Source organism: Sparus aurata, chromosome 11 (genome assembly GCF_900880675.1).
Source record: "Sparus aurata chromosome 11, fSpaAur1.1, whole genome shotgun sequence".
Classification (NCBI taxonomy): Eukaryota; Metazoa; Chordata; class Actinopteri; order Spariformes; family Sparidae; genus Sparus; species Sparus aurata.
The window spans coordinates 9357352-9421968 of NC_044197.1; the positions used below are offsets into that span (position 1 = coordinate 9357352).

The 64617-nt window shown below is 42.8% G+C and overlaps 4 protein-coding genes across 4 annotated transcripts; all 4 read left to right on the plus strand.

The window, feature by feature from the left end:
• The first annotated feature begins 22574 nt into the window (after positions 1 to 22574).
• On the plus strand, positions 22575 to 24722 carry jun (Jun proto-oncogene, AP-1 transcription factor subunit). The gene is made up of 2 exons (XM_030434410.1): positions 22575 to 22820; positions 23041 to 24722. Exons 1-2 carry the CDS (start codon positions 22590 to 22592, stop codon positions 23965 to 23967), a joined length of 1158 nt encoding a protein of 385 aa, XP_030290270.1. The 5' UTR covers positions 22575 to 22589; the 3' UTR covers positions 23968 to 24722.
• A 3536-nt stretch (positions 24723 to 28258) lies between these two features.
• caiap (CARD- and ANK-containing Inflammasome Adaptor Protein) lies at positions 28259 to 31926 on the plus strand. The gene is made up of 5 exons (XM_030433603.1): positions 28259 to 28738; positions 28784 to 29438; positions 30168 to 30351; positions 30868 to 31090; positions 31177 to 31926. Exons 1-5 carry the CDS (start codon positions 28259 to 28261, stop codon positions 31924 to 31926), a joined length of 2292 nt encoding a protein of 763 aa, XP_030289463.1.
• A 5923-nt stretch (positions 31927 to 37849) lies between these two features.
• Positions 37850 to 40571, plus strand: LOC115590830 (uncharacterized). The gene is made up of 5 exons (XM_030432278.1): positions 37850 to 38002; positions 38302 to 38342; positions 38435 to 38509; positions 38596 to 38785; positions 39703 to 40571. Exons 1-5 carry the CDS (start codon positions 37936 to 37938, stop codon positions 40215 to 40217), a joined length of 888 nt encoding a protein of 295 aa, XP_030288138.1. The 5' UTR covers positions 37850 to 37935; the 3' UTR covers positions 40218 to 40571.
• Positions 40572 to 41884: 1313 nt separating this feature from the next.
• Positions 41885 to 45007, plus strand: faslg (Fas ligand (TNF superfamily, member 6)). The gene is made up of 4 exons (XM_030432280.1): positions 41885 to 42652; positions 43645 to 43687; positions 43783 to 43848; positions 43935 to 45007. Exons 1-4 carry the CDS (start codon positions 42365 to 42367, stop codon positions 44348 to 44350), a joined length of 813 nt encoding a protein of 270 aa, XP_030288140.1. The 5' UTR covers positions 41885 to 42364; the 3' UTR covers positions 44351 to 45007.
• Positions 45008 to 64617: the final 19610 nt, after the last annotated feature.

The following is a 64617-nucleotide window of genomic DNA, read 5'->3' on the forward strand; positions in this document are numbered from 1 at the left end:
TTCCAGGTGGGGTGTTTGTTCAGAAGGTCTAGTTCAAGACAAAAATCTGGTCGTTGTCCCTTCTCGACCTGTACATACACACGCACACACACACACACACACACACACACACACACACACACACACACACACACACACACACACAGGGGTAGACTAAAGGCCTGTGGCCAGTAATATCAGAGACAGTTGGTGTTTTTTCAGCACTTAGCGGCGCAGTATTCCCTTACCACAACAACATCCAATCACCTGCCAGCTCCTGACCTCTGACCTCTTGTGCAGAGACAGGGATAGAGTGCATACCAGTGTGGGGTAGGGTGGTCCAAAAGCCATGAAGTTGAAAGGCTTTGGTTTGCCTCCAGGCAGGGTGGACCTCAACAAAGCCTGCAACCTCGCTGCAAACACAGATGATTAGAGAGAGCATGAGGGAGAGAGAGAGACAGAGAGAGAGAGAGAGAGAGAGGCTGTTAGCTGTTCATCGATACACTACATTAGGCGGGTACATGGATGACTATCTTTTCATTACATATGTGGACAGCTGAACCTCCCTGAGGGACTTCCCCTCCCTTCACTCCTCCATCTCTGCATCTCACCCAGCTCCTCATCGTCCCATCTCACCCCTCCTCCTCCTCCCTGATCTGAAACACACCCCACGTCTTCTGCCCATCTACCGTCTTTCTCTCTCTTCTCTTGTTTTTCTGTCTCTCCTCTCACTTTCAACCAGACTTACTCCATCACCTCACGCCAGGCTTTGGGTAAATCATATGTGTTAGTAATTCTCAGTAGGCGCGGGCTTTACCAAACCAGGATTAAGCTTTTAAATCACGCAAAAAAAAAGACTTACTCGACCTCCCTGGTGAGTGTGACAGTTGCTCTTTCAAAATTTGTCCATCTTCCTCTTATCTATCCATCAACCTCTCCTTCTCCTCCTCCTCTGAGCATTTCTTCTCTCCTCTCCCTCTAACCTCTAGATTGTGTCCTTCTCTCGCTCTCTCCACTCCATCCATTTAAAACAATAAACTATGGAAGACGGCCAATTTATGCGATGGAACTCGTACTGTAAGCAATTACCATGAAATCAGCCTATTTATTTCATTACTCACATACCCAAGGGCACACACACACACACACACACTTTCCCAACACAAACTCAGGCCTCAGGTTTTTACACGAGTAGTAAAGAAGCGTTTCAGCTGGTAAATTCATTAGGCACCAATCACAACTTGATAATAGTGATAGAATAGTGTTGATGGGAAAACGTACTGTGCATTTGTGCGTCTGATGGGAATCAAGCTCAGAGAGCGGAGGGAAAACTATGATTGAATTCTCCGCCATACTCATGACTCAGTACTTTATGGGGAGCATTGCTCCTTCTCAGAACCACTAAGTGGAATGAATAAGTGTGTGTATCCCTGTGTGTGTGTGTACATGTGAGTGTGCGCATCTTCTTAATGCAAGCGCGCAGATTCACAGTCCTTTTTACTAGCACTTTATCAACCATAAACACACATTGGGGCACATTTCTTCCAATGGCATTCAGGCTAAACTCTCCGCTATTTCCTGTCATATGCAGGCAGATGTACAGATGTTGCCAGCACCCTCGTAAATGTGTTGAGCAGGAAAGTCACTACTTTTTATTTCCAGTCACTCAGCAGAAACAGGCTCAAGCAGAACTATGCTATAACTTTTGGACAAACGAGCCAACACAGACTGCTGGAGGGGAAAACATTATCAATATCCGTGTCTTATGAGTTGTTTTTATTGTTGGGCCAGACTAAAGAACATATGACATTACCAAGTTTTAGCCTAACCCCTTGTTTTAGAGTGAACACCCTGCCCTTCAAAATAGAGTTGTAAGTGTTAGTGATTGAACTTATATCAATTATGTTATGATCAGACGTTTCCAAAAACTGTGTCTTGTGTAACTGCGGCAACCCTGGTATTATTATAGTGCCATTAGCCATTATCTGATGGAGATAGAAAAGCATGGGCGCCCCCGATTCATTCACAACTTCACACTATCAACCAAGTCGTCAGATAAAAAAAGAACACTGCCTTGCTTACCACCGCTAACTTTAGCGGGGTTCAGGCTAACGTTAGCAACCAGATCTCTTACCCTGCCAGTCTGCACTAGTGATAGAGGAGCGGAATCAAGTGCAGCAACTTCACTACAGTAAAATTTTGGGCATCATGTGCAACATTGAAATATGTCAAAATGCTGGGATGTTGTGCACAAATCAGCAATAATAATATAATTTCAGCAAGCTAGCTAGTTCGCTACCGAGACATTAGCAAACTGGTCACGATTGTTTCATGCTTGTTTTAGAAGAAGAGGACAATAATGCATCAAAAAGAGTTCTCATAACCTTCTGAAAAATCTCTGTTTGAAGGGCTAATGTGGCTAATGCTAAGTGGTACAAGGGGTGTACTGGGATTTGGTCTACACGTGGCGCCACATGAAACTTAATGGAAAGTATGAAAATGAGTTTCAAGCAAAAAATATGACACGTATTCATTCTTCATACACCAGCCATGTGTTTGATTAAGTAGCAAAAGGATGAGAGAACAGGATGAGGGAGTCAGTGAAAGGCCTGTTTACAAGATACAAAGATGTGTATATCTTTACTGTATATACATGTGTATAGGGGAGTAGAGGGAGTGTATTGGAAGGCTGTACTGTCACCCCAGAGCAACAGCTGTCTGGCTCCATGTCATCCAGCCTGGCGTGTCAGAGGACTAACAGTGGCTAACTGGATATAAGTGATGGATTAAGCACCCAGACATCACACAGAGCAGCCTGTCCAATGCGACATGAGATGGATGTCATCACCTGGATAAGTGATGTGGTGGGGGGGATCACAGGGAGTGAAAGACGTGAGATACAGTACTGGGGCTGATGTCCAAGCCAAGAGCAGGAGGAGGAGGAGGAGGAGGAGGAGGAGGAGGAGGAGGTCAGTGTCGGGTGAGATTGTCCTTGGCCAGAAAGCCTGTGGAAGTAATAAGCTCTGATCTACACTTCTCCATAAATCAGGCCGATATATAACAGAACAGGTAGAACATGTCGTACAAGACAACAGTGACCGAGATGGGAAAATAGAAAGAGAGCAGAGGAGAGGAGGAAAGGGAGGGAAGCCCTGCTAATTGGCAGCAGGGTGCCATGTCGTCAAGCTGAGGGTCACACCTCAGTGCCAGAGTGTGGGCCCGCGGTCAAGTTCTGCAACCTGAGGTTCAGCTTGTCACTCACTGGAGTATCAGCTGTCTGTCTGTACATCTGTCTGTCTGTCAGTCTGCCCTTCCTTCAGGTTTGTCTCCACTGGCCTGTCCCCTAATGACCTTATTGGCCTCTGTGTGTTCCAGGGAATCACCAAGAGTCAATGATTCGTCGTTCAGGAACCATGACTGTCTGTATAAAAATGATGTGCCAATCAATCAAGTCGACTTTAATACAATTTAGCGGATAAGTAATAAACTCAAACCTTGCTTGTGGCAATAAAAAGTCGGGGGGGTCACCAAAGTAATTCCCAGGGGGACTGTAAATGTATTTACAATATTTCATGGTGATCCATCCAATGGTTGGATCAGTCTGGAACCAAAATGATGGACAAACAGTCAATATTTTTGTGTTCGTCAATTAAACTTAAAGGGAGACCTTCTCAGTCAAAACTTGGACCACATAGTACGTAATTGTTACATGCAAGAAAATGTATTTCTTTACAGAAGGGTGGAAATGCCAACTCAGGCGTGGGAGACAAGATGATTCACAACCCAGTCGGCAGAAATGAACGTAAGCAAAGAGCGTTTCTGCAAAACCACAGATAAAGTTTCCTGTATGTTGGAGCTTTACATTTGTTAAGGCTGAATTTTCTATTTCTCTCTTTTCACAGTGCCCTGCTAACGGTCTGGTTAGGTTAACTACTTGGCTAGGGTTAGGGGAAAAAAAATCACAGTTTGGCTTAAAATCCCTGTTTTGGTCTAACTTCACATGAAAAAATATGTGGTTTTGACACCACGAAAAAAAAATATCCTGGCTGGAATTACCCCCAAGTGTCCTTTAAAATATCCAGTCTGTGAGCTGCAATCGGCACCTGTAATAACACCACCGCTGTCCGATCCACCTCCTGTTGTGAAAGGTGGCTAATAAACATATAATGTGAACATGATACGCAGCGTTTTTACACAAATGTCAACCCTGGATGTATCTGTGGTTTGCAGAAATGTTAACTGATAATGTTATATCCTTGCGGCTGGGCTGAATTTTCCCTGTATATACGCAAAAAACAGACTCATAAGACTTGATGACACATAAGTAAGTAGGCTGGCATGACGGTTGTGTAGCCAGTTCTGTGAAATGTTTTGTTATGGACGTAGCAACTACTTTTTATGAATGCAATCTGTATGTTACAGAGCATGTATAAATAGAGCTGTAACACATTCATCAACCACAGTAAGCAGATTTGCTTTTGTGCTGACTTCCTGTGGCACAAATCTGCCCCAAAGTTCGAATTTGAGTTTCTCACACAAGCGAATGGACGTCCGGTTGACTCATGTATGTGCACAGAGCAGTGGAGTAAACAAATCTTTTAACAATGCAAAATACACAGTTTACAAATCTGGTTATAAGAATATGATGTGCTGATGTATCTGATGGATGTTGATGTACATAAAGTGCAAAGACACACATGCAAATATTGTATAAATGTTTGTTTAAAGTTGTGTGAGCGTGCATGGGCAATAATCTGCATGTTTGCGTGCTGGTATGTACTCTTGTCTCTGCGCCTGCTCCGTCAAACTGCCAAGCCATAACAAGCCAGGTGAGCTGCAGAAATGAATTATTTATGGCCTTGTTATTGGCATCTCACTGCTCGAGTTGTTGCTCAATATTAATAGCCGACGCTTCCCTTTCGTGGCTGCGTGTGAGAGAGCAGCGGGGACAGAAATTATGACATCTCAGCCGAATGTAAAATACGAATCCCTCCCAGGATCGTCTCTGTGGAAGACAACAGAGAGGTCAGGGATCACAAACAGAAAAGTGCAGCGGGGTGAGCAGCGCCTCTCTGAACTGAGAGTGATTTCTGGAGTGAGCGTAAAAAAGCAGCTCTGAAGACTTCCTTTTGTTTTGGAGTCTGGCTGCACGCGAGTGGCAGAGCGCTCTCTTTGTTGCTAAGTCAACACTGTCAGCGGAGACGATGTTGGACTCAAACCAGTACAGAAACTATGAAGTGCGTGCATACCTGAGTCTATTTTCATGTGCGTCAGTGTACCCTGTGCTCGTCTAACAGACGGAGGAGAACAGGAACGGCTGTCAGTCTCAGCAACAAACATGTGAATGTGTAGGTGGCACTGGACCAGCATGTATCTCTTCTCAACCTCGGACTTTTTTTCCTGCCTGTTTCTGAGCGGTATGGCAGCTGAGGAGAGGAGACGCCTCTGTAAATGTTTACTGTATGAGAAGAAGATGTGATTGGAGAGGGATAAACACACGACATCTGGATCCAAACCCAACATCTGCTGCCTTGAGGGAGGTGGATGGAGCGAGCGAGCGTGGCCACGCACGGGAGAACCACTGAGGGGGAAGGACGAGAGGAGAGAGGGAAAACAAAGTGTGAAGAGGGGATAAGGAAAGTGGGAAACGGAGAGCTGGAGCTTGCGAAAAAACCGGCTGATGCTAATCTCTCCACGGTGAGATAAAATTCACTCTACTGAAATGGCTGCGGGAGTGTTTCTCTTTCTTCATCTCTGTCCTCCTCTCTTTTCCAGGGAGTCCAGCACCCACGACAAGGGTGGGCCACGTAGAGGAGGGGAAAACAAAGCCAACGAGGAGCAGATGTTCCCTAAAAAAAACACACACGCACAAGCACACACATATGCAGGGTAGTTGCTGTCCTCGAATTTAAATCACGACCACACCTCAAACTGATGTGAAAAAAAAAGAAGAAAAAAAGACACACACACACACAAACACAGAAAAGCATCCTCCCTGTAAGGAAACTTTGCAGAACTATTCTTACGGTAGCTTTTTTTTTTTTTTAATGCTTTTTGTGGCCTTCCTGAAATCCCAGGACAAGTTAGCATGTGTCTTTCTGATCCAGAATCATCAGAGGAAACAGCTGCATGGACCTGTGTGGCTCGCAAAGGGGCGGAGTTGGCCGATAACCTCTGACTTCTCAGACAGGAAGCTTGGAGAGAACCTCAGGAAGTGGCTCTCAGGACCGACGCACAAAACAGAGCTTGCATGTGCAGCGGCGGAGGAAAATAAACACAGCTTTCAGGTGCACAAGCACAATGACTCGAGTGTGTGCGCATGCATCAGCGCCTTTCCCTTATTTCTTACAACACTCTGCACGTGGAAAAAAAGAATGTGTGTCCAGCAAGTTCGTGCGTCGGGGATATGACAAAACACCGGGGTAATAACACGGTGTGATTTTAATATGTGCTAATGTAACACCTGAGCAGCTTTTGCAACACCTTGACAAACAAAGTCATGAATCAGTCAGTCAGCAGCCCATCAAACTATTTGCTCAGTATGTTCCCAAACTCTTGAGCGGTTCTCTATTAAAAAAAAAAAAACACCTTGGGCTAGAGGAGGAGAAACTGGCACCGTGCCTCCTTTTTCAGTGCCTCTGCACAGAAAGGAAGCAGCCTGTGTAGTTTCATTGTAAGTCCTTCCTGCTGCTCTCGAAAGGCTAAACCCATGCTCCACTGAGGCCTGTCCTTGTGTCAGGGGTTTGTTTACATCAATCACCAGCTGAATATACCCAACATGGCCGAAAACATGGGAGCATGTTGGCACCCAGAGCTGCAGACGGCTGTGAAATGCCACTCTGACGGTCTATTGCCCGAACAGGTTGTCCCCTTCGGGCGGCAGTGCATTCCTCGCGCGTCTAATGTTCTTAATTTGCAACATCTAAATGTCACTGTCAACATGTAATCTATAAACTTCACCCTGAGATGGTTGTAAATTCTGCTCTGGGTAGCAGAGTGCAAACTGCGAAATGAGGCATCGAAAGAAGCAGCGGGCCTGTGAGGCGGCGGTACGTGACACGGAGCTCTTTCGATCTCGTATGGCTGAAAGAGAGAGGACGGTGCTGTCTCTGGGGCTACGGCGGTTTCACTTCTCTGCTGTGCAAAAACCACACATACGAATACGTCCCCTCATGAAACCACGTCAACACACAAATGCACACACACAGGCGGCTGAGGGCGGGCGCGCGTCAAAGGCAAACAATGGAATCCTACTCCCCTTGAAAACGTCACGCGCCCACTGCTAACCGGCACGGCACCCAGACAGATGAAGACAGCGGGGCGTTTGTGATGAGCTGAATGAAAGTGTGTGAGTGTCTGAGAGCTCCTACACCGACTGACAGTGACGTCCGTCCATTCTCTCCGTCTGTCTCTCCATTTCTCCGTCCCACACTGGAGAGCAGAAGAGGTACAATGGGTAGGATGTGAGCAGACGCAGGGCTGAAAACGAAGACAAAAGCAAAAAATAAAAAGATAAAGACGAGCAATGAGCAAAAAAGGAGTCATTCAGCTCCAAAATAATCACTCCCAGACCCCAGAGGAATCAGACACAGCTGTGTTATCGTAGGTGTCGCTGGCTGGCCCGTCAAAGACTCGCACACTCTGACACACATACATGCACAATGGGTAATTAGTGCCAGTTAGCCCACTCATTTGTTGCCATTACGCCAAAACGACTTCCCCTGCTGCCCGTTTGAATGCACATCACTCTGGAAACGTCATTTCGATCCGTGGGCCTGACAGACGAGACACAATTAAGTAATTAAAGTAAATGTATCAATCAGGTGCATTTCACTTACCCTCACTGGCTGTAATTTGTTCACAAATAAGAGCTGAGAAGTCCTGACAAAACTAAACGCAGCGTTTATTTCATGCGCCTGCAGCTTCAGGGGCTCAGAGACAACCTTAGTACTCAGTTTCTTTCGTTATAGTGCAATTTAACCTTTATTTAAAGAGTTCAATTGACACCGGATTGAATAGTCAGGTAAGTAAACCCACTAGCATTTACCTGCTACAATATACTGGCCTCATACAAACATGAACAGCATATTATATAATATCACAACATGTCGGCAACTATGTAAGTTAAATAAAGCCTCACAAGCATAATAATCTTTTAAAGGAGACATTATGCAAATGTTCAGCTTCATTATTTTTTTTTTGGTCAACACTGGAATACGTTAACAAGCTTTAATGCTTAAAAAAAGTTTTCTCATACCGTCAAGTGACCCCCCTCTGTCTGAAACGCTCCGTTTTAGCTCTTGTGTGACATACTGTGATGTCACAAAGTCACGGAAATAAAGGCGGGACTATTGACAAGGTGTTTCAGGAGCGGTGTTTTCTCTTGGAGAGAGGTGCATTCGTTGGTGCAGACTTGGGTTGGTTAAGTATGAGGATGAAGCCAACCGCAGCAGGTTAGCATACAAGCTGGAAACAGGGGGAAACAGTTTGCCTAGCTCTGTGCAGAAGTGATATCCATCTTTTCATTCTGATTCTTACAACACCCCCAAAGCGTACTGTTGCTTGTGATGAGATAAGATAACCGGCTCCTGTCTGTAGCTTCATAATTACTGTACAGATATGAACATTTATTAATCTTCACATCTGCGGCAATTCTCAGCAAAAATGCTAATTAAGGGTATTTCCCAAAATGTCAAACTATTGATTTAATGGTCTACAGTGGCAAATGTTTCCTCAGACCATCAGGACCATAAATGTGAAAAGTTTATTGCAGACCGAACAGATTAAAATGACAGATTAAAGCTGAAGTCGGTGATGTGTCTGCACAATTAAGTTTGCGTGCAGAAAACCAGGGTAACGACCAGGGCTGCACAGAACCACTGAGGGATCCGTTAGCCTAGATTTACTTGGTTGTTGACCTGGTTTGAAAGACAGAGAAACAAAGTGAGAGAAACAGAGACCTCTGCACATGCATTATTAAAACGGTCTGCTAAAAAGCAGTGACGACACCTGATAGAGAGACTGAAGGAGCGGGAGAGGCGGCACTGAGGAACAGAAAAGGGCCGCGAGCACAGAAGAACTGAGAGATAGCGGGTCAGCCAGGCCTCGTGTTGACCTCAGGTAACCCGCAGGACAGATGCCTGGACCACTTGCCAGCAACAGATATCTGATAGTGTTGAGTAAAAACAGAGCTTTCATTATCTATTGTCTTAATATGACTTAAGAGTTGCTATTTATAGCTTTAGTTTTATTATTAGTGTTAGGATGAGTGTTAGGATGAGTGTTAGTTGGCTGAGGTTGAAATAGTGATGTGCGGTAAGCTGTCATTAGTATAAACGTATTCATCATGACATCACAGTAGATTCTTTTCAAACAATAACATGCCATAACCTTGCACTTACAATCGTTTAGTGGTTGATCTCGTCCTCCGCTCTAAAGGGAGGGAACTGCCAGACCTCATTGTTTCCCCAGTTTGTGGACATTTTCGGTTGCTATTCTGCTATTTTGGGTTTGCTGCCAACTGCTGATAGGCTGCTTTTTAAATCTCCAAGCTGCTTTTCAGATTTCCCAAGTCAAACCGTGATTTTTTTCCCGACCCTATCCAAGTGGTTTCTGTGGGCAAACCTAACCAGAGCATCAGCACAATGTTGTGACAGGAGAGTAAAAGAAAATTCGACCAAAACAGACATAAAGCTGCAACAGTTTCATCTGTGGTTTTGCAGAAACATACTAAGTGAACATTTAGCTGACATGCTCTGTGCAACTGGGTTGGGACGACTGGCTTGAGAACATGTGTACATATTTTAATGCATTTCTTCAGCTGCTTGACGTCTCTTTGACACAGGTAAGTGATCGCAGTGCTGCTCAAGGATGCTTTATTCCACAGTGAGCAGATATAAAAGCCGTGACCTTCCAGGGTGGCCTATCTCATCACCATCTCCAACCTTCAGACACACAGAGTGGTCTTAGGAAGTGTCTTGAGAATCCCACAAAACCCACTGGGAACTAAGGAAGTGCACATTAACTTCCCAGAGAGGTCATTCATCAGGCCTGCATACCTAATCCAAACACACAAATATATCTGGGCCTTCTGGCCGGACCACCTGACCTTCGACGCCACAGTAATGGTCTGCCTGACAGAGCCAAAACACACAGCATGAACTGTCCCATGAGCAGTCTGTGTTTTCTCAAAAATACACACGCACAGGGTTACAGAAACACACACATACGAGCACGCTTATGCATGTGCACACACACACACAGGCTCAGTATGTGATAAGAGCGTTAACCTTTTGAGATAGAGGCAGTGCTTTAAGTGCAGACGGGAACGCTCACTCAATCACTGTTGTGTGTGTTTGCATGTGAAATGGGGACAGCATGTGCATATACGTGCATGCGACGGAGTCAGTTTCGGCTGAGACTTCTATTCCTCTCTGACAAACCAGTCTGACTGCACACATATCCACACACACACACACACATGAAAACACACACAAGTACAAATGTGCAAGAGTAGAGAGGTGATTTGGAAAAGATTTCTCACGGCCAGAGTGCCACGAGCTACACTGAGTAAATACAGATTAATGATTGGTTGAGAGGGTAGAGGTGCATTCCACAGAGTTAGCCACTGATTGCTGCCACCTCGAACTGGAATGATACACACACACATACAACAAGTCATAAGATCACTATCGCTTCTTTGTAGGAAATCAGTAGTTCAGTTGAAATTAGACGCTGCCAGTGCACACTTACTGGTACACATGGATTACTCAGAGACAAAAATGCCAATGACTCCAAATGATTTAAGGCTATTTGAAGGTCACCATCACACACACATACGGTAAAACACGGAAGACACATTAAATTGCCAGAGTATGCAACATCAGATAAAATACTGATAGCAAATCAGACACTCTATACGAGCATTGATCTCATAAACCTTGCACCCTGAGCTGCAAGATGCATTTCAGACTAAACTTAAATTCATACCCAAAAACCGAGTGAAATGTAAGATTGTGAACGGTGCCTCATATTGTGAAGATATATCTACCTACACAGTTGTAAACCCTGAAATGAATTGTGCGAAACGGACCAGATGAGCTGGATGCCTCACACAGCTCCTGGCTTCCAGCAGCCTGCAGACGTGCTGCAGGACTGTACCACACAGCAGCGACACTGCTGCTGCATGCAACTGATAGCCTCCACTGTACTATTGCTCTCAAACTGAGTTGGACTGTGCACAGTGCGTGTGTGCAGGCCTGCACGTAAATCCACAGGCACACACATTCCCAGGCACTGCTTGTATATCACTTGTCAGAAGTTTTAGGTTTCACGCTAAAAGAATTGATCACCTTTTTAGCGGCCCGCGGCACTGTAACTCAGCCGAGTCACAACTGAATATAATGATTAACCAAGGATTCACCAACCGCTGCCTCAGACTCTCAAAGCATGAACAGGAAGGAGAACTTGAAATGAAATTGAAGCAGCGTGTCAATTAGGGGAAGTTCTTATCTGTCACCTCAGTCCTGTAGCTCAGGCTGAGTTTCAGATTTTAGGTCTGTGTCAGAGACTGCAGAGGAAGAGGTGTTCACATCCTCTACTCAAGTAAAAATAGCAATGCCAACGTGCAAAAATAATCCAGCATATGTACAAGTCTTGCAATCAGATTTTGGACCTTATTGAAAGCTGCCCATGCAGATGTTGTTATTATGAATATGTATATTCATATTAGCATTACAAATTAATTAACAAGTGAATAGCCTTTTTATGTTGAAGTTGGTTGAGATGGAGATAATTTTAACATCTCTGTTGTCATAGAAAATGCTTTGTGCAGCTATTCAATGAGCCAGGCGTGTAGGAGAGTGTGCATGTGAAAGGTCTCGAAAGCTAAAAAGCCCAAAGTCTACAGCAGCAGTCCCACTTTAATTCCATGGCTTCTTGACATCACACTCAATCATCATGTCACAAATTTACTCAATGTATGCTTAAATTCAAGGTAGAAGTAGAGCTAATTGGAAGCCGAAATATGACATCGAGCCATCCAGATACACGATGAGCGGCACTGGCTCAGACGCATGTAGGCTGACCAATCAGAGCAGACTATTCGGGAGGGTGGTCTTAAAGAGACAGGAGCCTAAAACAGAGCGTTTCAGACTGAAGGGGACTACAGTGCTGCATCACTGGACAGTATGTGAGAACTGATGTCTTTTTTTTTTATCATAAAAGCATGTAAACCTATTCCAGTAGTGGTCAATTTTGAACTACATATGCTGGTCTGTATATACTGTACAATGCAATGACACTGTGTTATGGATTATTGTTTGTAGGACTTGACCACATTCAATTATGTCCTATCCAGTCTGCATATGGTATATTTGTTATCCTCAGGCTATACTTAGTGTACTAGGAGTACAGCACACTAACTAATGGTAATATTTTAGTAGAGCACTGTGCTTGTCAAATCTCCATTTAGCCAGCTACAATGACAAAGCAGTTCCTATTCCTGATCTGCATTAGTGCCCAGATATAGTGTGTTCCTGCTGTTAGACAGAACCACTTGTCCCAACTACTGTTTTCAAGTTCATTTCACCAGGAGACAAAGAGTCCATTTATCTAGAGAGGGAGGCAGAAAAAGAGGAGGGCAGAGACAGTGAAGGGTGACGGAGCGAGCGAGGGAGGGAGAGAGAGAGACAGAGGAAGGGAGGGCTGAAAGTTGGATGGAGAATGAAAGAAGGAGGAGAGAAAGACGACTTTCCAAAACAGCAGATCCTGGAATGTTGGTGGAAGGTGCCACATAGCTCCAAATATTTGTTGCTCAGTTGGCACAGCAACGGGACGACCAACGCGTTTATTAGCAAATCCCTAGAATAATACCAGAGCGTCAGGGAGGGGAAACACCCAGAGACACAAAAATGTGGATTGTCATACGAGAACAGAAAACAATAAGATACTGAACATGACAAAGGAGACATAAAATGAGGGAGAGTCAGAGTCGAGAGGGTTATAGACTGAGAGTTTATTGTCGTCTCTGTGTTGTGAAACAGGTACATGTGAAAACACGCACACACACACACACACACACAACCACACTGAAAGCAATAGTGCAGGTAGCCCTGATGAGCGACTGGGCTAATACTGGAAAACAGAACTAACTACTGTCACTCACGCATGTTTCCTCCCGTCAGCCTCACCCAACCAAGCCCCAAACAAACACATGTGCACTCGCATACACACACGCAGACGGTCTCCCATGGGTCTCTGGCATTGTTATACAGCATCTGATCATCCATTTGTTCCTATTAGGGAAACTAATGATGACTAAGTCCAGTATTTTCCGATTCCAGGGACACATGGGAAGACAAACAAATAAAACGTTCCCAGGTTCCTCAGACAAAGTGACCACTTTTGATTTAACCATGAATGACTTAAACTTTTACTCAGTTCCAGTTTTGTTGCTGGCATTCTAATACAGTGTGAAAGCTCTTAAATTGACTCTTAAAGTGAGTCTTTTTTTTGCAAATGAATCCAGAAGTCTTGCACGCGTGCAGCTGTGCATAGCAACCAGATTAGTCTCTCTGAGTCAGGTGAGAGTCTCTGATCCTGCAAGAGACTCTCGTTGACAAAGCACACACCCAACCCCGATTGCAGAATTGTACCAGACACGTTCGTCCAGCCCACATACCATGTGGAATGATGGCACATGTTTGCCAGATCTGAGCCACAAGCATGGCCACATGCATGGCCACATGTCAGCCAAGAGTGAACCGAGTAAACCAGAACAGACCCAAATCAGATCCTGAAACAGGACCGTGGACCATTCAGTGGAACAGTGGACCGCCCAAGTGCCATCATTGGATGTAGGATATAGGTCGGATGAACGTGTCCAGGGCACACCGGATCTGGTCCACAACAATTGTGCTTTCCCCCCCAAAAAAACACACACTGAGCTGAAGACCAAATGAGCCGGACTTTGTTGTCCTGTCACTCTCTGATTCAGAGGTGAGAAGTAAGTGCCAGGCTGGCAGTTGGAAGCAGAACCGAAAGTGTTCATCACAAGTTAGCTGCTAATAGTAGTGGTGAACAAAACAAACTGGGAAATCAGTCTTCTCATCACCACACATCATAATAAACTCTGCTATGACTGGTCACATACGGTGAGTAATGAGGTAGATATAGCTGTGTAACTGACATTACTGAGTCATGTTGCCAACTTAATTACCATTCTTTATTTGTGTTTCAATATATTTTATTTTCTTCTTCTGCCATTATTCCATAACTGCCACTTATAGTGAATGCCTGTCATCCAATTTAGAAATCAGTATTTTACCATTGTCTCAGTACAGTATAAAGTGTCATGATACCCTTCGTTCAACAACCAGACAACCATCAAATTCTGAGCACCCTCCCCTTCAACCATAACACCACTCAACTGAGTATCGATCTGTTATCAGGTTTCATAGCTGTCTCAGAGGAGGGTGGTGAGGGTGATCTCTCTGTGTGTATGAGTGTGTGCGGCGCACATGCATGTGCGCATGAGAAAGAGAGACAGCGATAGAGAGAGCAAGAAAGAGAAGAGTCTGTTTTGTTTTTTACAGTTGCGCGTCTCTTGTTTCATAGGACTGCATTCTGCAAGATCAGCTTCACTTATACTTATCATATGTCCAATAAAGCATGAAAATAATTTAAGCGAAATAGAGGCCCGAGTCACGTTTTATCTTGGAAAGCTTTTCTCTCTCTCTCTCTCTCTCTCTCTCTCTCTCTCTTTGGCAAGTACATATTTAAATTCTCTCGTATGCAGCGAATGAAAAAGAACAAACTTCCATTCTCCATCCTTTCGGCCTCTCGCAGCCTGAAACTGCTGCTCGATTTAAAACAATCGCTCAGTCCTGTCACTCTCCCCCCCCGCCCTCTCTCTCTCCCTCCCTCCCCCCCTCCCCCCTCCTTCTTCTCCCTTTACTTTTTTATTGCCTCTGAAAAGCCAGGCTAGAATAACCAGCAAGTCCAAACACACACTGACAACCTCCGAGTCACACTCGCGGCACACAAACACACAGCTTGTGCGGCTGGTACGGTCCCACAGCTCGCAGGGGTAAATGGAGTGGAACAGGTTAGCATTGCTGCCATATAGCTTCCCACCTGTACAAACACAGTGCTTGATCATGGCTAAACAGACACACACACACGCAAACACACATGGACACACACACACACACACAAACACACATGGACACACACAAATAGTCCTCCATCTGGACTGGGGCACTGGTGGGTTTTAATAGCTATCGATCATTCTCCCTGGTGACACACACACACTCACCTCCCTGTTACAGGCTGAACAGAGCCAGCTGAGGACTCGTACAGGTCTCTGAGTGCACACACACACACACACACACACACACACAACCTCCTTTACATTGTCAAAAAGGCCATTTATTTTGCCTGCCTCTGTGTGTGTGTTTGTGTTAGTGCTTCTGTGTGCCTCTGTGTGTATATGTGTGTGTGTATACGTGTGTGTCCTGCTGTGTGCTCACGCTGCCTTTCTTTTTAGATGAGGTTATTTAATTTACATAATGAGGCCCAGACCCACTCTCATAGATTAAATTACGCTGAGACAACAAATAAAAACGCATGCAGACAAGCACCCCCACAAACATACAAATCCCAGTCTATGTAACCCTTTAACTGAAGTCGTTCTCTTGCCGTATCTATGATGAAAAAAAATGCATCTGGGGCCTAAGAAGTAAAGGTAAAGTCAAACAACCTGCAGTGTGCCCACCCTCACCCAATGATGTCATTGTACACTTGCCTGAGTGAGTTACGGTGCGCTGAGAGGGTCAAAATGAGGGAGAGCCAATCAATATTCCATATGATTCTCAGCCATAAATCTAAGACGTGATTAGTCTGGGTAGTAAGCGACGATTAATTGTCAAAGCTAATAAAGTCTTTTGTGGCCGCGGGTGCCAGAGAGGCTGCTGGGAATCACAGTTCATTTTATGGGCAAATTAATTAAAACAGCTCCTGGAAAACCTCGTCAAAGACAGGCATCAAACAGTCGTTCTGAAGGGCGGAACAATGAGACATCACTCAGGGAGATTGTGTGTGTGTGTGTGTGTGTGTGTGTGTGTGTGTGTGTGTGTGTGTGTGTGTGTGTGTGTGTGTGTAGTAATCATACACAATGATTCCTCCTTTTACATCATGTCATAAATCCAGAGAGGGGAAGAGGGACATTTCTCATTAACTTGCGTCTTTTCCTTTTCATTAAAAAAAGGGCCGGCCACTGTATCTTTAATACGTGTGAGGATGGCACATGTGTGTGTGTGTGAGTGTGTGTGTATAACAAGTAATGCAGGTAAAGATGATAAAATAAGGAGGCAATCAGAAAGAATGACAGACACGATGACAGTCAAGGAGGAAGAGGAAAAGAACAACAGAGGAAGGGAGGTGTGGAATCATATGTTTTGACAGACAAAAGCAGAAATTGCTATTTAAAGGTGCATCGATACGTCCACCGACATACAGTCCACCTTCCCATTCCCTCTCCATCCTGTTGACCAGTGTTTCCAAACATATTTGTTGTCGGACGTACTCCCACAGTCCTGTCCGATGAACCCATGTGGGCCTCGTCATCATCACCACCCATCACGATTCAAATGTTTTCATTTCAAAGTAAATATCATTCCCTTTGAATGGTATAAAAGTGGCATTATAGTGGATTGTTTTCATACAATTGGACTGTTCAGGTTGGTTTGGTTAAGTTTTCAAATGTAGTGCCAACACTTGGACGGCCAAAAGCTGAAGATTTCAACTGTTTGACAAGTACTTTTAGTAATCATGAAGGCCTATCTGTTACTTTGAGGCCTATCCATTACTTCCAGCTTACTGTTTCAACTGTTTATGTAAAGTGTTAAGCTAACTATCAATCATTCGGCCTACTTTATCATTTCCACAGTTTATTACTCTTAGATAAGTACTGTAACCTTTACACCCATTACTTTTAGCCATTTCAAATATACCAATGATGTTTGTTTAACTATCAATTATTAATCCATTACTTTTTAGCTGTTTTAAACTTTTCTGCTCGCATGATAGCTAATTTTCACATACTCTTCATAAAAAAAACATGTTATGTTCAGGTCTTGTCGTGGACTCTCTCTATAGTTAAATCTTTATTTCTATTTAAACCAATAATTTGAGCTACTCCATCCACATAGCACCTGGGATAAATTGTCTTGTCTACTCCAGTTTGGGATTGTAGACAATTCACATGGCTGTAAATATATAATATAAATAATATAAATGTAATAACATAGCAGTTACAGCAAAGGCAGACCCAGACATGAACACACATACTCATCTGAGTGTGTATCTACACAGTCAGGATCTTTTTTCCTTTTTGATAACAGCTGAAAAAAACAATAGTTCTCACAGGGAAAGATCATTGTGAGTTTGTACTGTCTCATATTCTCACTGTCTTTAACACGCCGCCTCCCTGTCTCTAAGTCACATTGCAAACCTCAAGGGATGTTCACTTTGACGTAGAGAGCAAAAGTCTTTTGTTTTTTTTTTCATGTTTCACTGTCTTCTCTTCTGCTTTGTGCTCCACAGTGGTTTTGGCCGATGAACTGGTTTGTCTTTAAATGATACCAACACAAACACAGAGAGCACTCTGAGGTTTTTACTAAAAAGAACTGCTGAAACAATACAACTGGGCCACAGCCTGTTTCCATCACAGGGGAAATCCTGGCTGCCTGGACGGCCACTGATAGGAGTAAGATGAGAGGGAGTGTGAGTGAGAGAGAGAGAGAGAGAGAGAGAGGAGGAGGAGGAGGAGGACGAAGATAAGAGAAAGGCAAAATGTGTGTTGAGGGGGGTGGTTTACTGTAATTGGGATCCACTCCAGAGAGAAAAACAGTGCAGAGGTAGAGGTGAGAGTCAGGAGAGAGGGGGAGGTATGATGTAGAGGCCTCTGATTAAAAAAAAAGAAAAAAAAAAAAAAAGATTATCGAGAAGCAGGGGTTGATGGGAGGAAAAGCTGAAGACTAGACAACTGAGAAGGCCTGATTGTATTACCTCAGGTCAGGATGCAGCTGAGCAGGAACACAGTACTTGAAAAACATGCCTGTGAGAGTCTGCGTTCGTTATTGATCTTGAAAATAAAACACAGATGCAGTGAGAGGAGAGTGAAGAGATGAATCAACACAACTTGTATAGTGAACTTTAAAACAACAAGATGATTCAAACGTGTATTAAAAATTAGGAAGATTAATGAGGAGCTTACACATTTACACATGAGGCAAATTTAGGTGACTATTATTGCTACCATGACAATCTCACGTTTTATAGTCTGTTTACCAAAATGTGTTGAACAGAAACATTTTCTCAGATTTCTACGGGTGGCAGAGTGGCTCAGTTGGTCCAGACTATCAGCATTGTTGTGTTTTTTTCATCTTGCGCCATTATCAGATTAAATCTTTAACTTCAAGTTAGTGTATTAGCCAGAATAACCCATATAACTTTGTAATAAGTGGTAATTACCTAATGTTTGCATCACAAATATCTAAACTAAGATGGTATATTATATTATGGTAATATTATACCAACCCAATCGCCACAATAAACATTAGCCAAGTATATTTCCGCAAAAACGTTTTCAATGTTACAACTTTAAAGACGCAATACAAAGAAATCTGTTGAATTCATACAGCGTCACAGAGCTGCTGCCATGTTTGTAGATGATACAATTGAACATGCTGGAAGATCGTGTGGACAACTGATTCATGAACACTGTGTGGGACTCTTTCCTTTCTCTGTGGACATCTAAGAATAGCGTTGGCCAATTATGATGTACACAAGAAACAGACACAGCTTCTGTTCATTTCCGAAGTGCAGCATAAGCCAAATTATTGTTTTTGAATCTGGATTTTCCACTGTTGGAAAGTAGCAAAATACTTAGAAGTTATCATGCTACCTATCCATCTATCCTGCGGTAGTTTGTTCTTTCCACAGTACTAAAACCTCATGTCCCAAAGTCCTGAGAGCCGGCATTTAGCTCCAAAAACCCAAAATAATTCAATAAGAACACCAAGCCCCTTAGTCCCATAAATCAGATGTTTTTATAAAAGTGTTCCTGTTTCACAGGCGACAGTGAATCAGCCAAAATCAGCAAAATATGCTGCCTGACTTAGAATCTGTATATCATTTATATGAGACAAAGTATTAAAAACATTCATGTTGAAATGTATTGAATTTGTTCTATGTTGGATGTGGCTACTTCTTGGTAACATTTACAATTGGCCTCACCCATCCCAGGCCTCTGTCTCTATCCGTCTACATGTGAGGGCAGTTATGAATAAGTACCGCGTGTGACCACAAGTGACCAAATGTCCAGGCTCTGAACCAAGGCAGCAGCAGGATATCCCAACTTCATGTTGAGTAGTCACTTTAAACAGTAGGGTTCCTCCATGCTAATTTTCCCATACATTCCTACACAGAAAATTGCCTTGGCAGAGTACCACACTGTGGTTAGCCCTTTATAACTTTACGCACGGCGACCAAGGAGGAAAAGCAGATCCAATCCAACCAGCGCTCCAGCCATATTGAAACATTTAGGGTTCTGTATTAAACACCATTTGAAAGTATATAAAACCGAATTTACCAAGGTCTGACTTTTGCCATGGGATTTGACTCTGAAAAGAGCTTTAATTGAATTAGATAATAACTATAAATGACATCATATGTTTTACCCTAACTTATTTTGTCTATTTAGGACAGTGGGTGAAGTCAGAGATGTGGACGCCTGCTGGCAGGTGGCGGGCACCAGACCACCTACTTATGATTCTTTCATGCCCTTTAATTCAGAAGAAAATCAGTCATGAATAGATGAATGAGACAGAGTGGATGAATATTTCACAATGTTCCGGTGGAACATCGAGTGTAAACAAGCGACTAAACATTTCATCCTCATTACATTCCCACAGCGACAGTCATAAAGGTAAGGCAGAGTAAAATACACTGACAGAAAATGAGAGAATAACATTTTTAACCATATTTGAAGTTAATCTTCATTTTTCAAGAAAATGAAGTCCAAAGAAAGTATATGCACCTTAAGACCTACCTTAACATTTCCCTTGTGCGTGCATGATGAAAGCAAAGCGATCTTCTCTTAAATCAAAGAATAAACCGCACAAAATCAGTTAAGTCAGCTGACTGGATCAAATTATATCTGACGTTACTGATTGCCGTGGTTTGACATATACAACAGTACATAAAGACAACATTAGCAGCCATAAAAAGTCAGACTGTGGTGGTGTTTTATGATCCGGGCCATCCTCCTTAGGTGCCTCTCTGAGCCAGCCAGCGCCAGGGGGCTGATTTACTCGTCACACCAGGGGGACATATTTAGACGTGGAGCGCTGGAGATAGTAGGCAGTAAAGCTGGCAGGGCAGAAGATGACCCAGACAGTGGGAGTGTGGAAGACTAGAGGGGGACACGTAAGACACACCGGTTAACCTCCTGCCATTAAACCAGCCGTGATTTCTGACCAAAGGCCAGGGGACAATGGACTGCACTACACTAATTACACACCCTGACATGGATAATAGGAAATGTGCTGGCTCTTTATGAGGACGAACAGACGTCTGTAGATCTATCTTTAACCGTCCGTAGTTGCAGCAGAAATAAAAGGTCCTAATGTAGCTTTTCAGACGTGTGGGCTATGCTGTGGTAAAAGCAAAAGTTCCTATTAAATCTGTCTCTTAATGACTAAAGGGTACTAGAGGGTTCATGACTCATTAAGACAGACTTGGCTCCACACTTCAGGTAAATAACTGGATTTAACATGTAAATATGTCTGTGTTTATATTAACCTGCCCAGGTGTCAAATTTTAGCTCCCTCAGCAAGCAAAAGTGTAGTCAAAACTAAATGTGGGAAATGTTTTGTGTATAGAACAATTTATAGAGGGGGGGACCACCAACCAGAGACCACCATGACATCCCAGACTGAGAAACAAAATGACAGTCAGAAACAAGACGGCTTTCCACCAGGAGTCCACACACACACGGAAAAATGTATAATTTGTTTTCACGTAAAGGTTTTCATTTGCTTTTTCAAAGTTCCTCCGAGCTCACAACTTTCTCAAGTGCAAACCCACAGAAATTAGAGACGTAACTCAGAGGCGTAGTAGACGTAGAACACTGTGGAGGAGAAAATAATACAATACAGCACAGTGCCGCACTAGTTAGCAATAAGAAGGTCCTGGTTTGAATCTCAGCGGGGCAGAGCCTTTCTGTGTGGAGTTTGCATGTTCTCTGGTTTCCCCCACCAACATCATACATGATGTATATTATTAGGTTAAGTCCCTAATCAGTTCCCTTGACCGAAGCACTGGAGTTAGTCCCCAGGTGCTGTATGTTGGCTGCCCACTGCTCCTCTGGGAAGGGTTAATGCAGAGAACAAGTTGGGTTTTTTTTACCTTGTGGAAATGTTGTGTTGTTAAATTGTTACAAATTGTTAGAGCCCCTTTAAATTTGTGAGGGTAATCTTTTTTATTTTCATGTACTCATGTCGTATTTCAAGGCTGTTAAAATGTGAATAAACTTGATTTGCGAAACAGAATGACATTTGTAAGAGCTATTTTCTTATTATGACTTATAGTAATATGAAAATGAGGTTTACAAAATGATCTTCTATTCTGCCATTCGAGTCCAGCTTATTTACAATATATGTGGAACATTTCATACCTCAGGCGTAAACTTGATGTCTTTAAAAATTAAAAGTTAACACCATACATGGCAGAAATTAAATGCATTTAAACATATAAGACTATTTAATATTATTATCATTATTATTATTATTATTATTATTATTATTATTTAATAAAGTGTTACTTGTTTATCAATCATTTAAGACCAAGCCAAAATTGTATCTTTAGTCTGCTTTTGTAACAAGACCTTAGTTGTAGTTCAACGTTTTCCAAGTTTCAAAATGGCTATATTATGATACAATAACTGGAAACATTCACCAATTCGATTTTTATTCTGTCATTTGATGCTTCTAAATGGCTTTTAAAGCTGATAAACAATAATACATTTGAAAGGGAGAATTTTAAATTAAATTTTTTTTAAATTTTCATTTATTGCGTATGTCGTAACCACAAGGTTGAAGATCATAGAATAGAATTTATCAATATAATCATTTTATGAAATTCATAGGTGATTAGAGATTTGTCAGCCGCACTTTCTACACTTTCTACGCGGCCGAATTGAAGAGTTACATGTGTACAGAAAGTTTAAGTCAACAGAAACTGTGTGGGCTGATAAATAAAAACAGAAAGCAGAGTTGTAGCGGAGGGGCGAACACACAGAGTCCCTGCTGAGAGCGGAGCTTCTGTCCCGCCACTGACGGTAAAGCGGGTAACCAGACATTCAAAAACAATACGTCATCCCACAATGCACCGCGCTTACGCTCTCCTTACAGCATTACCTCATCCCACAATCCACCGCGAGATTAAGAATCTTCTGGGTGGTCGTCAAGGCAACGCGCCTTATCGGAGGGTAGAGCCCCGCCCCGCGACACGCCCTCCGGCCAATGGGAGAGCCCCGTCATGACATCATGGCTATTTTTAGAGAGGCAGCGGCAGCAGATAAGGTTTGCCTCCACGCTGTACCGCTCAGAGTATATACAACACGGCCAAGCGGAGCGAGCACCGCAGACTGCCGACACAACTTTAGAGCCGCTCGGCGCTTTCTCATTCACGGACTCAATACAAAGTGTGGATACTTTGACTTAAGCCTTGTGAACTGTTACAGCTCTGAACTATCGACCGTCGCTGGCCGAAAAGAAGTAAGTCCTGATTCCGTTCAGCAAAGTGCGCACTCAAAGTTTGGAAGTTTTTACGCACGTACAGAGAGGACGTTTGGACAACTGATAAACCAGGAAGACGAGAAGGGGGGACTCAGGTGTTTTGTAGAAGACTTTATAGAACATTGTTTTCGGTTTCTCTTCTATGTATACCAAGATGGAAACTACTTTCTATGACGACTCACTCAACGCTTTCTCCCAGCACGACAACGCCGGCTACGGGTACAGCAACCCCAAAGCCCTGAAACACAACATGACACTGAACCTCTCCGACCCGACGGGCACCCTGAAGCCTCACCTCCGGGCCAAAGCCGGGGAGATCCTCACCTCTCCCGACGTGGGCTTGCTCAAGCTGGCCTCCCCGGAGCTGGAGAGGCTCATCATCCAGTCCAGCAACGGGCTCATCACCACCACGCCGACCCCGACACAGTTCCTGTGCCCCAAGAATGTCACTGACGAGCAGGAGGGCTTCGCAGAGGGGTTCGTCCGAGCCCTGGCCGAGCTCCACCACCAGCACATGCCGGGGACACCCAACGTGAGTGTCACCTCAGCCCCTCAGACCAGTGTCAACACTGCCCTGCCGCCGGTGTCATCTGTTGCCGGCGCCACCGTTTACAACAACAACGCCACCATGCGCTCCGACTCGCCGGTCTATGAGGACCTGAACACTTTCAACCCGGCCATCAGCACCGTCTCTGCCCCAAATTACACCACCTCAGCCCCGACTATGTCCTTCCCTGCAGCCCCGCCTCAGCTCCCCATCTACGGGCAGTCATCCTCCGCCCAGATCCCCCGGCTCACGGCGCTCAAAGAGGAGCCCCAAACCGTGCCTGAGATGCCGGGGGAGACCCCTCCTCTCTCCCCAATCGACATGGAGAACCAGGAGCGCATCAAGGCAGAGAGAAAGAGGATGAGGAACCGCATCGCTGCCTCCAAATGCCGGAAGAGGAAGCTGGAGCGCATCTCTCGGCTGGAGGATAAAGTGAAGAACCTCAAGTCCCAGAACTCGGAGCTCGCGTCCACCGCCAACATGCTGCGCGAGCAGGTGGCCCAGCTGAAGCAGAAGGTGATGAACCACGTCAACAGCGGCTGCCAGCTCATGTTAACGCAGCAGCTCCAGACCTTCTGAGGCGGTGTCAGCGGCGGCGGAGAGAGAAAAAAAAGACTGTGGTTGAACGAAACGGACGCTTCCTGTGATAGTGGGTAGCCGAGTCTCCTGGAGGCGGATTTGGGATGATGTGGCGCGACACTGGCAGGACCGGGGGCCGCGCGCGCTAAAGTTCCTGAGTGCCACGCGCTCCCCCCCTGGCGCGTCCCAGAGAGGGGGCTCGGGACAGGGACAGCAGCCGTGAACCAGAGGGGGCATGGCGACAAGCAGGACACCTCTCTTGTCCCTGTTTCGTGCTGTTTTTTTGTTGTTTTTTTAACAGAAGTGGACAGGACTGAAGTTTTCTTGATTTCCACCCAGCTCTGCATGGACCTTATTACCACCATCTAAAGGAGAAATTCAGTATTAGAGGATGTAAGAAACCTGCAATAGAGACTTTTCTTGCTGTAGCCATAATGGCCTCAAACCTGGGCGTGTTTGGCCAAACTCTAAACGGCTGAAAAGTTGTAACAAAAGCTGCCTGACTTCTGAGTTACAGTACAATGTACTTTTTCTTAATTGTAAGAAATTAAGTTAGAAAAGCTTCAAGATTTACTTGTTTTTTTCTAAAAAGCTGTTTAATGGGGTTTCACTCATTGTTATATGTATATAAGATCAACTTGGAGTACTTATGTTTACCATTTGTAATAAGAAAACTGTATAATTTTTTTATGTTTTGTTTTCTGAGCACTTCAGAAACTAATTGATATTTAAGAAAATAAACCAGATGAAATGAAGCAACAGTGTCTCTGTGTTCTTCTCAGTGTGTGCATAAGAAAAAGAAAAAAAAAGAAAAAAGTGGGTGTGCCATGTCAAGAGCTCAAACAATCAAACATGTTGCAACATGTTGCAGGAGCAGCCAGTTCCCAGTACCTCAAGGTAAATTCCATTAGTGCTGGTATTGATCCAGGGTAAGTGATTGTGTTGCAGCTGACAGGCCGGGCTCACTTACGACTGATGGAGGCTGCCTGAGATCTTCACTCTACACACACACACACACACACACACCTAAAGAGTATTACACAAAACCTCTCATTGTTCCCAGGGTTTTTTTTTTATTTTTTATCACTACTGCAGGTGGAACTCTGTCAAACGTTAACCTGCAACACTGTTACAGAGTTAAACAGCATCAGGCAATAAACTTCAACCGAGGACATCGAAGGCATCACTCATTTGACACATAATGAGAGGAAAATTACAGGGCACCCTTCATGCTGTTGCACCATTAAGTTATTCAACATGACTTCCTGTGCTGGTGTAAATATGGAAAGAACCAGCATGTTGAAATAAAGTATTTGGTCTTACGTTGTAAATGAATAGATACACAGGCGACAGCACAGATAACACATGACTGATTTTTGATTCAATAAAACGTAAAAGCACGACTGTGGGAGAGAATACACTGGATACACCGCGTTATATTATCACATAATCACAATGAGGTGTACTTTCAATGAGTATGCTGTGGGAAGTAACTTTTTCAAAATGTAAGCAAAGGGATAGCATTTACACTAACATCGCAACACAAAATAGGAGCCTTATTGACAGAAGCCAGATAACTAAATATAAGTTAAGTGTAATGCCAATAAACTCATCCCAGTGTTCGCAGGTATGACCAGTTGAGAGCCTGTAGTATTTTATCCCATCTCCTCAATTAGCATATAAAAAATGCACCTGAACAATATGAAGATAAAGACAGATGGGGACTTTATGCAGCTGATTGGAAGAAAACTTTGACTTGATATTCACAGTAAGACACAGATAAACCGCAGGTGACTGTGGCAGGGCACATCAGATATGGAGCACAGGTTTAACAGTATCATGCCAGTGTGTGCTTCTTCTCATGGAACACTAGAGGGCGACACAGACTTACTCACCTGAGAGATGAACTGAACTGTGGCTGCCCCATACTCATTCCTCCACTGGACTGGCATTGGATCACTGGCTGTTGTGTTGTGCTTTAATGAAAACAGACCTGTCATGATTCACTTATGATTCAAAGACACAGAACAGCTTATTATCAAGCTGGGGGATTTAATACGTGTATGTTTATTCATGATAAATAATATAGCCTTCATGTGAAACAAACGTGCTTTATTGTACTATTCTGTCGAAGTTATCAGACTGTTTTCTTTCTTTTCCTCTTTTGGTCCGCCTTTTCTTTTTCTTCTCTTTAAATATAATGTCTAATAGATTTTTATAAAATGGTTTGTTACATATAATAAAGCTCATTTAAAATCTTAATAATTTCTCGAACAAATATAGTGACATTCATTCCAATATCATATATCTTAGGCTGATAAACAAGGAAATTAAAAGAATAAATACATATAAAGTGGATTGTCCGGGATGTTTATTCTTAATGATTATTTGTTAGGCTCAACAAGACCATTATTTGTGTTTGATATATCAATTTGTTTGTGTTTGATTATATATATATATACATATATATATATATATATATATATATATATATATATATATATATATATATATATATATATATATATACATATATATATATATATATATATATATATATATATATATATATATATATATATACATATATATATATATATATATATATATATATATATATATATATATATATAGATACAGATATATATATATATATAGATATATACTTTAAGCAGTCCTGATTTCTCAAACTTGGGGCAACATGACATCATTCCGGAAAGCGGAGTCCTTCCCGACCATATAAGGACAGGGAACGCTCGGAAGACCTACGTCACGCCGCAGGAGGCGTGTATTACGGGAAGCGAATCGACTCTATAATCTCTGCATAATACGGTCCTGAGAAGTTACCAAGGGCAAGTCAATGAAAAGATTACCATGACAACAAAACGCACCCTAGTGGATGTATAATTTAGGATAAACAGATATGACAAATAAAAACAAAACAAACAATTAAAACCCGGTATCTGAGTTAAAGTGTATACTTTGTTAAAATTGGCCACAATTTAGTATTTTACTTCCATTTAATTCCATATAATTTTACCTCACTACAGTTTAGAGGGTAATATGGTACTTTAACTCCTCTTCATTTGTTTAATGGTTATAGTGACTCATAACTTTGCATATTTAGATTTCACAAAATATTTAACCAACTTGTAAATTGTAATGCAGTGTTAAAGATTAAACTACCAGCAGTATATAAAGTAGGCTTGTTAGACCAAACTTTAGATGTTAATGTATCAGTAGTTGTAACTAAATGGGCCTTATTTAGCCTTATTTATCAATCAATCTGAATTACAAAAATGACCTTTAATGTAGGACTTCTAGTTTTTTTACATTGTGGTAGCAGATTGCTAATTTTACTTGTAAGAAAGTAATCTGAATTATCCTTCCAGCTCTCAATATTTCACATCTGACACCAATAAATAACTTCAAATGCACTGTTCAGCTTGTGTTTTGGTGCAAAATGGCTCAAGACTGTCAATCATTTGGTTTTAATTATTACATATCTCACTGACTTTTGACATATGTGCAATTCAGAGATTGAGCAGGATGGGGTTACCAATACCCATTTCTTAACACACACACACAGTCTCACACACACAAGGTTATCTTGAAACAGCTCAAATTCAAAACCTATCATTGCCACTCTTTACTAAATGAAAATTATGTTAAATGTGAATGTGACACTGATCAGTAGAAACATATTTTTATTTCAATCACAAACATATAACTTATTAACAATGCTTGACCTCTGTCATAACTATCCCGCTGCCTCCAGGGTTTGAACTATTACGGCTCCTCAAATTACTGTGATTAAGTCTTTTTGTTGGGTATTCTGGGTATAAGTCTGTAATGTGACTTGTACTTAAGTATGCATAATTGAGTACTAAGTACAATTACATTTCATATATAAACCTTTCGTCTACATTTTGTAGCCAGTAAAGGTATCTGAACACAAACGAGCTAACTGAAACTGATTATAATCGACTAATATTTCAGTGATATCACTGTACTTGTACTTGACTACAGATTTTCAGCACTCTCTCCACCACTGAATGCTTGGAATGGAAACATATCATGCTAGTTGGTCACAGAATCTCACAAAGGGCAGGTTGAGCTGGACAGATCTGTCTGGTGAAAGGTCGCTGTCTATTTTGTTGCTAGGGGAGGTGTTTCACTAGGCAATAAGGTATTGAACACACACATACACACAGCCAGAACCACAAGTTACAAGAGTTACTTACAGCGTGTGAATGCTCCAGAAACCATTTACTTTTCCGGCGTGTCTAAAATGTTCAATTTGCCCAAGGGCTTCCATGATCAAGCAGCATCAAACTATACCAACCCCTATGCTGTGGATGTAATCCGGGCAAAGAGGAGTGATCTGGTTCATGGGATCTCACATACCGAGGATCTACTGGATCATCTCGTCGCAGAGGGGGTCATGACAGCCGACAAGAGATCCATCGTTTTGACCATCAGGTCTCGCAGGGATCAAAACTGCAGGGTCCTGGACATCCTGGAGGCCAGAGGAGAGAGGGCCTGTCGGAAATTCTTCCATCCATGTCTGATGATGGCAGAGCCCGACCTCTATCAGCGAATCAAGACCTATGTGGGGGGTGTGAATGAACGTGTTCGGGACACAAGAAGACAGCTGATTGGATATTTGCTGGAGAGGGAGCGGGATGGGATGGTTAAAACCACTCGTGGAATTGTTGCCAAGGAGACTCGTACTTCATATGCCACCAAACAAACTAAGAAACCTCGCCATGTAGAGGAGGACAGAAGTGTTGTGCCACTTTTAAAACCAGAGGAGCAACAAACAGCACAAAGTAAAGCAGATCATCTCATCCACATGATTGCTACAGATGGCGAGGCAGCCCTGCTGGAGGAGCTGTTAGAAGACACTGATGTCAACGCAGTCACTTCCTCTAATGAGACTTTATTACATGAAGCTGCTGAGCACGGTCACCTGTCCATCATTGAGCTCTTGATCCGTAAGGGAGCCACACTGGACCTGCAGGATAGTAAGGGTCACACAGCTCTTCACAGAGCAGCCAGCAGAGGTCACACTAACATAGTCAGTGCACTCATACAGGCTGGGGCCCCCATCTACACTCTGGATCTGCAAAGCAAAACACCAGTTCACCTGGCAGCAGAGAACAAGCACCTGAGCTCTGTGAAAGTCCTGGTGGAGGAGGAGAAGAAGCTCTCTGAGAGCCACAGGCGGGACATGTTTCTTCACTCAGCAGCCATGGAAGATAACTGGAGGCTGGCCGAGATGCTGCTGCAGAGCGGGGCTGCTGTGGATGCCAGAAACAACCATGAGAAAACACCTCTGTTTTCTGCATTTTCCAGGAACAATGAGAAAACAGTGGCTGTTCTTCTTAAGGCAGGGGCCAAAGTTGACCATGATGTTATAAATGAAGCCATTATGCTCAATGAAGAATCAATTCTCCAACTGCTGCTTGGTGAGTCTTTTCACCTAAGACTGTGGTATATTTAAAGAGACAATTCACCCCAAAAATCACAGAAACATACATTTATCCTCCTGTGAGTTGTGGAGATTTGGAAATATCAGTCGCAAAGATGTCTGCCATCTCTCTAATGTAACAGAACAAGACGGCAACCAGATGGTGGTGCTCAAAGCATTAAAAAAAAACACACACATTTGAAAAACTTTCAAGAAATCATGAACCAGTTACTCAACATAATCCACATACCTTATTGTGAGCAGCTTTTTCTCTTTACCCATACTGTATTGTCGTGCAGAAGAAGCGTTCATCTACTCATGGACCAGAGGCTCACGCTCCTGATAGCATGGGATATGTAAACATTAATGGCGTCCTCCTTGGCAGGGCTCGTCCATGAGTAGATGAACACTTCTTTCTGTAAGGTGATGCAAAAAGAAAATAGTTCCTACATAAAACTGCTCAAAATTGTGTCATGTAGTCCTGCTATATTCAAGAGAAGAGGGACATCTCTAGAGGCGACATGTCCAAAACTTGGCCTCTCACACCAAAACCATTTAGATGGATAAATAGCGTTGCATTTAAGAGGGAAAATATGCATTGATTTTGAGGTGAACCGTCCCTTTAACATCTTGAAACATGCTACATCACCATACATTAGACTTCTATTTTAAATGTAAATTGGACATAGATAATGCATTAAGCTGCAAACTTTTGTTTAAACCACAGATAGTGCCAGAGGCGCTCTGAGTGAAGAAGAGCTGGGTTCTGCTCTCCTCTCAGCTGTCAGACAGAACCATGACGGACTGGTAACTGTTCTTATAGACCGCGGGGCAAATGTGAACGTGTTTGACAAACAAGGCTACACTCCTCTCCTGCTGTCGGCCGAGCTGGGGCACAGTGAAGTCTTCAGGTGACATGACACATGGCTCATTTACAGAGATACATTCAGGGAATCTGACAGCAGTGGGGTCATTTTATGTGTGACTTTTTTGTCTGATAAAGAGCAATTCCACATGGAAATTAATCCGATCTTACTCTCTCATTTTATTCCTCTTTCCTTCCCACTCAAAAGACTTTCAGACAAAACATAAAACTGGCTCATATTAACATCGTTTTCAGTGTAGCTGGCTCAGATCTGTAGGGAGGAGGGAGTTTTGTATAGGGCGCCGGTGTGAGATATTATTACATTTTACATAGTGGCTTTAAATGATTATTATTGCATTATTTCATGATTTCTGCAGACAGCAAGCCACAAACCATGACGTGTTTACATTCATCACACCCAATGATAAATTATTAAGTAAGTTGTGTCTTAAAGGTCCAATATGCAGGAATCTTAGTTATAAACGTTATAAACTAACTTGAATTTAACAGGCGGTCAATTCTTACATACTGAACCTTTAAAAAAGTGACCCCTTTTTTTCAGGGTGCTGGTGGCCAAACAGGCCAAGCTGGATGCTACTTTATCTGACAGTTCCTCAGCGTTGCACCTGGCTGTCCACAGAGGCAGTGTGCCTATAGTGCAGACATTGCTGGGAAAGGGATTGGACCCCGACACTACTGGTCCTAAAGCCCAAACCCCTCTGCACCTGGCAGCTCAGTGCAATAGGCCAGAACTAGTTGATCTTCTGCTGAAAGCCGGAGCACAGGTAATCATCAAACCATTTGCTCAATAGAATTCATTTTGTAGATGTTTATGTTTGTGCAGTTTGAGACTTGTGTGTGATTTCTTCAGGTAAATGCAGCAGCACAGGATGGTTTGACTCCTCTGCATGTAGCCAGTCAGCAGGGCCATGCAGACCCAGTGATCCGGCTTCTTCAAGGCAAGGCAGATCCAGGAGTCAAAGACAGGCTGGGGAGGACAGCCTTGCACTGGGCAGCCTCTTCCCCAGGAGAAGGTGGTGTTGTAGACCTGCTGCTGACAGCCAAATCCAACCCACACACCACTGATAACGAGAAGAAAACCGCCCTCCACCAGGCCGCTATGGAGGGGAAAGTTGGCGCTTTGACTTCGCTGTTGTCCCACAAGGCGAAGGCAGGGGCTAAAGACATGGATGGCTCCACGCCTCTCCATTACGCAGCAGCGGGTGGGCATGCCAGCATCGTTTCAGCTCTTTTACAGTCACTCAACAACAAGGGGGTAGACGAGAGGAACGCATGGAGGAAGACACCACTTCACGCCGCAGCAGAGAAGGGCCATGACGGGGTGGCGGTGCTGCTCCTGGAGGCCGGGGCAAAGATCAACAGTACAGATAACAGCAAAGACACTCCGCTGCATTCTGCTGCCAGAGGTGGACACCAGGAGGTAGTGAAGACTCTCCTAAACTGGGGCCAAGGTGGGCACATGGGACGGAGGAAGAAGGCGAATCTGCAGGCGACCAATAATGTGGGGAAGACACCGCTGCAGGTGGCAGAGAGTGGAGACACATCAGAGCATAAGGACATTGTCACATTACTACAGAAGAAGATGCTTCTTATCAAATAAAAGGAAAGAGGTTATCGCGTCACATCTCATTCTATCATATCCTGTGAAAGAAACTGAGGAGCCAAAAACATTGATATTTGATGACATGATAGTGAGCCTCAAAAATCTCAGAGGTCAGCAAACTGTGTGTTTTGGATTTTTTCACCCATCATTTTGTTTTAACAAGAGCAGTTGAGCTGCATGTGGAGGAGGCTTAGTGTTAATGACGCAACTTATCCAAACTATGGAAACCAGAATTACAAAACAACAGCATAAGAAGGGCTACATTAAATATCATTATCAGTGCATTTTGTCGTCATGTCTGGTCTCTGCAGAGCACATGCAAATGCCAATAGACGGCAGGTGTAGAGCAAGGGGAGAGTGTAAAAGTCAAAAATGCTGTAATGGGTCTCAAAATATACCTGGGTGGCATGTCAAAGTAAAGTCTATGTGTGGGAAACACTATCACTGAAATGGCCTTCAACACCAAAGCAAATAAAATCCCATTAGTTAAATAGGCATTCACGAACTAAATCAGGGACATGGTAGAGCCAAAAATGTGTCCTTTTAATGCAAATTAGCCATGAACCTTATAGGAAAAGAAAGAAACTACATACACGACAACAGGTTTTCTATTTTAAAAAGATTAGATTTAGTATATTAATTTCAAGCTTTGTCTGTTGCAGTGGTTCTCAGAGTGGTTCCAGGAGGCCCGAGCAAAGAGGGAGATTTATTTTCAAGTCCCTCCATGTGTACCACAATGACAGAATGTTTGACTATTCTGGTCAACCAATTCCCCTCTGGGAGAAAAAAATCCTGTTGGTTGGTTGGTTGGTTGGTTGGTTGGATGGATGGATGGATGGATGGATGGATAGATGGATAGATAGATAGATAGATAGATAGATAGATAGATAGATAGATAGATAGATAGATAGATAGATAGATAGATAGATAGATAGAATTACTTTAATGACCCCAGACAGGGAAATTGTTTTGTTACAGCAGTAGTGGGTCCGCAAATAAAACACTTTGTACATAACATAAATAGAAGGCAATATATACATAGTGTATATATGCAATGCACAGTGTGCTATAAACAATAAACAACAACAATATATACAACAAAACAAAATATCCAAAATATATTATAAACAATAATAATATATACAAACAGTAGAGAGACCAGAGTTCTCTGTCAGGCAGAGGTGAGAGAGTTGTTGTATAAAGTGATGGCTTGTGGCAGGAAAGATTTCCTGTATCTATTGCTACGACAGCGAAGCTGAAGCAGCCTTCCGGAGAAGGTGCTCCGCTGTCTGACCAGTGTGAGTTGGAGAGGGTGGAGAGGATTATCCATGATGGATAACAGTTTTTTCAGTGTCCTCTCCACCACGGCCTCCAGAGTGTCATGTTTGCAGCCAATCACAGAGCCAGCCTTCCTGATCAGTTTGTTGAGTCTGTTGGTGTCGCTGGCTCCGATGCTGCTTCCCCAACAAACCACAGCAAAGAAAAGTACACTGGCCACCACAGACTGATAAAAGATCTCCAACATCTTGCTGCACACGTTGAAGGATCTCAGCTTCCTCAGGAAGTAAAGTCTGCTCATCCCCTTCTTGTAAACAGTTTCAGTGTTGGATCTCCAGTCCAGTCTGTGGTTGATGGTAACACCAAGGTACTTATAATCCTCCACATCCTTTCCCAGAATGCGCAGTGGTTGGAAAGCCGTCTTCCTTTTCTTCCTGAAATCTATCACCATCTCTCTGGTCTTGCTGATGTTCAGCTGCAGGTGATTCCGTCCAGTCCACTCCACAAAGTTGTCTACCAGTGCCCTGTACTCCTCCTCCTGTCCCTCACTTACACACCCAACAACAGCCGAGTCGTCAGAAAACTTCTGCAGGTGACACGACCCGGTGTTGTACTGAAAGTCAGTGGTGTATAAGGTGAACAGGAAAGGAGACAGTACAGTCCCCTGTGGAGCTCCTGTATCACTAACCACCGCATCAGACAGAACTCTGCCCATCTGGACAAACTGTGGCCTGCCTGTCAGGTAGTCAGTAATCCAGGAGATCATTGTGTCGTCTACACCCATCACCTGCAGCTTCTCCCCCAGTAGCAGTGGCTGAATGGTGTTAAAAGCACTAGAGAAATCAAAGAATGTGATTCTCACAGTGCCTCCTCCACCATCCAGGTGCGAATGGGCTCGTTGCAGCAGGTAGATGACAGCGTCATCAACTCCCAAGTGGGGCTGGTAGGCAAATTGCAGAGGGTCTAGCAGGGCTCTCACCTGCGGCCTCAGGTTGGCCAAGACCAGTCTCTCCAGCACCTTCATGACGTAAGATGTGAGGGCCACTGGTCGATAGTCATTGAGGTCTGATGGTGTCGACTTCTTTGGAACAGGAACCAGGCAGGACGTCTTCCAAAGCACCGGTATTCTATCCTGACCCAGGCTCAGGTTGTAGAGGTGTTGTAGGACAGGAGACAGCTAGCTGGCACATGTCTTCAGGATCCTGGGGCTGATACCGTCAGGGCCTGCAGCCTTCTGCTGGTGGAGTCTCTCCAACTGTCTCCTAACCTGGCCTGCTGTCACAGTCATGCGGGGGAGGCTGCTGATGTCTTCAGTGGAGGACGAGGAGGTGAAGGTGGAAGAGGAGGAGGAGGAGGAGGAGGAGGAGGTGGAGGAGGAAGAGGAAGAGGAGGAGGAGGAGGAGAGGTGCTGCACAGGAGAGCTCACAGCAGGGGAGTGAGGGGGGAGGGGAGGAAGCATTTCGGGCTGTGAGGGTGTGTGGGGGTCTGGAGGTGTCAGGGAGACGACAGAAGACTGAGAGCTGAACCTATTGAAGAATCTGTTCAGCTCGTTTGCCCTGTCCAGGCTGCCCGATGACTGTGGATCCCCATCTGATAAATTTATTTTTTCTTTTTTTTTTTTACTTTAGTTGTGTCAGATTAGGGGTCCTTGATGTGACAAAGTTTGAGATCCAAGCTCGGTCAGTTGGTCCACCACTTTGATCCAGACAGAAATCTTTCGATTACTGTTGGATGAAAAGTCATGAAGCTATGAACAGACAATCACAATCCCCAGTTAATAAATGCGAATAACCTTTTATACAACACGATTTGATTTAATTTACTTTATTGTAAGAATTTTTGTCTGTACTGTCTTGGTCCCGTAGACTTAATACTGTTCCCACCTGAATAACAAAACACAACATTTACCAAACAACAAACCCAATGGCAAACATATATAACATCAGACATTACAAAGGGTCAACAATTTCACTCCAACAAAACCTCTGATGTACCTCATATTTACTGCTAATTAGCTCATGTTGTTGTCAGTATATATTTTCATGTACTTGAAGGTTGTGAAGGTAGTTCTGTCTTTTCTTATATTAGATTAGATTAGATTAGATTAGATAGGATTTATTTATCCCACATTGGGGAGATTCACTCATTACAACAGCTCAAGATGCAACAAATACAGGAATAAAGTCAGACAAATATGTTTAAAGTTAAATAGAAAATAAATAGAAAAAAATACGATTTTAACAACAAAGCGAGTGGAGAGTGATAGTTCAGGTAGTGCTTGATTTAAACAATCTGATGTCTGTGGGGATGAACGATCTGCGGTAGCGCTCCTTCTTACACAGGTGGGTGTAAGAGTCTGCTGCTGAAAGAGTTACTCAAGGCGTCCACACTCCGGTGCAGAGGGGGCGAGAGGTGTTGTCCATGTTTGACGTCAGCTCGGCTAACATCGTCCTCCCACCACCACCTCTATGGAGTCCAGCAGACAGTCCAGGACAGAGATGGCCCTCCTAACCTGCCTGTTGATGTTTTGCTCTGGTCGCTGTATGTCCATGCTCAGTCGTTTAGGTTAAAATATATGCCATTAAATTTGTATTATCCTTTATCTGACGAAAACCTTATTTACAAAATATCTGGAAAGATGCGAGTTGTGCTGAATGATTATCATCTGATCGGCTGGTGATGCATTTCTTCCTTCCTATGATGTGTGTCTTCCTGTATTGTTGTTGAAAGATTACTGAAAACCAACTGACACTAACATCAAAACCGCTGGCAACTTCATGGTGGGATTTTTTTCTTTCTTATTAGTTCTGTTTTTTCTTTCACAGAGACCACATTCGCAGTTCTCAGTCATTTTTCAGCTTCCCCCCCCCACATCACTTTCCATCCTGTCGCTGTTTTCTGAATCAATACCTTTACATCAGAAAATGATTAGTCACGATGATGGATTTATCCAAATTCTCTTGAACAAGGCGAAAGGTATAACGATATAACTGCACAAAAAATAGACGTGATTATCTCAAACAAATTAAAAACCTGTAGGCATAGAAAAAATCTTTAATGTTTACAAAATGTTCAACCTGTCAGATTCTTTAGATGCATTGAACTGCCTTTTCAATAAATCCTGTTTAAAATATGTGACTTGTGAAATTGTTCAAAGTAGACCTATCATGCTCACAAAAAGTCCACACCGACAGAAGCTCGCCTATCCCACAGAAAACACTGCTCGTAAAACGCCTCTTCAGTGGTCCCGCCATTAATTCGGTGACTTTGTGACATCGCATCACGTTAAAGGAGAACTTCGGTCGATTTAAACATGCAGCTTCATTGCTCAAGCTACCCTTGACTTGCCAGTACCGAAGACGCGAACAAATTTGGTCCAACCAAACTAGCATATCCATCGAGTGTGCACTTAACAGGCTTAACAGGCTATTGTAAGGCTCATGGCTCATGACAGGCTGTAACATGGACATGTACATTATGAACATAAACACGAAAATGCTGGATTACATTTCCGTCTCCGCCAGTGAGGGAGTAAGTGCACACTCGACGGATTGACTAGTTTGGTCTAGCTACCGGAAGACACGGATGTCAACAAACAGGTAAGTAGCTCCTTGCACAAACACACTGTTTTAACTACTTTTATATTCAGTTTGAGTCATACACCCTACAGTGCTGTGTGCTAAGGTGTCTGTTGATGTTGCATAACTTTTGGTGTGAGATTTGGAGCATGTTAAGACGCTTAAAACACAGTGTAAAGTTCTGACCCCATGCTGTTAGCGTTCAATGCTAGGTCTCCGTTCACGGAGCTCTGTAACGGTTGGACCAACTGTGTTTGCGTCTTCGGTACTGGCAAGTCAAGGGTAGCTTGAGCAATGAAGCTGCATGTTTAAATCGACCGAAGTTCTCCTTTAAGTAACTTGTGTCTCCCAGATAGTTTGGCACATAAGAATTGATTCAGCATAGCTGTTCTGGCTCAGGCATTTGTGAGTTGGCCAATCAGAGGAGACTTGATAATCAGGATGGGGGCTGTTAGAGAGACAGGAGCTGAAAGAGGGATGGACAGTATAAGAAAACTGGTGTGTTTTTGGGTCATTAAAGCCCCCCCAAAAACCATATATATATGAATCTGAAAATGAGCAGAATATGTCTCCTTTGAAATGATTTGTGTTTTATTAAATGTTCATTTCAGTTAGTCTTAAATTATTTATACATTCGTTAAAGGCTAAAACTTTTAGGCCTTAAAGATTACATTTATTCTTACTTTAAACAAATTAGTTTCTTTATCTTTATCTCTATTTATAGAATGATGAAAGTAAGTTAATGATCATTTAAAACAATATTTTACAAGTTTAAATGCAACTTTGATTAAACGAGCTTGTGACAAAGAAACATTGTAATATTTTGAACAGATCATCTTATGATCATCTCTTATTCATTAAATGTAGGCGACAGTAACTGAGTATGAGGACTGTGGAAATATCTTCACAGCATGTGATGATTTATCATTTATCCTATGACGTAAGAGGCACACAGCACATTTTAACTTATTTTCTGCACACGAAGCACCGAAACTGAGACACATCAGCTCATTTTTGATTTGACACTTAATTGATGTTGGGAGTTGCTCTCGCGGTATTTCAGTATCACGTGACAGGGCTACCTCCTGGCACGTGACATTGTTTTGTCTGAGCCGCGGGGTCGCTGCTGCAAAGTCCTGAGTGAGTTATAATGGCCAGAAACGAGGAGAAACAACAAGGGAAGCTGAACAGACTTTGGCTTCAGAAAGAGAGAGAAGGTGAGCATATAGAAGACGTAACAAACGCTTTAGTTTAATTTATATTTTGCGTATTAAGAACAGGCTTCTGACGAGCAGCTAGCTTTAACTGTTAGCTACAGTGCTGCTAACTGTCAGTTGTTATGCTAACTTCATCTAAAAACCTCCTGTGGCTAATGTTCCCCTAATGTCTTCATCATCCGACCTGAATAAGTAATATTAAAAGATAGTCCTCCATTGTTTCTACATTGCTTACACCACTACGTCTTCTCTTAGTAGTTATATATATTCAGTGTTTTCTTTCAATGTGTCATTTACAGAGGGACGACTCAAAGATGTACACAAGCGGAGACCCAAACTGGTAATTAACAACATAATAGAATAACATTAACAATTCAACTCAATGCATTTGTATCCATACTAGCTTGTTACAGCCAACATTTGTCTTCACAGTCTACTCTGAACTCATCTTCCTCTGTGAAAAAGTGGATCCCCAGCATCAAGAGTGAAATAGAGTATTACCTGCAGGTTAGTAAAGCTTCAAACAGATTCTACAAAGATAGTTTCTACTCACACTCAATTCCCTGTCCCTGTTTGTGTCTTTCCCCCCTCAGCAGTCCCAGCTGTCTCATTACCCAGAGAGGAAGATCGCCGAGTTCCAGCTGCAAATAGAGGCTTTAGAGAAAGAGTACAAAAGCTTCATCACCAAACTACGAGTCCTTGACCCCACCTGCAAACATAAGCCGTGGACTCCTCGAGCATACTGCAAAAGGAGAGCAGACACGCAAGAATCTCCAAGTCTTGGTCAGTGTGGCAAAGGTTAAGGCTAAACTCCCAACATGCAGTCAAAGCATGTGCTGTTATTCACCAACAGCTTCTAGATAGATAATTTCAATCTTTGTCCTGTTTTGACTCTCTTTTAAACATACTGTAATAGTCAATGGCTCATCTTTGGTTTGGGCGATCTGACAAAAAACTAATAATGCAATCTATTTATCATGATCCAATCTGTACTCTTAAATTTCAGCAGCTGTCTCCTCTGCACAAAATATCAAGCTTCCACGTATTTACTTCCAGCGATGATCCAGTTTTCATGGAGACCGACGTGGTGTCCGTGAAGGGAAGGGTGTGTGTGGGTGTGTGGCTGTTTGTTTGTTTGTTTGTGTGTGTGTGTGTGTGTGTGTGTGTGTGTGTGTGTGTGTGTGTGTGTGTGTGTTTGTGTGTGGGTTTGGCTATGGCCGTGTGGTTGTGAGTGTGAGGTGTGTGAGATGTGTGAGACGTCTGAGTGACAAGAGACGAACGGACAGGGAAAGAAAATGCAGCTGAATGAATACACCGCATTTTTAAATAGCGTTAAAAACAATAAATACCAAACGCAATATTTGAAGGTCGGAGTTGATTCTGTGGCGCACTGCCATGAATTAGTTGATGTGTGGGAAACACTTATGAGCATCTACTGTATGCAATAAAATGTATACTCTTTCACCCACCTACTCTGGATTCTATACATTATCTACCTCGTATCCCCTCAAAGATGTACTCTTTTTTATCACTGCTGCTGATTAAATATGCAAAAACATAAATGGAAAACTGAAATTTGGTATAACTTCTCATCTCCTTTAACATGTTTCTGACTGAATTTCGATTTTTGGTGAACTATTCCTTTAAGACAGCAGTAACTTGCATTTCACACTTCTGTGTATCTTCACTCTCATTTACAGTGAAAACCCCTCGGCCCTGTGAGTCATACAACGGCAGCAGTCAGCACGGTGGAGGTGAAAGTGACCTGGGTTGCATTTGGACAGGAAGTAGCAAAACCTCAGGGGAACAGGGACCGCTCAGCGTTTCCCCTGTCCCCACAGAGGCAGTCCTTGCAGACCAGGACCAGCCCCTCTCCTTCAACCATACAAGACTGGCAATAGCTGCTGCTGCGTTCAGAGGACCGTCAGTTCAGCATGGCTCTTCTCAAACCCAGAACCTAGCCAGGATGCTGCAGTGTGGCCTGCCAAACCTTGTTAATGCTTCACTGAGGCAAACAGTTTCAACCCAACACAGAGAAACCGAGAATGTTGATGGCGTTGGACAGAAAAGCGTCGTCCTAGAACTAAAGTCAGACTGTGAAGAAACAGAGAGGATACCTGACAAACCATCCAACACTAGGACAACAGAGGAGAGGACGGGCCATGTCCTGGGACTAGACTGTTACTCTTCTTCTGACGAGGAGTGTGGCACATGATGTTTTTTGATCATGACATATAATCCACAGTCTTCCTCATTTTGAATTACAGTGAAGGGTTTTTATTTATTTCCCCAGTAACCTTGTGGATAGAAGCTCTTGTTACGGTGTTGGATCACGTGGGCAGATCAATATCATGATTGTTATCTCAGCATTTTTTGAGAATCACATATTACAAAAAAAAAAAAAACATTGTCTCTTTGATGTTTGTTTCAGATTTGAGTTCAATGTAACGTAATGTGATATCAGGACTGTGAATCACAGTGTGAAACTGTTATAGAGAGGAGCTGAATTTTCTTGTTGAATTAAAGCTCCACTCGGCGTGCAAGGGAAAAGGTTTGCATGCAAGCAACACATGAGTAATGATGTTCATTTCGGGTTGAGAAACTCGTCGTAATTTTCAGGCATTCCTCCATTTCTGTGATCAGTCATCGCGACCACAACTACCTCCACTATGCAATAGAAAGAAGGGAGACCGTGTGAGAAGCAGACAGTAATTGTTAGATACTTGCTGATTCAGTGATTCATTTTACTCCGCCACAATTAACTAGTGCAGCAACACCGAACACGACCTGGTTAGACCCCAAAACCCCACCCTCCCACCTAACCCGTTCTATGCAACTGCTGTTGCTGCGAGGACCGCTTTCAGCATGACACTTCTGGGAAACCGGCTCATCAGCTTGTAGAGCGCAGACACCCTGTGCAGTTTATGGTTATGCTTGACGTAGTTACCCTTTTAGTCGAGCCCTGTATGCACGGTTCAAGGTGGGTTTCCCTTTATCTCTGCAAGGGTGTGGAGAAACGAAACTTTATGCAACAGCGGACAGAGGAGAGGTTTTGGGAGCTCCCTTTGTGGTCATTAAAATACAGACAAAAAGTTGAAACTTTACTTTTCACAATATAAAAGACTGACTTGACTTCTCAACAAAGTGGTTTTCCGAAGTTTAAGTGCATGAGAAAACATTGCAATCAACTGTTGCAGCCCCCTCCACCACAAGGCTGGGTACTTCACACATTCTGTTTTTGTGGTTGGAAAGATGCCCTTTATCACAAACCACTAACCAGTACAAAATATTTGCAAACCGATTTTCTTTATTAAAGATAAGATAAGAGCTGATGATAAATGGAAACTGTTGCAACCACAACGAAAGGAGCAGCGTGATACCCGTATCCAAGGAAACAAACCCAAAAGTCTCACAAAGATCACAATGATTCGAAGTCTTTGGTGAGTGGGGAGGAAAGCCGTGTGTGTGTTCAGCTTTCCTGTAAGCTCATCTCTAGGGGTACTGGTTGAGGTTTATTGTCACCTCTGTCAAGTATCGCTGTCTCTCGCTACCGGCTTCTTCACAAGCAGCCAGCAGGAATGCATTAGACTTGCATCCTTTTCATGTGGCAGCAGCATCTTCCCACCAAGAATACGCTGTGTGCTACTGAAACTGCTGTATCACTGTTTACTAACACTGTGCCCGATGAAGACCAATACAGGAGGATAATACATGTTATAACAAAGCGTTTTGGAACTGCTCAACACTAAAGATAAGAATTCAAGATTCAGGTTCATTTTCTGAGGAAGCACTTGACGTGACAGTGTGTGTGTGTGAGAAGAGAAGTTCCCAGCAGTGTTAAGAAGTGCTTCCGCTGGGTCACAGGAGAAAAAGATTAAGATTTCATATAGGTCGCTGCACAGGTAACTGTGGTTGCTCACTCTTTCCTTTCGTGGAATTTGTGAAAAGGTCTCATTATGATGATGACAAGATGGTGGTTAGTGAGGTGGGGGTCAGCTGAAACCTCCAGCTTCCTTTCCCTGCAAGTCTTTTCATAAGCAAGGTGCAAAATCAACGTTGAACAAGATAAGCAGATAAAAACCCAAACTGTGTCAGACAGACTCATAAAGTCAATACCATGCAGCATGTAGCAGATGAGAGGAATAGATGAGTAAATAGATGATGTTTCATGGCTATAAGTTTTAACTAACGTGCACTTCAGTCCGTGTGGGAGGGTTTTGTGGGTGGCGAGTGTCTTGACAGCTCGAAGCTTCTTCTTTTTTTTTTCAAAGTCAGAGGTGCTGAGACAAAAACTACACACCTCCTTTGTGCAGAGGCGATACATGCACACACAGTTTGTCACTCACGGTGAGGACCTGCAACATGAGCTGTGACCAGAGCTACCCGTTCCCACAGGTGTTCCTCGTGGATGAAGGCAGTGGCCGTGGGGGTCGGCAGCACCCTTCCCAGTCGCCAAATCTCGTACCCTGCTGGTCCTTCCCGCCTCCCCAGGAGAGAGCAAGGGCCCGTGGAAAGAGCCGGGGCTGCATGGGGGTCAGCCACAGCGCAGCCCTGGTTGTGCTGATGCTGTTCCTGCTTGTGTTTGCAGCCCTGGGGCTCGGATTCTACCAGATTTACAACATGCAGAAGGAGCTGAAAGAAATTGATAAGGTAAGGGTGTGAGAGATGATTTTTTATTTTTACGGTGTTGTTTTAATATATTTGTATTGGGATTTTTTTCATCTTTTGTAGATTTCCTTTCATTTTTGAGTACCTTGTAAATGTTGCACTGACGGTACTGTAGGAATGAAGTTGAATTGCAGTGAGCTTTTAGTCAGTAAACTAATGATGACTGCAGAAGTCAGTGGAAATGAGTAATTCTGAGTTTGAAAACAAAGGAAACGTGAAAATGTGGCAGCAGTGTGCAGAATATTAGAGGCAGGTCAAAAAGTGGTGAGGCTTTACAAACTAACTGGTAGGTAATAAATAATATAATATTCCTGCGTGTAGAATAGGGCTGTGTGATATAGGAAAAAATGAGAATTATCTTTGTTGCATCACAATTTTCATTTCTGCTGAAGAAACATGAAAATGTGGCATTTGTTGATGTCTGTCCCCCCTAAAAAAACATGTTTCTTACATCTGGAGAACAACATTTGTAGTCCAGGACCTCTCTGCAGCACTCCTACACTTCATTATGATGCTGTTTTCTCACACATTGTACCTTTATCAAAAAGTGGATGCTTCTGCCATTTGGATATAGCTGATTAATTGAGCAGCCCTCATGTAGCTTATTGCTTCTTGTGCAGTTTTAATGGGGGCAAAGTTGCATGTAAAAAAAAGGTGTGACTTCTGGCACCTCTGCTCGGGATGATAAAGAGGTGTGAGGTGGGTGAGGTGAGTGGAAAGCCGAGCTGGAAAGTTTATTAATTAATTAATCCTTCAGCTTTTGAGGTGTGCATGTCCCTCACACTCTACCTCTACTCATGACATTTAAAAATGCAAACCGAGGCTGCGAGCGTTCCATCTGTGGTCGTCGGTCCAGTGAGACAGGATTTCCTCTCTCTCTCTCTGACTTGAGCACTGAGAGGGCTCTTGAGAGACGCCGAGGCGCTGTGTGATGTGGTATTGAGATTCCTCTGTTCTCTTTTGTCTCACTAAAGGCGAAACCTGTGAGTGAGTTTAATGCGCCACAGAAGCAAATCGGTGAGTGTAAACACAGCACACCACGCACACACGTGAAGTGTTCCCAATAAAGTAAAAGAAGAGCTGATGTGACTTAAATCTGATGGTTGTTTCAGGTCACTATGAACCTGAGGTGAACGGAGGAGACAAAGATGAAGACAGACCCGCAGCGCATGTGATAGGTAGGCTGAACGTCATGATTCAAATGGAACCAATACTTTGTGATTCTCTTTTCTGTTGATGACACTATTTTCCTCTCCTCTTGCAGGGCGGATTGAAAAAAGACACTCCGATACTTTGCGCTGGGATCCGCGGACGGGTCGGGCTTTCACATCCGGAGGAGTTGCTTACCAGTTTGAGGATGGCGCTCTGCGAGTCAACGAGACCGGACTCTTCCACGTCTACTCCAGAGTGGAGTTGGTCTTTAAGGACTGTGACCAAAAGTCCTCGTTTGTTCACTCTGTGTTTGTGAGGAGAGAAGGAGTCTCCTTACCCATGACCCTGATGGAGGGCCACAGAGCGAGTTTCTGCTCCCAGCATCCGGGGCGCCCCTGGACCACAGAGAGTTACCTCGGCTCCGCCCTGCAGCTGCAGAAACACGATAGGGTCTTTGTGAATGTTTCGCAGCCCAGTTATCTCAGTCATGAACATTATGCCAACTTCTTTGGTCTTTACAAGATCTGAAGAGTTGGAGGTTTTTGTGGTGTAGTGATTTTACTCCAGTGAAAGAATGTAAACTGCTCAGGCAGAAGTGAATCTTACTCGCCACTTTGCCCGAACAATTCCCATGTTGAATGTCGTTTTGATGTGACGTATAATATCTGCACTGAAAAGCATAATATGAAATGTAATGTCAAAGGTGCAATGTGTAAGAATGTCATGACATCTCTGTATTGTGTTGCAGAGATGTCTCCTAAAGTACCCAATCCAGAACTGTAAACATCAACACTGCCCCGGCTCTCCCGGCGCCCAGTCTGAACCAGTAGCTGCATGGCTAACTGAGCTAACTGGCTAACATCTTACTCTGGTGATTTACTGCCCCACCATTTGTTTTTAAGTATGAATCAGACAATTGGCCAATTCTTACACATTGCACCTTTTTAAAGCCCAGAGAAAATCATATACATTCTCTTTAATGCCAGCTTTAAAATTAGTGGAACAAATATTTTTAACTTTTTATAAAAGTTGAGAGAGTCAGTCAACACTAATGCGTTGATCTAGTTGTAGCATCTGTAAAATATTTATTCTAGAGTGGATCGGACACTTCTGATGTCTAAATGTGTGCTTATGAAAGGGAAAACAGTGTTATATGTTGGTAAATAAAGAGTTAATTTAAGTTGAGTTTCATGTGGAAATGTTTCCATAAATGAGGTCTGACATGCATGAGCTGTCTGTCATGTAATAAACACCCACAGGAGTTTTGGGTCATGACCACTGGAAAGTATTTCGATGGAGAGACACCAACTCAACTTCTGCTCCTGACAATGAACTTGATTTCCATATATTCCACCGCGGTGCAGCAGAAGTCTGAAACAGAGCCAGATTTGTGTTTTGGAAGATGATTGACGCTTGATTGAAAGTTTTGAGTGTTTGTCTTACAGACTTCACTGCAGTGCAGATGCATTTCGTTGAGCTTTATTCGTGCATTTTCACACCTTCATCATGCTGGGCTTTTTTTTCTTCTCTTTTTTACAGTTAACCACAAACATTCATGTTAGCTGAGTACAAGCAGACGTGCAGGCTGGGCACAGATGGGGGGGACAAGACACTGTCGGGTTTGACGTGTGTTTCCTTCCTGTATGAAAATTTTAAGTGTCCCATGGAGGTCGACTTTGTGAAAGAGCTTGCGTTTCTTTTTAACCACGTGGTAAACTTTAAATCATCATGGTAAATCATTTTCGTATTGGGACCCCGGGGTTTCAGTTATTTCAGACTAATTCATAGTCTGCTCACAAAAGTGGGTGTTTTTGTAATCTTTTAGGGGCCTTGCTATATATCCTGAGACATAAACAGCCTTAAGGGCACAAAAACTAACAATTGCTTTATTGTGTTTTCCTAAGGAAATAGTGACACGTTGTACTTTAAAGCAGTTCTTTTCCCCAACTCAACTAAACTAAGCTGAACTAAACAGCCTATAATGCGATTAATGCATTCACACAGGCAGACCGCAGTGTGAAACGGCAAAGCAAATGCTGCCGGGCTGATTGTTTACTGCTGAAGTTATAAACCACTATCAGATCAAGGTCAGATTGGTTTGATTAAGCCTTAACAGCAGGCTTTTTCTATAACGCCGAATGAGATGTTTTGCACGTCAATCACCATCTGATGTTTGAAATGTAAAAGGTTGTGTAGCTCAGTCATGCCTGAGCTCCCGAGACATCCGTACAAAAGCAGATGATGCATATTATCTCCCGGGAAAAAAAAGTAGGTCAGGAAACAAAACTTTTTAATCTTTATTTGTAAAGGAAAACTTACTAGATGGGATCTATTAAGAGAAAAAGCAGTTTTCAATTACCTCAACGGTTTCAGTGTGCTTACGGGGCATTTGAGTGTTGTTGTAAAGCAGACCGATGATGTGTGGGAAAGTGAAGAACGAGCACAGGTTTCAGGTTTAGCCACTGAAAGGATGATGACTTCAATCTCCTCGACTCTTCTGTGAAATAACACAACCGAAAAAACGTTAGTTTTACCGATCCAAGGGCACATTTTGTCTAACAATGGAGACGGGGGTTACTACGGCAGCCCTGAGAGTCAAAAAACAGAACAAGCTTTCACACAGGTCAACGTTTCGCTTTCTGGAAGCACTCACAGAAAAGCCATTACTGAGGAGAGCAAATTAAGTTCTGAAGGAGAAGGTTTGTTGTCTTAAAGGAGTATCTATTGTTTTCAGAGGAATCACCGGGGGCTGAAAATGTCACAAAGGTTCCAGGAGTGGCAAAAGTGCTAGACGCCCATGTCCTTGTGCACTGTGGGGGAGTTTATTGTTCTCGATTTGTTCCTGAGAGGCTTTTATCTGCGTTATTGAATATTCATGATAAAGTGAACAAGATCGAAGTTTAAAAACATGTTTCGAAGCACAATGTGTGGGCCTAGTTTCAGTGGCATGGACCAAACCAACCCACCAACTGTCAGCCTGCTTCTGATTCATACGTCACCCAAGTACTTGACATAAGCTTTTTCCAGCTGGGCTCTAACCACCTGAAACCAGTGACAGGAGCTCAGAGACAGAACGAGAAATACAGAAAATCTCTCATAGGAAAGAGGGAAAATGTGTCCAACCTGGTCAGAAAATACGGTGTGTTAATGTAGCATCCATCGCTCTTATAAAGGTGAGTGAGAAGATGAGTTTTTAGTGCCTTTGAAGGAAACTTAATGCCACATCATACAGTCACATTTCAGGCAGTGGTGTGGGCACGTCCTTCGCGACACCACTGCGCATGAAGTGAGGTCGACAAAGAATTGTGTTTCCGAGTATGCTGTGGAGGAACTTGTCCATCCATCACCTTGGCGTGAACTGACTTAACAGACACAACAGCAGGTCTGAGCTTCACTGATGCTCTTGTTGCTGAATGGGAGCAAATCCCTGCAGCCATGTTTCTAACATCTGATGGAGAGACTGACCAGGAGAGTGGATCATTGTGTGGTGTCAGTGTGGTGTTGTGTTGTGTAAGACAGGCTGCAGATGATTCTGTGTGACTCATGTTTCACCACTGCCACACGGAAAAGATTAGGAGACAGCAAACTGAAACTGAAATGCTGAGTATCATTTCCATCTTGTCTTCGGCGCCATCTGTCGAACATGTAATGATTTGCATTTAATAATTTTCTTTTTTTCCTTTTTTTTCTTTTTTTTTACTGTCTGTTTGTCGGTAGTTTTTTCAGCAGGATCACAAAAACCACTTAACAAATTCCTAAGAAACTTTTTTTTAACATTGTGAATTTCTTTTTTGACATTTTCTTTTCAATTTCCCATGAATAATTCAAGAAGGTGAGTGAGTTTTCCAGAATTCGTTGATTTTTTTGGATGAGGCTTGATTGGATTAAAGGGGTAAAGGTATGCGCTCTACTGAGTGCCATTCTTGTAGTCTTTTGCAAACCCTCCTTTAAGATAACATGTCTTTGTAAAGAGGACTTTCTGCAACATGAAAAGCCAGAAAGAGGATTCAAAAGTGCTTAGTCGGCCCCTCAGCCATCTACTTGCACTGAATCATGCTTTTATGGCATATTAATAATTATATTTTTTTAACATGGCTAAACAAAACTAAAGTGTGTTATGTAAAAAGCCACATAAATCCTTGTTCAATCTGAATGTTCAGGCTGGACTCTCTCCTCATTTTAATATCTGAAACCTTTGAAATTCAAATCCACCTCGGTCACATGTGGATGAAACTCAACACAAACTCAACGCAAACATGGACACAGTTTGGACTTAATTAATGACAAATGCACAGGTCAGATCTTCTATAGTCAGATCTCTTAGCTGGAGCTAAAAGTATATCATGCTGACGTGTCATACAAAACTCCTAAACAGAAGCACATGTGCAGCTGAAAAGAGGAGAAATGGGTAGAAAAATACATTTACATTGGGTCTTCAAACTTAATGTATTCACCAACACAGTAACAGCAACCACAAGAACAATCTTATGTGACCAGATGTTTTTTTTAAAAAAAAGATGCATTCAGGAATAAAACGCTGGTGTAAAATGTTAGTATTGATTGAAAATAGTTTTAAATGGTAACATCATGCAATGTATGTTTACCCCACAAGAGGGCAGCAAATCATCATCTATGCTAATTACACTCCCTGACACTTGACCCAGATTACTTACACACACACCTGGGCTTGATGAGGGACAGGAAGTGACATCATATCTGTGGTCGTTTGGTTGTTACTTGACGTGTTTCCTGTTCAGCTGAGTGACAGAACGTCAGCTTGTCTGAAAGTTTAAAACCTGTTTCAGAGCAGAAATGATTCCCTGAGCGTCCATTGATTACACAGAGCTACTTTTTATGAAGGGAATCCCCTGTGAGTTCATGTTTTAACATTACATTTTATTGTTTGAAATGAGCACATGGAGGATAAACTGACATATCTCATGTACAAATCAAATTATTTTGCGAACACTTTGTCCTGCAGTTTGAAGTTTGTTGACCTTTTTATGTGTTTAGGCTCATTTGCTTATTTTAATTGTTGTGTGCTTTCGATCTGAGGTTGCTGAAGCTAGTTGTGTACGGCAACTTACGCTGACTAGTGGTTAAAACAGGCAAGTGTGAATGAAAACAGTCGTATGTTATTAGAAACTAAGCTGCAAGGTGATAAAGTGCAGTCTGACTGACTGACTGGTGTCATGATGAAACTTTAGGGAACATATTTCTCAGGCTCCGGTCATCTGACATCATATATTGACCTCTAAGTTCATATATTTAAAAATTCATTCATTCATGCTTCATTTCTCATTTCTAGGATTTCCTCCTTATTGTTCCTCTTTCCAAGACACCGCATGTCTTGTATTACATAACCCTGCAAATGTAAGTGCATCATTGTGGCTGTTGTTAATGTGCAGAAAGACAGTAACCAACTTTACCAGGTGAATTACTGCCTCAGCAGACTGATGCTTCACAGCAGACTGTGGCGTAACTGTGGGATTCACTTTGTCCTGATTACCGCTCCACAGTGCTGTGAGGACGAGTGTGCATCAAGCGCGGGTCAGGTGTCGTTCATGCTGGTTACACACTCACCTGTGGGTGTTTTTTTTTATCAGACACCGGCTGCATCCACTCTCATTCGTTCACGATAGCAGTAGTTTAGTTCCTGGAAGAGATGTCAGGTTTCATTATGCTCTTTAAAATAGACTCATTTAATGTTGTTGTCTCAGTTCCTCTTATTCTATTTTCTTTTCACGACGTCATTTAATTTCCTATGCTGCGGATGTGTAATTGTGTGAGTACTGGTCATTGTTGAGACCGTGCAGCCGGTCGTGCAAAACGGAGGAATGCAAATAGATGATACAGAGCCTCACCTGTGTGTGTGTGTGTGTGTGTGTGTGTGTGTGTGTGTGTACCTGTGTGTGGGTTACCTGTAGTGCTTCAGGGCTCCACTGGGGGGAGATGATGTCGCTCCTCTCCCTCACTCAGTCAGGACACTGGACTGAAGGTAAGAGCTGTGTGCTGTCCTCACCACTCACTCTTTACCATTCCTCCTGATTAAGGTAAAATTACCGCCAACAAACTACTGCAAACCTCTGAACACTGTTCTAAAGAGTTTCCTTTGTTAATATTGTTTAATCCGGGAGAAAGATGCATGTTTTGATGGTTTTCTGTTCAGTTCGACCGTTTACTCCGTCAGTGATGGCCTTTAGCCTCATCACCGTTACAATGAAACATCTGTGCTGTTTGGCTCAAGTGCCGACTTAAGAGACTAGTTCATAAAAAAAAAATGTAGGTTCACATTTTCACATATTATAAGCTACCAGTACCATATTGATATTCCTACCTAACATGACATATCACCTTGTTGGAGTAAGAGGCGACCAGGCAGCCAAACCAGTGACCACAGTTCAAGACTGCGCTACAACATGTGTAAGCATGACAGGGTATTTTCAAGTAGACCGCAGCACAAATAACAGATATTTTAGATGAAGAGTCGGAACAGCTCCATCCGTGCTGGTTGCGACCAAACCAGGTATTTTAAGCCTAAACATGATCTTGTCCTAAACACAACCAAGTGGTTTGCTGTGCCTAAACCCCATCGTACGTAAGCACAGCGTTGAGCAGAAACTAAAATGGAAAACTGAACCTAAAGAAAAGTAAAGTTTCATCATATCTTTGTTTGTAGATACGCACATTGCCAACGTTTATTCTGGTGCTTAGGTTGGCAAAAATGGGTCGGATATCCAAGAGATTTGAAAATATCTCATTAGTCAGATTCAGTGTTATAGCCTCTTTAAAATAGTAAGGAGGCACTACAACTAGACTTTCACTCAGTAGAGCGTGTACCTCCACCGATGGCCGGCATTCCCCTTTAATTTAACTTTAACTTCCCTCACTATCCATGCATTACTCTCTGAACAATTTTAAGCAGTTTTTGTGTATCCTGTTGACAGACCGACAAACAAACGACACGGAGGTCATTAAATAAGTCATTGAAGCATTTAGAATTTGCACTGAAGTAGTTTTCTCCTAGATTATGCTATAACCACACATGAAGTTCCGGTCACTAAAGACAAAAAAATTTAGTTATGTGTGATCGTGGGAGTTGTTGGCTTCATAGTTTGCTTCAACCACCATTGATGTTAAAAAAAAACAAAAAAACGTTGTGACTCAGGCGTTAAGTCTCTTTCCCCAACTTCCTCCCTCACTCTCGGACTCATTCCCGGATGTTATCGCAACCAGATGTAACCAAATGACACTCACTATAATGTAGACTTGATTACTTGAATATGTTTGAACATTGTTGGAAAAGTGTCTGATACTGTACACTCGCTGCTCAACAAAATATCAAAGGTCTTGCATATTTAAATTTTTTGGACGTTTTAACAGAAATCTTACACATTATATCTTAAACCATGTACATTTTATTTAGCAGTGAATTGGCTTTCTCCCAGATTGTGGTTATTATTACATTTTTCATACCATTCTAACATTATTCATATAGAAATTGTTTCCAGATTTTTTTTATTTTTTTTTTTTTCAGTCAGTTTTCTAACTTTTGGAAGTGAATGTAACACGGCTACAGATGATCAAATCTGTTGCTGACAGTTATCGTATTAACTGAGTATAACTAGAAACAAGATGCTGGGTGGAAATGAGAAGACCTGTGTTATACTTTATTTAAAGAACTGTATTTAAAGACTTTTATTTCAACACATGTCAGCCCCACAAAATAATGACATGACAACTTTAGTAGTGTTAACCCATGTGAACTTGACTTCACATGAGGACTGTCAACAAATAAATGAATAATAACTGAAGTCAGTCAGACACTCTGTGTACATATTTCACAGTCAGGAGCTCTAATAATCCCAAAAATATGAATCACCTTCCGGTGTTCAGTGGGAGTGAATCACCCTCCCACTATTTATTTAGTGTTCATTAAATAGAAAGCAGCTGCAGACAAGTTATGTGTAGGTGTGTGTTCCTGTTCCTGCTCATGAGCAAATGTCAGCCCTACAAAACTTGTCCGGTTTACATTGTTAGTAGTTACTTCAGGTGCAAATGATGATTTGGTGAAATTGAAAGGGGGAAGACAAAATGTTTCAGAAGCATCTGAAAACATACCAGCATTCCATGTGACAGATGTGACATTTAAGAAAACACCTGTTTAACCAGACACTGTGAGTCATCCAGTAAAAAACAAACTGTGTACAAATTCAGCTTTTTTTTTTTTAAAGTTCGGGGCTGTTGTCTGTGAGGCAGACATGAACATGATATCAAGTCATGCATACGAGATCAGAAGATGAACGCTGGACCGCTTCTGATCTCTTCTTGATTGACATTTTGTTTGTACAGTAATATGTCATGTAAAAGTCCCAGTCCATGGGCACTGCGAGGCTACCAAACTGTTGGCCTTCCGGTTACAAGATCAGAAACAGAGGTACACGTCAGTAAAGTTAAAGGAATAGTTCGGGTTTTTTGAAGCTGGGTCATATAAAGTACATATCTATAGTCGGTCTGTTCTGTACTGTAATTGCCGATCAGCGAAGCCTCAGTTTGGAGAAGCAGAGAGCCACTCCAGCCCAGACGCTCAGCTTTGTGCTGCAGTGAACGGAGTCCAGATGCAAAGCAAATTTTTACCCACCTAAAACAAGGCCCACCTAAAAAAATCTATATCAGTTCAAGCGTACGTTGTATAGAGAAAATTCACACCGCTTTACATCGCCGTCAGACCGCCCTTTCTTTTGGCACTACATTTTCTCAACCCTAGAACCTCTGTATCCCTACGCCAAAACTCTGACCCAAACAGGTGATCTGCGAGCGGCGAAATACGGTGCGAGGCCCAGTTGCGCTAATGCGTAGGGATACGGAGGTTCTACGGTTGAGAAAATGTCGTGCCAAAAGAAAGGGCGGTCTGACGGCGATGTAAAGTGGTGTGAATTTTCTCTATACAACGTACGCTTGAACTGATACAGATTTTTTTTAGGTGGGCTTTGTTTTAGGTGCTTAAAATTTGCTTTGCATCTGGACTCCGTTCACTGCAGTACAAAGCTGAGCATCTGGGCTGGAGCGGCTCTCTGGTTCTCCAAACTGAGGCTGCGCTGATCGGCAATTACGGTAGGGAACAGATCGCCTATAGATATGTACTTTATATGACCCCGCTTCAAATAACCCGAACTATCCCTTTAAGACGATTTGATGTCATGATACCACCTGAAATGTTTTACTGCTTTTGATTATCCATTTACTTCTGTTGTCTTTTCTAAGCATTGCGCGTCCTTTTGTGCTCGTACTGTGGGCTGTGCTGCAATCATAACAGCGATACTAAGTATGATGTCTAATTGTGTACACAGTATGTTGATTTTGTGTAGCTTCATTGGCAAGAATTTCTGAATATACGCCATGAGATTTTTACAATGTTTGCATGATATTTCATCACTAACTTCACTTTGCTTCCAACACTGTTTTAGCTGGTTATAACAGCTACAGCTAGCTACGGTTGCTAGTTATACTGAGATGAAAATGAGATGAAAATATGAAATTAGAAGGAATGCATAACGTCGCTGTCCAGTCAATAAAAAATAACTGGTATTGGTATTATAGATTTTTTTTTTTGGGGGGGGGGGGGGGGGGGGGTTAAAACTGAAGGAAATGTCTCTCTCTCTTTGTCTCTCTGTCTATCTTTCTTTCTGTCTTTCTGTCTGTCTGTGCCACTGGTTAGCGTGCAGTTTGGACCACAGTCATAGATTACGTTTCACCTGCAGTCAAAGGAATCTATTCACAGCAGCTAAATCTGATTACAGAGCTGTAGACCACAAGGAAATTGATCTTTGTGTGGCCTGTTTACTTCATGTATAAAGGCCTGGCCGCTGAGGCCTCATTAGATTTGTGGAAAGGATGGAAACGCCTCTATAGATTAATTGGCGTGTTGAGTCTGCATATCCCTCTCAGTGCAGTTACCGATATTTACACACAGGGGTCACTGAACATCTGTCGCTTCACTGTGAAGTTATCAACTGTGATTCTTGCAACGTCTGCTTCATTTATCATCAAGCCGACACTCGCAGGCTTGAGCTAAACTGCCGGTGTGAGAACGAGACCGCAGCTTTCTCCCAAATAAAAGGCGCACATCCAATTGTTACAGGGAATGCACCTTTCTTCTGACAATGCATCAACAAAAACACTGAGGGGGTCCACCGGTATATATTATTTTAGTCAGCACAAGCCTTCCTGGAATTGTACAGTATGCATTAAATCTCTATAAATTGCTCACAAATGGCTTTTAGCCTGCCTGTGAGGCTGAACGCAGCTGGAGAAGCTGACAGATACTGGCAGAGAGCAGCAGGGGGGGATTCCCTGTGCCATCTCTCAAACTCTGTGAGTCTGTTTAGGGAAGGCGACAATAAACTCGGCCAGCAGTCGACAAACAGCTCGACAGAACCCACTCATGCTGCGAGATAAGGTCTATGAAGCCCAGTGTGGAGGTGGGACGAATAAACCTCGGGGGGACTCCCCTGTCCATATATTGGGAAATCTTATCTCTCTCTCTCTCTGAGTCTTTGTTTCTCTCTCTGTCTGCCCCCCCCCCCCCCCCCCCCCGTCTCTCCCTTTCTTTATTTCCTTCTCTTCAGCATCCTGTCTGCAGTTTCATCTCACCCCTGTCACATGCAAACACAACACTTTTTAATTTTCCATAGAAAGGTGCTAGAGATGTTTATCTAGGTCTCTCTCTCCGTGTCCCTCTGACACTGTCCTCTGTGATGCATCTACGGGTGCATAATGACTCAACCAGCAGCAGAAACCTGTTCCACACTGCTCTCCACTCCCCGCAGCCATCACACTTGCTGTTTTGGGAGCACAGTACCAAAAAGTGTGGGTGTGTGGTCCAAGAAATGTGCCCATCGTCTCCCTGTGTGAATGAAATGGAAAGTATGAATTTACCAGAAATGTGGGCTGCAGATCATTCGATTATATAAACAATCATTTCCTCAAATAACTAAGCACATTTTGCTTTCTGGTCAAGCTCCTTGCAAAGAAGAGAGCAATGCAAAACCTCCAACGTGTCGTCATGTTTGTTCTTTAACGCAGCATGTCAGCACTTCAGACTATCACACATTTACCATAAACGGACCAGACCGCGCCACACACGCTGTGTTTCTTATCATGTAACACACGCACAAGATGTGCTGCTTTGGGGCACACAGCAGGAAGAGGGTGCTGCGATTCAAGTGCACTTGGAGAAGTGAGGGCAGAAAGTGTGTGCAACATGACACCACGGAGTTAATGATAGATGTGATGTTAGGTTTCTATGGTTCCCTTGCAGCGAGAGATGGCAGCTCTCTAGTAGGCAAGCTTTCTTTGCCTACTTGGGGGCAGCAGTATCCAGATGTGAGGACGACACTGATATGGTGTCACAAAAGTGAGGTGGCAAACGAACAGTTAACAGCAGATACAAGGTGACATTTTCATCCATTTGGAGCTGTGTTTCTGACTTCCTGGCAAATGACAAAAATCCAATATTAACTGTCTTTTGAGCTCAGCTTTCGGTCTCTACCAGCTGTTCGCCAACTGTATTAGTTGTTTTTTTTAAAGCATTTTTACTGATCAACCCAACTAACTCAGATGCAGGTGTGCTGGAAAGTGCCTTGAGAAAAAACCCTGCTCTTTCTCAGCGTCTGAATTTTTTTTTTTCATTCTACTATAAATACATAAAAATTGTGTTGCCGTGCAAGAGCGTTTTCAGCTGCCAGCTACAGGCCAAAAAAATGCTACGAGAGCATTGAGGGTAAGACAAAACCGTGATGCTGTGGAGCTGCAAGTCTAGTCAAGATCGTTTGTTGTAGACATGCATAAAATGCCAAGTATTTAAGCCAAATACAGAAATAGATCAAATCATTACACAAGCAACATCACATATAATAACATGATGAAATAAAAAGACAAAGAGTAAAGTGAGGAATCTTCGTGAGTGCAACACCGCTGTCGTAGATAAAAATCCCAGGTCTGTAAAAGCTTACCTGGCGTGCTGTAGGTGCTACCTACAGACAAAAAACGTCACAACGTCACAACAATGTCAAGTGCTGAAAACATGCATGTTGAAGTGAACATGTATGTAACGCTGTGATCTTCCCCTCTCACTGAAGCTACATGGTGCAGAAACAAGTGTGGCGGAGCGGCTCGGGCGAAGACACTGCAGCTTTTGGCAGCGTTCAGCCGCTTCTCCCTCGCCATTCGTCGATTTAAAAGAGCCGAGGTGAGCACGCATAGACCCCTCCGAAAACTATTGGAGCAGCGAGGCCAGTTCCTTTATTTTTTTGGCTGTACACTGAAAACAATTGGGTTTGACATCAGAAGACGAACATGATCAGAGGCGAAGAGATCAGCAGTTCAGCTCTTCATTCCAAATATTGACATCTTGATCGGTCAAACAACTGTGAAGATGGCATCATTGTAACGGAAAGCCACATTTTTAAGTGAGCAAAAGTACAGGAACGGATAGATTACAGTGAATAATACATAATATTCATTTGCATTCATGTGTTGCTTGCAGTAACTGCATCAAGCCTGCAACCCACTGACCATCACCAAACCTTTTCATTCTTCTTTTTTGCCGCCTCTTTCAGCGGATGTTTGATTCGAGGGGGTTTCCCCCTTCAGTCTCCTCTTCAGGAGGTGAAATGCATGCTCAATAGGGTTTCAGGTCTGGAGATTGGCTCGGCGGGTCTAAAACCTTCCGCTTCTTTCCCCTGGTTGTTTTGGCAGTGTGCTCTGGGTCGTGGTCTTGCTGCATGATGAAGGATGCATCACTTTTTAAATCGGTGTTACATCACCAATGAGGTTCATTGAGCACGTCCCAGAGGAAGCCATGCAGCTATTTTAGGGTTTTTCTTTGCAGCTTTCACAATGTTTCTGTAATCAACTGCTGATGTTTTTCATAGTCTACCAGTTCGAGATCTGTTGCGGAGTACACCAGTGGTTTATTTCTTTCTTCACAATGTTCCAAAAGGTTGTACTGGCGATGGCCAGTGTTTGTGCAATGGCTCTGATTGCTTGCACAGCTGGGCAGCAAGAAACACCTGTCTGTCACATGTTCCATTAAAGCTAGGGTCTGTAATGTTGTTCAGAAACACATTTAGTAATACTGGGTGAAATGATCCTGCTATCCTGAGAGTAGTCAATACATTATGTATTCAGAAAAAGGAATGAAAATAATCGGACCTCTGTGGCAGCTGTAGGACTGAGAAAAAGCTGACCAATCCGTGCCATCCGGCCCGGCTAGCACGGATTGGTCAGATGCCTTCATGTCTCGCTCTGTCCCTCCCTCCTCCGTGCGTGCACACTTACGTTTCACTGTTGCCGGAAATATTCAGCACACTCCTCTGCAGAAATACGGAGTTGCAGGAGAAGACGTTCATTTGGTTACAATGGCAGAGAAAATGCAGCCAGCGTTACTTGTAACAGCTCACAAGGGCAAGGAAAGGCAAGGAAAAGAAAGCCTCAGGCAGAAAAGGCTGTGACGAAAAAGGCTCTGGATAAAGAAAGAAGTCGGACCGAGTCAACATCGGTGCAGCGTTTGAGCGGTGGAGACAACTGGGGCATGTGAAGGGCTTGAAAAGTGATGGAGAGGTTGCTCTCTTTCTGTTGGACAGGTAATTATTTGTTTTGTTTCAGGGGGATTTGTTATTTTCATGAAATATGTGAGGTTTGCCAACTTGGCTACGTTTGTAGCTCGTATTAGCCCAATGCTAACGTTAGCTTCTTTCTGTGTTGTTCTTAGCCATGAGAATGGCTAATGAGTAGGCCCAATTTCCACTGGATAGGGGTCCACTTCGTTGCGGCTCCGATCCTGTTTTGCTCCACCTTCTGGCATTCCCCACCGGTTGCGGTTTGAGTCCGCCACGGCGCAGCACGGTGGACAGCTGGCCTCACGATGTGTGCTGGTATCAACACAGAGTGTTTTATTTTTGAAAAGTAACCGGATGTAGTTTGTTATTTAGGCGCTTGACTTCCTGTCTGCTCCGTGCTAAATTCAGCTGAATTGCTGCATCTTGCTCCGGCATCTCCTTCTCCCTGCTGAGTCCCACTAACAGATGCGCGTTGAACTTTATGGGGCGTGGCTTTGGACGGAGCACTGACGGGATGGGGAGGGGGGGGTGGAACTTGGAGGAGTTGCCACTTTCAAATCTTGCTGGCTCTCTTGCTAGCTCTCCAGGATTGTAGACCCTAGCTTTAATTTTGCCAACTTGAAAAATGGGTGGGTTCAAACAAAAGGTAAAAGGTGCTATCTAACAGATCTAGATGCAAATATCTGGAAATGGAATCTGACATACTCATCTCTTGTCTTGCATTCATCTTTTTATGTAAAAGCCAAATGTTTTCAGCGTACAGCAAAAATAAAGGAACCGGCCTCGCTGTTCCAGTAGCTTTTGGGGGGGGGGGGCTGTATATGATCAGTGGCTGGAGAGAATATCCCCGGATGCTCACGTTGACCTGTGCTGAGTGTCGAAGCGTCGTCAGAAAACACCTGCTGATTTGTTAAAGGAACCGAAAACACATTTTCTCTACTGGTGTCTTCTACTGAGCAACATGAAAACACTATCTTCTTCCAAATGTTGAACAGATTTTATCTCGTTTAAAATGAAAGATTTGTGTGTTTGTGAAAACGTAGTACCATCTGATTAAAGACACGATGACAGTTGTAGGGTTGTCGGCTTGTTTATCCCGGCAATCTAATCTGAACAAACCACAAAGCCCTGATGAAACAGAGCAGTTTGTGTCTGTTAAACTCTAAATAAATACTAATAAAGTTTTTTGTTTTTGTTTTTTCACTTTTGAAAATAAAAGCTGCAAAAGAGAATTCAATGGAAAAGAGAATTCAATGGAAATCTCTGTGGCTGAGTGCAAAAAACAGCTTTTTCAGTGTTTATATGGAACATTTTTTTTTTAGCTCTTTTTACCACAAATGTGCTTTTATGTGCACGTTACGTAAATCGTTGTTTTTGTGAAAAACTGACAGGAAGCAACTCTTCTCTCCCAAATGTCATATGACGCTGTGGTTTGCATCTAGAACAGTAAATCAATCTAAATCACATTAATGCAGAATTTGTAAATGAGAAAGTGTGATGACATGTAATGTCAAACACACAGATCCAAACTCCTACTGCGTGACAGAGTCGGTGAAGAGTCCCGTCTCTTAATTTAGAGTATGACAAACAAAATGACTTCAGTTGTAAAACTGAACCAAACTAGGGTACTTTTTTCACCATCAACATCAAAAAGCTTTCATAGATTGAATCTCGTTTAGTTTAATGAAACTGAGCTAACGTTTTTTTTTTTTTCTAACAGAGGTGTGAGGTGGTATGAAGATGCCCCTGCAGAGCAAAGCCCCTGGGACTCCCCCATCCATTTCATCCTCTTTTCTATGAAATGTTCACGTTATTCATGCTATGGAAAGCAGTGAGTGTCACAACCTCCCTGAACATGAGATGCTAAGTCAGCTGCATGGATACAGCACCAAGCACAGGTTACATTATCAACAAGAGTGTGTGCTCAAACAAGAACACCATTCATTGTAATTCAGGTTTTTGACATCTAGAGCTGAGCAGTTTTGCCTTTTTTTTCATGCGTGGGTCCAACTTTCGTTTATCTGGCGATACGATACACATTCCTGATCCGCATGTGGGGGTGGTAACGATAGACGTGTGTTGAGACAAGTACAGAGATGTGTATGATGGTACATAACCACCTCTTCTCCAAATGTGACATATGCAGGTCAGTAGACCCTAAGCCACGTGGAGAGACAGACTCCACCCTGATGATTTGATATACAAAACCTAAGCCAAAGTGTGTGAAACTACTTGATAACTGTTGATTATCCTACCAACTTTGGTTGATTATCTACCCAACACTAATTGTAGCACGTTGATCACAAAGCTAAAGGCACACTTTGTGCGGGATACCAAAATTAGTCATTTTCTGATACTGGACCACTGCGCACAACTCAAGAGTTCCAATGAAACCAAAGAGGGTAATGTAATTTATTTTCTAGTGATATTCAAGTTGATATCCTCACTGATGTCGAGAACACAATTCTTTTTAAGAATAATACTGAGTTGAAGTGATATCGTGAGAGTTCAGGACTCGAGGGAAAAAAAAGGAAAAAGATGTCACAGTGGGATTGTTGCTCCTAGTTTGTGCTGTTCCGGGGAACAATTTGAGTGTTACACAGTCCAAGCAAGACACTGGCTGGAGCTGATGTTAACATTCAGTCCGTCTAAGTCAATACAGAAACAAATGTGGTGACAAGATACACAGAATGCCCCAACGTCGGCAGGGACGATGAAAACTGCCAGCGAGTTAACAAGACAGAAACAATGCAATGAATTAAATATTGAAGCAAGGAATTTTTCTGGTGATTCAAGCGGCCCCGTGGACAAAAGAAGTGGAAGCACCACCGCCCTTGTGTCAAAGATCTTGATCTGCGACAAAAGAAAGACGAAATGTATTTTTGGCATTATTTTGGCTCCATGGATTAATGTATACTTGTGTTAAATGAATTACTGTAACTTTGTTTTAGTGCCAGTTCGTATCACCAAGCTAAAGATCAGCTTCGTTCTCCAAGATAGGACTCCTCAACTCCTGCCCTGCACTATACTGAAGAGTAGTTGCAAGGTGGTGATTCATCCGACCTGGATAAGTCTTCATCCGACCGTATGAAAATCCTTAGGAAGAAGTAAGACAACTATCGAGAAACAGCTGATCTTCTCGATGATGGTCCTTTTCTGTAGGCCTCAGTTTTAGATTTTGACTTTTTAGTTATTTGAAGAATTCTGGGGCTGGGCTGGGCTGGGCTGGGCTGTGGTTGATGTCAGTGAAACTGCACACATGATTAAAGTGCAGCTTAAACTTGCTGTCTTTGCTGCACAGAGGAGAGGAAATGCAGCTAGAACAAAGACTGGGAGACTTTTACCAGGTGAATTTAGTTCAAGCTCTTCAGAGCAGCGCTCTTATTTTTCAATTCAGACTGAATCCTACAGGCCCCGTGAAGTGTCTATTGTGTGCAACTGAACCAATTCAAAGATGAGGCGCAGAGATGTTACGAACTAAGAAACACAACAGAAATTGGTTTTTTAAAAGTTGGATAGCTGTCTTATCAATATGAACTTACTCTTTCTCCCACATTTGATTTTTTGTGACTTTCCAGAACTTGAGTGAGCATGAAACTCTCCTGGGTGTATCGTCAGGACCAATAATTACCATCAAAAGCTGGTAGAGTGTGGTTCTCCTTCTAAAAAATCAAATCTGCATGTAAAGTTTTGAAAAGTCAACGACTGCAACCTCCAGCGCCTGGTTTAGACCTCTACAGTCAGCAAATGTAAAAAAGTAATGACACATTTTCTTAAAGCCTGGAAGTGAAACACAGTGGATGTAATCAAAATGTAGTTTTAGCCAGGAAGTTGTTGAATGCTACCGTTAGCTTATAGGTTATCATATGTAGTCTTACCTCAAAATATGGCCCAAATCCCTCTAGATTTTCATCGTCCAATAATTTTTCAGTGTCTACTCAGCAGGTGATCAGATTCCCTACATTGACACAGCCTGCAACCTGCCAGCCAGACAGTAAGGTGAGACAAGCGTCCAATGTAGAAACAAAGTTAGTTCCTTGGCCCTGCTGAAAAAACACTGAGTATATGAGCTTGTTTTTTCTCCATGTAGACACAATGAGAAAGCTCATAATTGTGAGCCCTTTCCAGCAACTCCTGTGGTCTCACCCCTCAGTAGGAGCTGTCAGAAAGTTGAATTAATGCTTCTGGAACCGGGTCCTTATGGGAAAAGACCCGTGGCTCATCCAAGAGATCATTAACGGGAAAGAGTCATGAGAGTCAAGTACAGTTCACAGTTTACCACATAATGGATACAGTAGGGGACAACCATGTCTCTTTTTTAAACTGTTGTTTTATGGTACTCATCATGTGTTCCCTCTCATTTCCTGCACATTTGAGGAACAAGCTGCAGTAATTTCGGACAGAGGGTCCATATGAATGTAGCCAGGAACACTTTGTGTCCACTGAGTGGATGTAATGCAACCTGACACACCTGCAAAGATGTAAAAAAAAAAAAAAAAAAAAAAAAAACTCAAACAGGAAACTTAAAAGCCCTTTTGAATTGCTGCTACAAACTCTCACAGGGCTACCGTACAATAGGCCGCAGTCACACAGCAGCTGTTTTTCCTCTGACATCTGCTCGGGGAGCTCAAATGTGTTCCAAGTTGCAAGTCACATAAACATGTACCTCTGGATTTTCCAAAGCATACAATTTACCACTTGGATTACAGCATTATAACATTATACTTGGATTCCAGCTTTGCACCCAGAGGCTCATAGCAACATGGCCGCCATGTGAATGAGGTGTATTTTAGGGAGAATATACAATATGTACTCCAGCACTGACAATACAGTTTGCTTTAGTATGAGTTTTGGTCGATGATGATTATTCAGATTTTTTTGTTTTGCCACTTGATTTTAGTGTTTTTGGCAAAATAATCACGTGGGAGCCAACGTGGGAAGACAAAGAAAAAAAATCTGGTTTTGTTTGGAAAGTGTTTCATCATATCCAACATGTGACACTGAATCAAGTAGGACCGTATTACTGATAAGGTATGAAGAAATTCTCCTCCTTGGGAGTTCATATCGACATGTCGACACCCCTTCAAATGTCTGTGATCTCAAGCTGAGCAGTGCGTGTGTGGGTGAATTGTATGAAGTGTATGAATGGACACTTTGTTCACCTGCCCTCGGCATCTGGCAGCTACACAGGAAGTCAGCTGAACTGTGTGGTGGGAGCGCTGCTGTCATGAAGGGGATGTTTCTGTGTCATAGCGGAAAACAGACCAGTGATATTGGTAGACTTTCTGTGCTCCAACTTCACCTCCCCCGTTAGATCACAAGTAAAGGAAATGGATGATGGGGGAGAGACCGTAGGCGAGCGCTACATGTAGAGCACACACGAACACACAGTGGGGGGGGATATAAAAGATGATCAAATGGGCAACCTGATGGACTGTGGTAAGCATGGAAAAATAAATGGGTTTTTTTGACGCAAAGCAGCACACCGCAGAATTTGCCAAATACACAAGAAGGGAAACATCAGCTCCTGACTCCTACTCCCTGTCTGGGACTGCGTTTGATTGATCTTCTTCACAAGATGTGGTTGTTTGGTGTCTCAAGGCAGCAAAACTTAAAGGTCATCTGAGGTATAATCTAAATCGCACTCGAGGGGTCTTTAAGGGACTATAGGCAAAGTGTTTCTCTACCATATCACGCATGGGTAGAAGATAAGTAGAGGCATAAAGGCGGAGAAGTAGTAGAAAAAAATACCAACAGCGTGGTAAAGTTTTAAGAGGAGCTTCTGGCTGCCACACATCACCACCGCCGTCATCGTAGCAAGAAGCAATAAATTAACATTTTAATGAGTAAAACAGGGAAGACGGTTAACTAAGATGATCAGTTATGCCTAAACAAACAAAAACAAACTTTTACTTTGTTTATTTTTGCTGGACCCTGCCACCTTTCTAGCTTCAAACGGTGTTCTGGAGACCTTATTTTTCTCTGAGAAACCGCTTGTTTATTCAGTTATGGAAAATAACATCATATTCCTGAATTTGTGGTATTATGTCATTCATGTTGTTTGCTATAAAAACATCCTGAATTTCTCCTCCAAAGCTACACAGTGGCCCTTTAAGCACTTTAAAGTTGAAGTCTATTTTTACAAGAGATGCTTAAGATTTTATCCACAACTGTACTCACTCACTCACTCACTCACTCACTCACGTACTGTCATGTCCTGCTCATGAATCATGAAGATCCACGCTTATAGATCTGAATCCATCAAGTCACAACAGGAGCAATAAGCAATGCAACACATTTTTTTATTGTCTTACTGGAATTTAGTGAAGATATTGCAATCATTTCATCACTGGCCTCCCTCCGCATTTAATTCCTGAAATTAATGACAAACCGATGCCTGAGATAGTCTGGAATGTGACACTGAATTCTAAACATAGTCCTGCCACATGTTTGTAGTTTCTGTTGTATCTTCTTCCTTCTTTAGCTGCAGTTTTAACTACATTTGATTCTCAGGAAAAGAAAGTCTTGACATTTGTCAGATAAAAACATCCTCATAACAAACAAAAAACAAGAATTAGGTTTTTTGTCTGTGCCAAAACAGAACAGATTTATCTAAAAGAAATCTATCAACCCCAAAGCAAAAAAAAAGGTAAAGGTTAGCGGCAAAAAACATTTGAGATGTGGTTACCTTGAACCACAGTGTCTAGGGTAAACGTCACCTACTTTACATAAACATTAATGCTAACACGCTATGCCACTGCCACCTTACCAACTGTGAGACTGTTGGACAAATCCAAACAAAGGTCACTTATGACTAAAAAATAAAATATGCCACTGTTAATCTGGTGAGGGCGCCCTTTTTTTTTTTACAATTCCTTTGTTTCCCAACTATTTATCTTCAGTGGGTTTATATATGGATTTATATCATTACACCTGTAGTTCAATGACATAATTAAACACTGACAGAAGATCTGTGCATATGTCTTATGTGCTCTGTTAAGAGTGAGCAAGAGTCTGCCAACCGGCAAATTGAAGACCAATATTTACTCCATTTTATCTCCATTCTTTGGTCTTTACCAACTCTTGAGGGACACATCTGGCTCTTTAGTGGCTAAATGCTCTACTAGGTTCACAAGCTAGTCTTGGTCTGCCATTTGGTGCTGAGCGAGTAGA

Coding starts and splice junctions, on each gene's coding strand:
- caiap (XM_030433603.1), top strand. CDS start 28,259: ATGTTCAATTTGCCCAAGGGCTTCCATGATCAAGCAGCATCAAACTAT. Junction 28,739..28,783: donor AAACTAAGAAACCTCGCCAT/GTAGAGGAGGAC, acceptor AAACCAGAGGAG/CAACAAACAGCACAAAGTAA. Junction 29,439..30,167: donor AATTCTCCAACTGCTGCTTG/GTGAGTCTTTTC, acceptor TTTAAACCACAG/ATAGTGCCAGAGGCGCTCTG.
- LOC115590830 (XM_030432278.1), top strand. CDS start 37,936: ATGGCCAGAAACGAGGAGAAACAACAAGGGAAGCTGAACAGACTTTGG. Junction 38,003..38,301: donor GCTTCAGAAAGAGAGAGAAG/GTGAGCATATAG, acceptor TGTCATTTACAG/AGGGACGACTCAAAGATGTA. Junction 38,510..38,595: donor AAATAGAGTATTACCTGCAG/GTTAGTAAAGCT, acceptor TTCCCCCCTCAG/CAGTCCCAGCTGTCTCATTA.
- jun (XM_030434410.1), top strand. CDS start 22,590: ATGGCTATTTTTAGAGAGGCAGCGGCAGCAGATAAGGTTTGCCTCCAC. Junction 22,821..23,040: donor CCGTCGCTGGCCGAAAAGAA/GTAAGTCCTGAT, acceptor GCTTTCTCCCAG/CACGACAACGCCGGCTACGG.
- faslg (XM_030432280.1), top strand. CDS start 42,365: ATGAGCTGTGACCAGAGCTACCCGTTCCCACAGGTGTTCCTCGTGGAT. Junction 43,688..43,782: donor TGCGCCACAGAAGCAAATCG/GTGAGTGTAAAC, acceptor TGGTTGTTTCAG/GTCACTATGAACCTGAGGTG. Junction 43,849..43,934: donor ACCCGCAGCGCATGTGATAG/GTAGGCTGAACG, acceptor CTCCTCTTGCAG/GGCGGATTGAAAAAAGACAC.